A 72089-nucleotide genomic window follows, 5' to 3' on the forward strand; every position below is an offset into this window, starting at 1 on the left:
ACTACAACAAGGCAGACTTTTGGACCTCTCTAGAGATCCTAAAGGAAATAAAATTTCATATTAAGAGTGTGGTGGGAGGAGACTTCAACACGGTCTTGAATGCCTTAGAAAAAGGAGGTGTCTCTTCAATCAGGGACCACTTTCGAGATAGAATGGAGGATGTTCTATCTCGCTGGGATCTACTTGAAATCAAGCCCAAGCCTGGGAATTACACCTGGTCAAACAAAAGGGTCAGTTTCCATTTCATCGTCGCCCATTTAGGCAGATTCTTATTGCGCAGTAATTGGCTTCTCAGTGGTCTTGACTACTCCTTGTTTATCGAATCCCTTGGAGATTATGATCATCGCCCCATTATGATCACCATGGAAAAAGTTAAAAATATTGGGTTGCTACCATTCAAATTTAATGCAGATTGGTGCCAAGATGAAAAAGTTTGGGAAATGATAAAAAAAACCTGGACTTGGAAAATCCATGGATCTCCCAACTATGTTTGGGAATCCAAACTAAAAAACGTTAATAATGAACTAAGGAATTGACTAAAAGAATGCTATCAGCTACCTGGGAAAAATAGGAAGGAAAAATTTCAAGAGCTAGAAGAACAATACAAAACGATGGAGGAAAGTCATATCAAAGAGTCACACATACAAAAATAAAAATACCTCTCCTCTCAAATCGTCAGTCTAAGCAGGCAGGAAGAAAACCTGTGGAGGTTCAAATCCCGTAGTCTTTGGTTAAAAGATGGAGACTCAAATACTTCTTATTTCCACAAACAACCAAAGGCTCGAGAGAATATGAATCATATCAAGGAAATAAAGGTGGCGGGTGGGTTGAAAGTTAGCACTGCATATGAAATCAAATAGGAGGCATTCAACCATTTCAATGCTCTTCTCAATTTGGAACTCCCATCTTTGGTCGGGGCTCTTGAATTCCTTTGGGATCTCCCCCAGGTTGTCTCTCCCCTCTCTAACCTTTCTCTTTATGATGTAATTCTTGAAGATGAAGTTCTTAATGCTATTTCTCTCCTGGAACTTGAGAAGGACCCAGGACAAGACATATTCTCCATTATATTCTATCCTTTATTCTGGAATGTCATTAAAATAGTTCTTATTAGAAAGCTGAACTATACCAGGGTAAAAAAGAAGTTGGGGGGTAGCACCAATTCCACCTTCCTCGCTCTGATTCCAAAAGAATCCAATCCAACCTCCTTCTCCAGATTTCGTCCCATCTCTCTCTGCAACTCTTCCTATAAAATTCTGACGAAAATCATTGCCACCAGAATCAAACCCCTATTTCCCCCCATTATCTCTGAGGGTGGGTTTATGCAACATCGAAATATTTTGGACAGTGTCATTTTGGTACAGGAAGCTATGAATTCAAGCAACAAAGAGGGAGAAGCTAGTATGGCTATTAAATTGGACATGGAAAATGTGTTTGATCGGGTAAACCACTCCTTCCTCTTTCTTGTCATGGAGAAACTAGGATTCAATTCTGAATTTATATCTTGGATCAAAGCTTGCATTGGATCTCCTTGGATCACCCCTCTCATCAATGGGCAACCTGGGGCATTCTTTGTTGCCTCTAGTGGACTATGCCAAGGATGACCCCTATCTCCTCTTCTCTACATTCTTATGGCAAAATCTCTTAGTTGCAATCTTGAGGTTGGTCGAATTAATGGCTCCCTCCCAGGGCTCATTGTTTCTAGAAATGCCAGAACAATCAACCACTCCCAATTTTCTAATGATACCCTCTTTATTGGTGGATCTTCCTTAGTGATAGCTTCTTGATTCAAAAAAATCCTAGAGGGGTTCCTTCTCCACTCTGGGGGTATGATCAACAATTTAAAATGTCAATTAATTGGATGGAATTTCCAAAGGGACTTGTTGAATTCAATTGGAAGACTACTGGGAATTCTGGTGGATACTCCTTGTTCTTCCTTTAAATATCTCGAGATTCATATTTCCCTAAAACAATCACCAACAAAAGACTGGGGAATGTCATTCAAAAAATTAGGAACAGAGTGTAGTATTGGGGTGTCCAATGGCTCAACCTGGCATGAAGGGTCATTCTCATCAAATCGATGCTTTCTTCTCTCCTAGTCTATATTGGGGCTGGCCTCCTAGCTCCAAGTTACACCAATCAAAAAATAAGAAAAATTATCAGGAATTTTCTTTGGTAGAGAGGAAAGAGGAATGAGCATAAATTCCAGTTGGTAAATTGGAATTTGGTTAAACAACCTAAGAAATTCGGTGGGATGGCAATAAAAGACCCTGAACTAATGAACCTGACATTGGGAGAAAATTTGTTTGGAGGCTCCTTTCTGATTCTGATGAGTGGTGGAAAATGGATTTCATCAGAAAATAATTTCACAAAATCATCTCAATAGACTAGAGGATGAATCCTAGGAAAATAAATGTTCAAAAATATGGAGATTATGTAAAGCCTCATCCTCTCTCATTCTGAATCATCTTGGTTGTCTTCCAGGTAATGGGAAGCACATTCAAGTTGGAGCCAACTACGTGTTATGAATTGATCATGCTCTCTCTGGTTGGATGATCGATCAGGGGCTCTCTCATCTCGTAGATATCTCTTGTTGGGATGACACCAGCTTGTGGAGAGGGTGGATCTCTCTGGATATTCCTGATCATCTTCAAGCTCAGTGGGATACATTGATTGAAAGTCTTTATGGATTCACCCCTATAATAACAAGCAAGTTGGATAGATGAGTTTGGTTGGGAGGAACCTCAAAAAAATATTGTGTCAAGGAAGGCTATGCCATTTTATCCAATCCTATGCCCTCCCCTCTCCCCTCCCCTCTGTGGGGGAAAATATGGAATGGTGATGGTCTTCCTAAAGTAAACATTTTTGTTGGGAGTTGGTTCACGAGAAAATCTTGACAGCAAAGAATTTAAAAAAGAGAAATATTAGTGGTCCATCCTGGTGTGTGTTGTGTGGTCAAGCGGAGGAGTCAATCAAGCATTTGTTTTGTCTCTGCCCCTTCTCGCTGGAAGTTTGGAATCATGGCCTTGCTCCTTTCACCCATATTTCCCAACTTGCTGACGTTTGGAGTGAATGTTTATTCACTAGGGAAATAAAATCCTCACTCCTTTAACTACCTGCTTTGGTGCTATTTTTTGGACTTTCCAAAATATATGTGCTAGTCAATATGGCTGTGCCGCAATTAGTCCATCTTCCAGAATCTTCGTCAAAGTCTCGAATATGCTGTAATCAAAAGACTGACGTTGCTTTTCGAGGCTATTTATTCATGCAGATTTGACGCTTCGGACATGATCAATTTGACCAAATTTGAAAAAAATTGGATCAGGATTTATCCTCCCTCCCTAAAGCCCTCCTGTCCAAAGCCCTTTGATGTTCTGAACTTCTGCATAAGAGTGAAAGTGAAGAATTTGTTGAATGGCAAAGGAAAGTTGGGAATATCCAGTTGTATTTTGATGGTGTGTCAAAAGGTAACCCCGGGGAGGCTGGAGCGGGAGGGGTAATAATCAACCTTGAAGAAAAAACAAAAGTAAATTATGCATGGGGCCTTGGGGTCACATCTAACAACCAAGTGGAAGCTCTATCTCTTTGGAAAGGATTAAAAATTTGTCTGGACAATGGTGTCAACTCCTTGAATATAGTGGGCGATTCCAAGATTATCATCCAAAATTGTATCAGGCTCCTTGGGAATGGTCTCCTCCTCAAGGATGAGTCCTCCTCAATCATGATAAGAATAATACACTTGTTAAAAAGATTTGAGAAATTTGAATTATTCCACATGTTGAGAGCCAACAACAATATGGCAGACATCTAGGCAAACATGGGGGTTATATTAGGGAGGGGTTTTGTATGCATAAATAACCTTATTTCTTCATGTCCCATCCCTTAGCTGATGGCTGCAGAACGACATTGTACGCCAGTGGTACGGGTTGTCAGAACAAAAAGTTTGTAGTTAAGGAGGCCTGCTTTCCGAGGCGCCTCTGCATGGTGGTAGTTATGTTGGACGATTATCTGAGGTACCTTCGCTCTTTGATATCCGGGATGGTAGGTGGTATTTTATTGCACGACTGCGGTGCCGTTAGATGACAGTTCATGTGTGAGGACATGTGTGTTATGAGGTTTCATATCACTACCAACTTGTATAATATATCATCTTCTGAAGGGGACATTTGCTCCATTGTTGCGAGCCTTTGGTCTTGGAAGGGGGGAAGAATGGATGGAATTGTTGTTGATAAGACCCATATCTGTTCGAAATTTATGAGTGACTAGTTGGAGAGGAATGTTGGTAGTTTGGAGAGGAATGTTGGGATGGATCCAGTCGTCATATACCTAGGCTGGCTTCGGTTTGTTAACCATAAGATTCAATCCGTGCATAAGCGAATTGCTGCCAAAATGTCTTTAGCAGGGAATGCTGGTTGAGGTGATTTAGGCTCTGGGAGGTCAGGTTTAGGGAATGGCTTCAGGAACGTTGGTATGGAGAGTATAGTGGAGGGCTACTACAAACAAGTGATAAGGGAAATCGTCAAAGAAATAAACGAGAACACAACGATAATTTACGCGCAGTTGTCTAGACTGGGTAAAGATTGGGAGCTCGTGCAGAAAACTCTGGAAGGTTTGTGTATGGATGTTTTGGGCATTCAACAAAAGGTCGATAATATAGAGATCAAGGTGGAGACGACTATGGTGGGAGTCTTAAAGGAGGTGTTTGGGGTTGGAAATCTCTTGGCCTCTTGTGCGGAATGCGATGAGGATGCTGCTTTGAAGAATTCGGTTGGCGATGGTGATAAAGTTGGTGTTGATGCTGTGAAGATCCAGGGAGAAGAAGAGAATGAACTGAAGATCCTGAACATGTCTGTGAGCGAGGCTATGAGTGCGGGTGATGACACCGAGACAGAAAGTAGTTTATTTCACTCTCTTTTTATATATATATGCATTATCATTGTATAGTCTATAATGGCACTTTTTGGAGAATCCATAGTTATAACTCCTTCTATAGAACATATATAAATAATCGTGGTAGGAAGATGGTCCATACTCTATGTAACGAAAGGAAATATACAAATAATTCATATTTGATTTTTGTATGGGACCAGGCCCATTTCCAAAAATCTTAATGAAAATGCTACCCGTTTCTTTAAAAAAATAAAATAAATAAAAACATCAACATCTCACCTCAAATATTTGAAATTTCATCTCTCTGGCCCACATAGTAATATATGCATTAGCATGCCAAAAAATATGACCCTAGGCATAATTTTGGTAACTGAACTAGTGTGTCCTATAAAAAGGGGATTGATATATCATATAAAAAGACATATTTGGTGTATAATGTGTGTATAAGAACCGTGTGTTTAATTTTGTGTACGACTGATCTGTATGGGAAAGTTAGTGTTTGCTGTACTAAATTCCTCTTCAGAATATGTTAATGTTCTTGAAGGTTCATGGAGTAAATTGCAAGTTTAACCATGAGTTTTTGATGTGTTTTGATGTAAATTTTATGAACATGTTAACATAAACAAAACACTAAACAACAACATATAACATACATGAACATCACCAAAATAGTATCACAACTGCACAAGATGAAGGAGTTCACCTCACCTGGGCTACGTCTCCTTGGTTTAGCTTCCAATGGCTTAGCCCTCTTCAATCACTCTCAAAAGTGTGATTACACACATTTTTCAATGCTCAAACAGCACTGAAACCTACTCCAATGGCCCCAGAATGCCCAAAAATGCTTGTCTAGCCTTTTCTTGCTCCCAAATTGGTCAAAAACTAAAGAAGTTATGTTTTCCCCAAGTCTTCCTACTAATCGCACCTCAATTTCCCCAAAATCCGGCACCGGTCCTACAATTTCACCCTAAAATATGCTAAAGGAGCGTTGATTCTGCCAAACTCCAGGTGAAATTGTCAGAGCGATTAAATGCCCAATGAGGCCTTATTTCCGAAAATCGAGGCCACATGGGGGGCCATGTGCCCAAGGCTAAGGCTAACGGCCCGCCCCCGCCAGCTAGGCCCCCACTCAGCTCTGTTCATGGTTATTTTGGGATGCACGCGCCCAGAGGTTGACCCATTTTCCGAATGGTGCAATCTTGAAGTTTAAATACAATTTGCATGACATAATATAATAAGTAACATAGTGGTGCAATGGTAGATGGCAATGTTGGTTGGAAGAAGGTCTGGTGTTCGAACCCCGCTTGGTCCACTTGGCCCTTGACAAATTTTGGTGGCCCTTGGGCTGCCATGTGGCAGCCCCCGACCATGCCACGTGGTAGCCCCTAGCCTTGCCACATGGCAGCCTTTGATTAGCCACCCAAAACCAATGAAAATAACCCATGTCAGCTGCCACTTGTCACCACATGATTCGATAGAGGAGCCTAGTCAACTTTCCACGTAGGTATCCCAATCATCCTGCCACGTCAGCAGTACGTACTACTGACTGTGCAGTCCTGCATTTGTTTTTTGCCAAATTCACCTGTTTAGGAAAACGAACAGAACATGTTTCTCGGAGCATACAGAGTCCATTTCATGTGAAACGAGTTGCACCATATTTAGGAGGAATAGCAATATGTGGTCATTTAGGTTCCACACTGATATAATTTTTTTTAATTTTGAGCAAATTTTTGAGCACCTAATCACTCCTCCCCACTGGAAGCTTTTGGACCCCAAAAGATCACTTTCAGTTGTTCAACAAGTGAGGGTACAGTTCCCTCACCTTTCTAATCTCGATCCATTTAGCCTTAGAAGGATTTGTTCCTTTGAGCCCCACTCGAAGGTAGTCCACACTCCCTCGTTTTGAAGACCTTGTTCTTCGATCAAGAATGGTGTCTTGCTATAGTTCATCAAGGCATTCAGGAGAAAAATCCTCAATGGAAGGAATCTGGACATTCTCTCCTTGATCTTCAAACAAAGGAGGCTCATACAACCTTAAATTTTCCACATTAAAAACATCATAAATTTTCATATATGAAGGCAAATCCAACCTGAAGGCATTGTCACCCTTTTCTAGAATTCTAAATGGACCATATCAAGTTGGTTTTAGCATTTTACCTTCTCCTTGGAGCCTCTCTTTGCTAATGTGAAGAAAAAATTCATCACTGACTTGGAACTTGTGATCTACCCAATGCTTGTCATGACTTAACTTGTACTTGCCTTGGTTCTTTTCCAACTGTTCTTGAGCTCTTTGGTGTACTAATTGGTTTTGTTCAATGAAACTTCTTACTTTGTCTATGTCACTATGACCATCAATAGCAACATCCTTTCCAAAAATCAAATCCAAAGAAGACTTAGGAAAGTATCCCAAACATTCTTCAAATGGTGATGTTTGAGTTGAAGAGTGCTTGATTCGGTTGTAAGCATGTTGAATGTAGTGAAAATGTTCATCCTACAACTTAGGATGCTTGCTGCAATACCCACGAAGAAGATGTATCATTGTCCTATTCACCATCTCTATTTCATCATCTGTTTGTGGATGAAATGTTATACTCTTTTTCAATTTGGTGTCCATGAATCCTCACAAGCTTGACCAAAAGTTCCCAAAAAAGTGAGAATCTCAATCACTAACAATGGATGTGGGCAATCCAAAATGCACCCATATATTATGAAATAATAATTGAGCAGTTTATTCAGCTGTAATTTTCTTTTTACATGGCATCAAAATACAAATTTTTGCTGAACCTATCCACAACTACATACAAATAATCATGACCTCTTTTTGACAATGGAAGACCTCCTACAAAATCCATAGAAACACTCTCCCATGGTCATGAAGGTACCAGAAGTGGTGTGTACAATCCTAACTTCCTATTTCTAGGCTTACTAACTACACATAATGAACATCCTCTAATAAAATGTGACACAATTTCAATCATATGAGGCCAATATCAATACCTTTGTAGATGTGCCACCGTCTTATTTACACCAAAATGACCAACAATAGTAGAAGTATGTGCCTCTCTTATGATGTTGACTCTTTCTCCCTGTGGAATACAAAGCTTACCAAGATGGTACAACAAGTTATCATGCAAATGATAATCCAATTCCTCTACTTGGTTACCTTGACTCAAGTTTGCATAAACATCCTGAAAGTCATTGTCTAATGCATACTGCTCAATATAACTTTCATGCAAAACAAAATTATGCTTGATTAAAGTAGCTACATTAATAATAGGCCTAGAAAGCATATCAACAACTTTATTATAGATACCTTTCTTATACCTTATCACCAAGTGGAATTGTTGAAGAAAACCCATCCATCGGAAGTGCCTTGATTGTTGCAACTTAGATTGAGATTGCAAGTATTGCAATGGATGATGATCAATGTGAATGATTGTTTCCTTACCCATCAAGTAGTGTTTCCACTTTTTCACACTTTGCACCAATGCATATAATTCCTTGTCATATGTAGGATAATTAATCACTGCACCATTGAAAGTTTCCGAATGAAAACATATAGGCTTACCATGTTGCATGAGGACTGCACCCATGGCATAGTCACTAGCATCAGTCTGGATCTCAAATGACTGTCTCAAGTCTGGAAGTGCAAGTACTGGGGCTGAACTGATATTTTTCTTCAATGCATCAAAGGCTTTTTGCTGTTTGCCTCCCCACTGAAAAACCTTTTGCACACTAGTCAATGCATGCAAAGGAGCTGCTATAGAGGAAAAGCTAGTAATGAATTTCCTCCAATATTCGGTTGCTCCCAAAAAACTTCTTACCTCAGTAATTGTCTTGGGCCTTGGCCAATTCAAAATGACATTAACCTTGGAGGGATCTATTTTCAACTGACGGCCTCCAACAATATGACCCAAGTAAACTAAAGAAGTTTTTCCAAACTCACACTTTGACATATTTAAATACAACTGTTCTTTCTTTAAGACATCAAGTAATTTCCTCACATGTATGACATGTTCATCATGAGATTTACTGAAAATTAACATTTCATCTAAGTAGACTATAGCAAACTCATCAAGAAATGGCCTCAACACATCATTCATCACACACATGAAGGTAGCGGGAGAATTAGATAAACCAAAATGCATAACTAGCCATGCAAACAAAGCTTGTTTTGTCTTGAATGTTGTCTTCCAAATGTCTCCAAAAATTCTAATTTGATGGATGCCACTCCTTAAGTCCAACTTAGTAAAATACTTTACATCTTTCAATTTATCAAGTAAATCATCTATTCTAGGCTGTGGGTAATAGTTCTTTACTGTAATCTTGTTCAATGCACGGAAGTCCACACACATGCAGCATGTTTCGTCCTTATTTGGCAACAAAACATTAGGTGACCCACATGGCAAAGAAATTGGTCTGATGATCCCTTTGTCCAACAACTCTTGAATTTTATTTTTAATTTCTACACTTTTCATCACTGACATCTTGTACATGCAAATGTTAGGAAGAGAAAAATCTTGCTATAACTGTATTTCATGTTGGATTCCTCTCTTGGGAGGAAATTCTTTTGGTTCCTGAAACATCTCATCATATTGGTTAACAACATCAACCAATTCAGATTTCAATCTTGAGTCACAACCTTGAAAAGCTTCATTATCAACATAATTCTTGGGTTTGGACATTAGAAGCACAAAATTCTTGCTAGAATTCACGATTTTTTTTCATCTGCCCCGCATTTACAAGTGAAAGATTTAGTTTCTTGCTATGGGCTCTTACAATGTATTCTACTTCACCTTTGAACAAATGGTATTTGTTTTCATGCCTATGGAAGATAACTTTTCTGTCATAGAGATATGGGCTGCCCAAAACTATACGACATATGTCTAATGGCACAACATCAAGTTCCACTTCATCTATGAAATTTGCAGTCATGGTGAATTTCAATCTACACTTTCTAATTACTTGCAATTGTGCATTGTCACACACCCATCCTAATGGATTTGGCTTATGATGTGGAAAGATTTCCAAGTTTAAACTTTTGACAATGTTTTCAGAGATGAGATTGGCTTGAGAGCCACAATAAAAAAGAGTATCAATTTTGCTATGTTTTGAGATTACCCTTATGTGGAAAAGTTCTATCCTCTTCTTTGCATTTGGAGTTTCATTGTGTAAATTTGAATGATTAGTGCTAGCAATGGAGTCCTTACCTTTTATCCCCATGATTGTGATTTTAGTTTCATCACTTGAATCAGATCCCAAATCCCGTTGAATGGTTGCAGCTATCTTTTGCTTTCCCTTGTTGTTTAATTTCTTTAGTTTCATCTTAGGATAAAGCTTCCAACAATGAGCTTCACTGTGGCCCTCCTTGGAATAATGCTTGCATGTTAGTTTCTCTCCTTCCTTCTTAATGGATGCATTTTTCTTTCCTTTCCCTTTGAAACCCTTTTCTTTTTCTTTACCCTTAAATGGATTTTTTCTACCCTCTTCTGGAATATTTTTTCCTCTTTCTTCTAGATGGGTGGCTTGCACATAAACCTCATCTAGACTAGTGGGATTAAACATAAGGATAGTATTCCTTAGGTAGCTGTGCAAAGCCCCTATATACATCAGCAACGTGTCTTGTGATTGCAAATCTACACCTAACATTAGAGACCTTCTTCTAAATTCTTGGGTGTAATCTTGCACATTTTGAACTTTAAGTTGTCTAAAGTTTTGCCAATTCATGATGGCTTTCTACATATATGTTAGAGGGTAAAACTGTCTTTTAATTGCAGCAATGAAATTAGACCAAGAGATTGAGATCTTACCATGTTCTTTCATCTCTTGTTGTGTCTTGGCTTCACACCATACTAGTGTTGTACCCTCTAGTATCAAGGAAGCTAGCTAAATCTTTGTGTCATCATCTTGAAGGTTTTGAATTCTACAATAGACCTCCAAATGACGAACCCAATTGTCAAGCTTCTCTACATTCACTTCACCATTATACATAAGCAACTCAAATTTAATATCAAGTTTTAATAGGGGTGTTTTACCAATTCCTTTTGAGGTATGTTGATGAGTATGAGTAAGGGTTGTATTAGTGGATGAGGATGAATATGCCTATGAAGATGAAGATGAAGATGATGGTGGAGATGGTGGAGGTTTACCTCCATTTCCATTACCTCCTCCTCTTGAAGAACCTTCTCCTTTTGGAGGCTTGGAGCTTTCACCCTACAATCTTGTATTCCTCTCTTCATAGAGGACTTTCACCATCTCTGTCATGTCAAAGAAAGCCTTCCTAAAAACCTTATCATCCTTTGACATATTTGCAGGCTCTCCTTCATGTGACATGTTTTCTGAAGCTTCAATTGCAATAGGTAGAAATGGTGGTAGAGATTGTGGAAATATTTCTCTCCTTCTCCTTGTCCCAACTTCAGGACCTTCAACCACAAGGTTTCCTTCTCCTCTCTTGAGCTTCAACCTTGTAAGCATCACATTCACTTGCAAATAGTTAAATCCTCATTGCACAAAGAAAACCAAGAGCTCTAATACCAAACTTGATCTATATGGGAAAGTTAGTGTTTGTTGTGCTAAATTCCTTTTTAGAATATGTTAAAGTGATTGAAGGTTTATGGAGTAAATTTCAAGTTTAACCATGAGTTTTTGACGTGTTTTTATGTAAATTTTATGACCAAATTAACATAAACAAAAACTGAACAACAACATATAACATACATGAACATCACCAAAATAGTATCACAACAACACATGATGAAGGAGTTCACCCCACCTAGGCTATGTCTCCTTGGTCTAGCTTCCAATGGATTGGCCCTCTTCAATTATACTAAAAAATGTGATTACATACATTTACAATGCTCAAATAGCTCTGAAACCTACTCCAAGGGCTCTAGAATGCCCAAAAATCATGTCTAGCGTCTTATTGCTCCCAAATTATTCAAAATTTGAGGAAGTTATATTTTCCCCAAGTCTTCTTGCTAATCACACCTCATTTTCCCCAAAATTTGGCACTAGTCCTACAATTTCGCCCCAAAATCTGCTAATGCAGCGCCAATTCCGCCAAACTCCAAGCGAAATTGTTGCAGTGACTAAATGTCCAATGAGGCCTTATTTATGAAAATCTAGGCCACATGGGGGAAATGTGCCTAGGTCTAAGGTCAATGGACTACCCCCGTCAGCTAGACCCCCACTGCGCTCCACTCGCGGTTCCGTTGGAATGCACATGCTCAGGGGCTGGCCCATTTTCCGAATGGTGCAATCTTGAAGTTTAAATACAATTTGTATGACATAATATAATAAGTAACATAGTGGCACAATAATAGATGGAAATGTTTATTGGACAGAGGTCTGGTGTTTGACCTCTACCCAGTCCACTCAGACCTTCACAAAATTTGGTGGCCCTCAGGCTGCCACATGGCGTCCCCTGGCCATGCCATGTAGCAGCCTGTGATTGGCCACCCAAAACCAATGAAAATCACCCATGTCAACTGCCACTTGTCACCACATGATTCGACTGAGGAGCCCAATCATTTGTACAATCAAACTGCCATGTAGGCGTACCAATCTGGCCGCCACATCAGTAGTATTGACTGCTAACTGTGAAGTGCTGCATTTCTTTTGCCTAATTCGGTTGTTTAGGAAAACGAACAGAACATGTTTCTGGGAGCATACAGAGTCTGTTTCATGTGAAACGAGTTGTGCCGAATTTAGGACGACGAGCACTACGTGTCATTCAAGTTCCACACCGATCTGACAACTTTGAATTTTGAGCAAATTTTTGAGCACCTGATCAACGACCAAGTGATTTTTAATAAGGTTTACATTAATGCACAATACATGCATTAATATTAGTGTTTAGGAAATTTATGTATGCCTTGGATCCTTTAAGCATTTTATGCATTGGTGTATCCTACAGAAAGGGAATTGATGTGTCATATAAAAAGATATATCCAGTGCGTAATGTGTATATGGGAACTGATGCGTTTATGTAACATCCCTTTTTCCATAACACCCCATGTATGTAGATCCAACTGTGTAAATTTTAGATATATATAGATATATCTACGTGGAAATAAATTAATGACTGGCCTCAATGGAGGGACATACAAATCCAAATTTCTGATAGGGAAAGCCCATGGTGGGTTGAGTGCCTATTTCACATAGGTTTATTTCCCTATGGTGTGTCGTGAGTAGGCCCATACCAACATCCATTAATTGTCATAACTATCCACCTAATGATGAACTATCCTGCACTAACAAGCATTGAAGTTGGAGTGGGAAACCTGAGTGGAGGACAACGCCATACCATCCTCTCTCCTCATGAAACACGAAGAGGCGAGAGAATTTAACCTTTTGGAAGTTGTGGAGAAGGGTATGGTTAATGTATGTAGAGAAGATAAATAGAAATTGATGCATAAGTATAAGGTGCAGAGAGCACTTACAGTGGCAGGAACTGCAGAGAAAAAAATAAGAGTTACAGGTAAGAACATAGGAGAGGAGCTCAATGGAGAAAGAGGTCACTGTGGTGGTTTCCTTGAGGTTGTGAAACCACCTGATGCTAGTTTCCTGGCCACTAAACCACTGGGACATGAAAATCAAGGTCGTTATGGTCCTTGCCTTAGGGCCATGAAACCATTCAAACAATGGAATATGGACCCTTGTGGTGCTTGCCTTGGGGCTATGAAACCACTCAGACAATGGAATATGGACCCTTGCTGTGCTTGCCATGAGAGGTCACTGTTAAACCACAAAAAGTAGTGATTCCACCTCCTGGAACTGAGAAAGAAATAATTTGTCCTTAGGTGAAGCCCTGTGACTTAACCAAAGAGAAAGTGGGTCACTGTGGTGCTTTCCTTAGGGTTGTGTAACCACCTAGACAATGGACTCCTTCTCCTAATTTTATGATTAAGCCTTTGGTGTGAATGTCCCTAGATACATATCCCCTCAAAATTTGGATCTAGCTCGGGGGTGGTTGGTGGGCTCCAGTATTGCAGCAATAATGCTGCAACTCCTGGGACTCCCTTCTTTACCTTTATCAACCCGCTAGTTCGTAACAAACTTGGAAGCGACCGTGCTGTATGCACAAGTACTAGCTCTTGCCGTAGCTATCACTGGATCAGCTGGCACAAGTCCACTAGGAGCTTAAGCCAACTTCTATGAGCTCTGAGAAGAAGCTTTTATTGGTGATGGATGAAAGCTACCTCAAGGGAAGCTAGTCTACTTGCAGAAAGAAGCTGAAAGTGAAAAAGGAATGAAAACCCTAGCAAACCCTAGTTCTATAGACTAACCCTACCGGTGCAAGGAAAAAGATGAAAGAAAAGGAAATGGATGCCATTGACTTCTAGAAATGTAGAATGCATGTGACTAAGATACTCTTGCAGTGAAATCTGAAAATGAATGTCTTTTTGTATTTCTGAGTAATCTTGTAGAATTATTATGCATGTGCTTAACTATTTTGACTGTGCAGAGGTTGATTGATGGAAGGAAATGGTAAGGGCACTTGCAGGAGGTTGGGAAGGTGAGAAGAGGGCCTAAGGGGTCCCTAACACCCTTCCAGAGAGTTTCACAGTGATCGGATCTCGAAAAACCGCTCTCGTGATCTTCTACAGGAAGTCTGCAGGGGTTCTACAGGATGTTCCGAAAGGATATTTTGGAAGGTTGATGGTGGAAGAAAGGTGGAGAAGTGGAAATGGAGGTTGGATGGGGGTGTGAAGAGGTCTAAGACCTAGAAATTGGAGATGAGAAGTGATGAGGATGGCTGGATTTGTTCAAGGGTGAATAGAGCAATGTTGCACAAAAATATGGAAATTAGGTCAAAGTGAGAAAGTGGGGCAAACGAATAGCAAGAACCTGAGTTAGGGGATGGAACAGGTTGCGCTAATGGATGAAGGGTAGGTAGGGAGGTTTCTCAGGTGTTCTACACACTACTTCTTGAAACTGACTGAACAAAGATCATGCAAACCAAGTGTCTAGCTATTCTAACCTAATTTGACCTAGGAACTAGCAATCATGATGAACAGAAATCCCTTGGTAGAAAATCATGTGAAACACTTATGAAAACCAAGCAAGAATGAATCTGAGCATGTAATCACATATGGTATCAACTTTTTCCAAATGAGAAACTAACACTAGCAATTGCATGAAGAAGCAAGAACAATTTTTTTGTGGCAACAAGGACACTGTGGCCTCAACTCATGGTCCCGAGGAGGGAGAGGTGAGATCCAAGGTTGCTTGATGGCATTTTTCGAAGATATTTTCTGTTATCAACCTATCACATCACTCTGAAACCTGAAAGCTTTTTAAATCATCAAACTGTCCTAGATAACCAAGCAAGATTTTAATCCACTAACAGAAACTATTTTATAAAGACAGTAAAGAAAAACATATAACAGTACATGGAGGAAGCCTTGGCACTTGGGTTGGGCCCAACTCCAAGAGCTAGAGGCTCCTAAAAGAAGCTCGGAACTGGTGCAACATAAAACTAGTTTCCATTACTCAAAAACAAACCATGTCCAAAATGCATTACAGCAGAAGCTCCAAAATGGGCTCATAAATAAAGCAGCACTATAGTGCGAAATACAAATGTTCAACAAGTAACCTACGAAGGCTAGAAGCCTCTCCTACTTATACACTACGAGGACCTCCAGCAGTCCTCCTTAATTCAAGGGGCTTGGCTGCTCAAAACTGCAGTACTCAACCACTTCATAAAAGCTGCTCGGCTGCCTTTGGAAATCGACTTTGGTGGGCTGCTGAACTCCGATTTGATAGTGGAGAACTCAAGGAAGGGGTCATTTAGTGCAGGAGACACCCTTCCTTCGAATGCTCAGCCTTGTCCCCTCGTATTTGGCTGTCAAATGGTCCATAAATGCTTGACCTTGGTCCAAAAGTTGTCCAAAAATTTGCAACAAACCCGTATTAGCTTTCATGGTCAAGTGACTATTCTCATTCATTCAATTAACATAAACATACTTCAAAAGCATACATAAACTATGAAGAATGGTGGATAAATGGAGAACAATAGGCAAAATGAGCCCAATAAGCTACCCATTTTTGGGGCTCATCATCACCCCCTGCTAAATGGGTTGCTTATCCTCTGAGCAACTAGTCTAGCTCATCATCCTTGATAGCTTTGACTGCCTCCCTCATGTCCCAGGCCTCCGAGGTGATGTCTTCTTCTTGGTCATGAAATCTTGCTTTTCTTTCCACTTCCTCCCACTGCCTGTTTTCTTCTTCTTCCTTAACTCCTTCCAGCAATCCCAAAAGCAAGGGAGGACTGAACTTTAGGCTGATCCAATTGGCCTGCAGATTTTGCATTGACTATTTATAGAGGGGTACCCTTGCCAAGGCCTCCCTCATCCTAGTTGGAGAGTGGTATTCTCTTATTTTCAAACTGTGGGGCAGTGTGTTCCACCTCCTTGTGCAAGCATGAATGCAGTTATCCCCCAACAGTCTTTCCATGTCCTCAAAGTGGGCAATAGCTTGAGCTTGTCATTCAATGTAATCTGGTAAAACCTGAGGGTTGTTGGCCAGGTGCTGATGGGCATGTATTAAAGCTGATGTATCCTTTGGTTCTGCCCTGATCATGAGTGGTTCACTCAGCTCCCTGTTCATAATATCCCGAATCTCTGCTGCCCTCTTTTCCTCATGATTTAACCAGGAGGCCATGGCCATAAGTTGCACATCTCCCAATGTAGCATTGGGGTCCCAAAGAGTCATGTTTGGAAGGGCCAAGTTGTGTAAATAGAATTCGGATAACTTAGCCTTATCCTCTGCTGAGCTGCTATCACACAAGGTCATGAATTGATGGTAGCTTTGAAATGGAATGGTGCCCCTTTGGGCCAAGGTGTTAATCTGGAACTGCAACCATTGATCTTTAAGATATAGGGCATATGACTTGGCAGGTTGCCTACACTGCAAGGCCTCTATTGCCCAACTGGCCATGAAGGCTAGTTGGGCTTCCTTTTCTTGTACCTGTTGCTTTAAAGACTGTATTTCCTCAGCTGCCTGTGACTCCTTCTCCTATAGTTGTTTTGTGAGTGCCTCAACCTTGGCCTATAGCCCGTCCACTTTCTGTTGTTCATCAGAGGTTTCTTTGTCTATTTAAGGCTTTTCCTATTGCTGCTATTCTCCTAGAATGGAGGGCCTGTCGTCCTTATGAATTCCCTGTAGCCATAGCTGCTGTTTCAGCAGCTCGTTCTCTTCCTGTAGTTTGGCCCTCTAACTGCTTTCCACATGCTTCACCATGGCTAATTCTCTCCTTGACTCCCTGAGTTGTTCTTCTAGGGGGCCTATGTCCGCCACACCCTTGGACTTGGCAATCCTCATCCAAGTGTGAGTCCTAATTCTTTCTTCTTCCAGTGCAAAGAAGAGTGGCACTACAAATTTCTGGGGAATTATTTTCCCAGCTTCTAACAGGTTATAGTATGAGTCCAAGCTGGGCTGAGGGCTTGGTTCCAATATTTCCTCTGTCTTTTCTTCCTCCTGTGATTGTCTGGCCGGCTTTTCCTCCAATTTTTCGGTCGCTTTTAGCTTAGCACGAGTTTCCTGTAGAGATCTCTCAGCTTCTTGTAGAACTGTCTTTGAGTCCATTGTCATCAGTATCTCTCTCCAGATGGAAGTTTTTGGGCTTCCTCGTTCATAGGTGATGGATATCTTTGAAGGAGACCCTTCCTTTGGTTTAGGTGTTGTGTCCTCAATGATAATTGGTTCCTTTGACTACGGCTGGGGTCTGCCTACTTTGATCCGTGTGCTCCTCCTTGCTTTAAAGTACATGGAGGTTTGCCTCTTTCGTTTCCCTTTTTGTTTTGGAGGTGTTTTTAAGGCGGCAAGAATAGCTGTTGCCTCTCTTGCCAATATTTCAGGTGATTTCCCCCTTTGTTGTTCTTTTTCCATGCTTCCTGTAGAAGTCCATGTGTCAACTGTTTCTGCCTGTATTGCGGCCATTTCAGGATCTGTCTTTCCCTTTTGTTTTGGTGTGACTGCTTTGGCTATGACAGCCTTCACTTGGGATGTTTCTGCCTTCTCTGCTCTCCTCTGCAGTCTCTTTTCCCTTGGGGTTTGTGCTGTTGTTCCTTGCTCTATTTTAGGCTCAGCAATTTGGCCCTCTCCCCCTTTTTCTTTATGTCCTTGTTGTGCTTGAATGTCCTGTGTTCTTTCATCATTGGTTTTCTTACCTTCTTCAATGTGTTCTCCCTCCTCACTGCTGGATGAGGTGATGTCTTCGGCCAGGATTCCAATATCGTCATCTCGGGACATGTTTCAGAAGATTTCCAAGATATGGGGACAGTGTAGGTATGAAGGGAATCTTCCACTAATAGCTTAATGAGCCCATGATGGGCCAGCTGATATGGGGTCCCTTCATTCAATTTTCTACCACATTCAATGAGTGACTGAGGAAGAAAATATGGAATGCTCAGCTTCTGGGCTGGAGGTGAATCAATCCCATGCCTTAGTTCACACAGCAGCCTGAAATGGTATCCATAGACAATGTTAAACCTCCCCTCACATGTAATGTACTTCATAATTTGAAAATTGACCTCACTCCAAAGAGGAGGCAAGCTGGTTCTCCTAACCCCTTTTTTGTCTTCTACAGGACGTTCCTCTAGTAGGAAAAACGTTTTCTTGGAAACCTGGCCCAATGACCTCTCTTCTTTGCTCCAAGGGAGCCCTAATGGTAGACCAGTAACATGGTTGATGAGCTTAGTGGTAATTTCTAGGGTCAAACCCCTAAAACTTACTGTGGCATGTGTCTTTGATTGAGGTCTCAGGGACATCAAAAATTCCTTTGCTATCTCCTTGTCATGACCCCGAATTTTGTCAAAAAATGTCATCCAATTGGCCCGGGTGAAAAGATCCACCACCTCAGGATGCTCGTGTAGTTTGCTGGTGTCTGAGGGTTCTTTCCTTATGAATCCCCCTGGCATGGTGAGAGTGTTTTTCTTTTTGCTTTGATCAGAAAAAGGAATGCTGCTTATGGTTTTCCCCCTTAACTCAAGAAGGGATTTCTCGGGTATCAATATTAATTAACAGCTATTCCCTGGTTTTCAAAACTGTTGTTGCCCAGAACACGGTTGCCTGTTTATGAAAGGGAGAGTTTCGTTTCTATAGACAGAGTACAGAGCTCAATTTTCCTTCCCAGCACATATACAAATATTCAAATTCAAAATTTCATAAACAGGCTGACCTCCACAGTTGCATATCTTCCTACAGGAGAATTAAAAAAAAAAAAAGGAACGTGGAGGAGAATTTGGATGCAAAAACAACTGAGAAACCCAGTGGAACATACAGGCACATGTTTTCTTCCAATCCCCAGGCAAATTTTTCTCTGGTTCCCCACTCTGATATCATTCAATGCACCACCTTTTCAAATCACATCATGCATAAAGAGTTTTTCGAGCCTACCTCCCTTGGAGCTCCAAATTCGATGAAGAAAAATCCCAGGCTTTGCTGCTCCGAAAGGCTGTGCAGGGTTTCCTGTAGAACCCTTCCTGTAGAAGACTCCCCGGTTCCTGTAGAATATCTCTGTTCCTCTGTGCGGGCTCGATACACGAGAGATTTTCAAAAACAGGTAGAAAAACCAGTGGTGGACGACTGGTTAACAGTTTCTGGAGCGGAGGACGCGTACTTCAGTGGAGGACGTTGCAAGTGCAAATGAATAGAGGGTGGTGTGAGTTTCAGTCGAGCATATTTTAACTGCAGCGTAATTCGTGGCGAGGGGATGAGGTGGCCGGACCGAGCCGTTGATCCAACGTCACACCCATAATTTCTCTGCGTGTCTCTGGCCGCCATCACCTCCCTTCTACGGTTAGCCGCCGCCACCACTGCCAGTCCCAACGATTTCTCCTGGAGTGGACACTCCACACGTGTTCGATGTGCGTCTTGTCGGAAATTTGAGTGTAACTGAGCTCGTTCGGATCCCACGAGGCTATGTAACTGGCCGTGGGTGTCCAGTTGACTGGCCACCGATCCCATTCTATCCAACCATTTCCATAGGCATGCGGCTTTTTAAAATATAGTTTATGTAATTGAAAAATGAGTTTAGACACTTATTTGTGTGGTCACGACCATGTTATGCAGATTTCGAGGCTTTGAACCATTTCTTCGTTTGTTGCTGCTTCTTGCACGGGTTTTGGAACCCAATCCTTCAGTCGTTGACGCTGCATGCACGTGTTTCAGAATTCATTCCATTGGTTGCTGTCGCTGCATGCTCAGGTGTTGCTTGGTTTCGGCTGCTGATGATGTTTCCGCATTCAAGACAAGCTCTTTGCATGCCTCCTTTGTTGTTTTTCAGCTATCCTCATCTCCAGAGTATGTCTTCCAGAGGGATCAGCTGCTATAGGATTCCTGTAGGATGTCCTGTAGCTGCTTCTCCTCCTGGGATGCAAGCTAAACGAGTAGGGCTATACTGCTGACAAGGGATTCGGCTGATGAGGGGTCCAGATGGAGATTGATAGGTAGGGAGAGCGAAACACCACTGCTAGATATGTCATTCAAAGTTCTTGCTGGCAGTGTGAGGAAAACAAGGTTTTTTTATTATAATTCTTTGTGTGACTGTGAAGGCATAAATAACATAATGGGTGCAATAGAGGTGTGAGGAGATGAAACAGGGTGATGTATGGCAATGGAATTAAACAAGGGTGGTTGCAGGCTTAATAGGCAGACTCCAACCTTCGGATTCCCTCCCATGATCAATTTTTTCTTGTTTGGAGGTTCTACAGGATCTTCCTGTAGAAGATATAGAACTTCCTATAGAAGGTGAAATCTTATCCTGAATGTGATCAAATCCTAGAAAAGGGGAGTGGTCATGGAGGAGGTGTGTGTGAGGGATGTTTGTAGTCTGGTGTTGACCTCTGTCCTTGTTTTGCGCACCCCCTGAACCTGCAATGTCTTCCCTGCAACCTGCAATTATTCAATAGAAATCAGGCCTATTTCTTTTTTATCTTTTTTTCTTTTCCCTTTTTTTTTTTTTTGAGACAGCTAGGGCACCTTCAGGAGGTTTTCACCCTCACTGTCTGCCCCAGGCGCCTCTAAGAGGTTTTCACCCAAGGATCTTTTTATTCTTTTTTGTTTTTTTTGTTTTTTGATGATCAAGGTGTGGATGGGGTAGGGACAAGGCCCTGCTCCACTACCAGCACTGACTTATCCAGAGTTTCAATGAACTCCTGTTGGAAAGGGGCTTCCTCTAGATTTTCAGCCGGTGCCCGTAGACGAGCATGGGAATGGCTTCTTCATCAATGGTCCTGATAAGGACTGAACCATTGTCGTTGCATTTCTCCACTGCATATTGTCCCAGCCACCTTGTCCTCAACTTCCCTTTGAAATACTTGTATCTTGAGTCATATAACAGCGCCCAATCTCCTGGCTGAAATTGCTTTTTGTTAAGGTGCCGGTCATGCCATATCTTTCTCTGGAGTTGAACTACTTTTGAGTGGAGGAGGGCCTGCATTCTCTGTTCATGTAATCCGTTCAGCTGTAGTAACTTTTCCCGTTGCGCATGACTGAGATCCAGGTCCAGCTGAGCTGCCAACCTTAATGTGTTGTACTCGAACTCTATGGGACATCAGAGCCTTCTTCCCGTAGACCAGCTCATAAAGTGTGGAAGCTGTTATGGTTTTCCAAGTGGTGTTGTAGGTCCAGGTGGCCTCAACCAAGCGATCTGCCTAATCCTTTCTGCTGTTGCTCACCACCTTAGTCAAAATTTATTCTAGAGCCCTATTAGTGACTTCCACCTACTCATTGACTTGCGGATGATAAGGGGTGGAAGTTCTGTGCTTGATCTTGTGATGAGCGAGCAGGTCTTCAATCAGGTTAGAGGTGAACTGACTTCCTTGATCTGTGACTAATTCTCTTGGGTAGCCAAATTTGTAGAAGATATTTTCCCTTAAAAACTCAACCACTTTTTCTTCTGATGTTGCCTTGATTGCCTTTGTTTCCGCCCACTTTTTCAGGTAGTCTGTGCACACAATGATGTAATACTTTTGATTTGAAGGAGGGTTGATAGGACCCACAAAATCCATTCCCCACATCTCAAATGGCTCAAAAGTCACTTGAGGTTGGAGGGGAATTTCATCCCTCAGAGTCGGCTTCCCCATCCTTTGACATCGGTCACATTGGCTGATGTATCTTCTGACATCTTGATGAAGAGTGGGCCAATATTAGCCTGCCTATCGAATTTTGAAGGCAGTTCGTTTTGTTGCAAAGTGGCCTCCACAGGGTCCATCGTGACAGGTTAGGAGAATGTCAAAAACTTCCTCCTCCCTAACACAACGCCTCAGGATCTGATCTGGGCCAAGTTTGAACAAGTTGCCCCCAATCCAAGTGAAGGGGGCGCTTTTCCTCACAATTCTGCTCTTTTCTTTCGAGGATAGGTGTGGAGGGAACTGTGCTGAGACCAAGTAGTTCGCTATATCAACAAACCATGGAGAGAGTACTGAAATAGCAAACAGGTGTTCATCTGGCATCTGGTCATCCACCATCCCTTCTTCATCTGCAGGCAAATCTAATCTAGACAGAAAATCAGCAACGACATTTTCCTTCCCTGGCTTGTCAACAATGGTTAAGTCAAATTATTGCAATAAAAGTAACCATCTAATGATACGAGCATTCACATCAGGTTTATTCATCAAATACCTTATCGCAACATGATCAGTGTGTACAAATGTTTGATAACCAGTGATGTAGTGTCTAAACTTATTTAGGGAATGGACTACAGCTAGGAGCTCTTTCTCGGTGACAGTATAGTTTAATTTTGCCTTGGACAGGTTTTTGTTGACAAAGTATATGGCATATGGTAGCTTCTCTTCAATTTGTCCTAAGGCTGCCCCTATGGCTTTGTTCGAGGCATTGGTGTGGATGTGGAAAGGTAGGTCCTAGTTTGGAGCTCTCAAGATTGGGGCAGTTACCAGTTTATCTTTTAACTCATCCAGAGCCTCTTGGCAGTTGTCAGTCCATTTAAATTCAACATCTTTCCCCAAAAGACCAAACAATGGCGAGGCTAGCTTACTAAAGTCTTTGATGAATCTTCTATAGTATCCTGTTAAGCCTAGAAAGCTTCGAACATCTCTTACCTTTTGAGGAGGTGGAACCTTTTGGATGATAGCAACTTTGTTAGGATCCACCTGTAATCCTTGATGAGAGATTGTATGGCCTAGCATGGTCCCTTTAGTCATCAGGAATTCATATTTTTCAGGACTGAGGGACAGGTTCAACTCAATACACTTGGTTAATACTTTTCCCAGGTTAGTCAATGCTTCTTGGAAACTGGACCCATAAGGAGTAAAGTCATCCATGTAGATTTCTACCGAATCATGAACCAGCTCAGCAAATATGCTCAGTACTGCTCTCTGGAAAGTGGCAGGAGCATTGCATAGCCCAAAGGGAAGGACCCAGTAGGCAAAGGTTCCCCAAGGACAAGTGAAGGTGGTCTTATCTTAGTCTTCCGGGCTGATTTGTATCTGATTATACCTGCTGAACCCATATAGGAAAGAAAAGAACTTCTTCCCTGCCAGCCCATCTAGCACTTGATCTATGAAAGGCAAAGGGAAAAGGTCCTTCTTGGTGGCTTTATTAAGTTCTCGATAATCTACACAGATTCTCCACTTGCCATTTTTCTTGGGCACAAGCACCAGAGGAGAAACCCATTCGCTGTTTGAGATGGGGTAGATGAATCCTACATCCAACAACTTTTGCAATTCTTCTTTAACGATGTCCTTAAGGGCTGGATTCATTCTCCTCTAAGGCTGCCTGACTGTTTTACAATCCTCTTTAATGTAAATGTGATGGGTACAGACCGACGGATGGACTCCTTTCATTTCCTTATAGCTCCAAGCGAAAGCCTCCAAATGGCGGTTCAATAGGCTACATAGTTCCTTCTCCTGAGAGGGAGATAAGGATGAGATGATTTTCAAGCTTCTTTCAGGGCCAAATTCGACATTCTTAACTCTTGGAGAGGTTGGATCAGCCACACAGAGATCCACTAAAGCACGGGATTGGGTATTTTCCACCAACTTCTCTAATGGCAGCACACCGAGAGGTGGATTTTGAATCAAATTCTCAATTAGGTCGTCCTCGGTTTGAGGACCTCCTCGAGTGGCTTCCATTGTGCACACTGGTGCAGAGTAGACTTCATCCTCATCTTCCTCCTCCAACCAGAGAGGTAAGTCATGTTCGAGCAGAGGTTGGGCAGGAGGGTATAGGACTAGCTATTTGGACATAGGCCCATTCTTGATGGTCATGCTCCCATCTCGACAACTAATGTAAGCATTCGCAGTAGCTAACCAAGGCCTTCCCAAAATGAGGGGGTATCCAATGAGTTTTGCCTTTGGCTGAAGGACCAAAAATTCCGCAAGGTACTCCTAAGAATCAAAAGAGACCAGGACATCCTCCACAATCCCTTCGGGAGTCACGGTGGAGAAGTCTGCTAACTGCAGTACTGTCGAGGTATTTCTTAAGGAACTCTGGAGGTTGAGTTTGAGCATAGTGTCCCTAGTCATCACATTAATGGCAGCCCCTAGATCGATTAGGGTGTGGGGGATTATGGTGCCATTGATGTGGACATCTACTACAGGACTCCCAGGATCCAAATATTTTGGACAGATTATCTGCCCCAACATCAGATCGGACAGTTGTCCTATGACATTCATAGTCGAGGAATCTCTCTTGTGCCTGCCTGGGTGCCTGAAACACTTCTCCTTGATCAATTTGTTGTAGATTGGTACATCTTTTATGGCCTCGAGAAGTGGGATTTTCACACACAACTGTTTAAGTTCTCCTAGAAGTTCAGTCTCTTCTGGGTTTGGTTGCGTGGCTACTGTTAGTCTCTCAAGAAAGGGTGGAATGGCTTTGGGTTCACTTTCCTATTTCCCTTCCTCATCCTCCAAGGGAGGAGGGTGGCGATCTGGAAGGACCTTTCCAGATCGTAGGTTGATCTTCTGCATCTCCACAGCATAGGTAGGGCATGTTGTCTCTCCAGTGTATACTTTCTGGGACTGTCTATTGTTGGGGTTCGGGTTTAGTTGAGCATGCATCTGGGGTTGTCTTGGAGGAGCAGGAGGTAATGGTTGTGGTTGAGTAGGAGGTGGAGGAAAAATAGCGGGAGGAGAGTTTTATTGGGGCCTCCACCCCGGTTGAGGTGCATTCAACTGAGGTTGTGGCTGAACATGAGAGTGAAACGAATGAGCAGCAGGTTGAGTATGGTATTGAGATGGATAAGACCAAGGAGGAGGTGCGGACCAAGAAGGATGAGCAAGGGGGGCCCCAAGAAGGCATATGAGTGGATTGGTTGGGGTTGTAATAGGTTTGGGATGTTCCTTGCATCCCCTGCTGGTAAGGTCTCGATCCATGCGACCTCCTTTGGTTAAGGAAGTAGAGTGGCTCAGTGGCCCCTTCAGCCCCTTGGTACATGGCTTTAAGTCTAGGTAGGGTTGGGCACTGATTTGTGGGGTGGTCTTCCTCACAAATGAAACATACCTCCATTGAGTGCAATGGACACTCGTTCTTAGGATGCTTCCTTAAACACCTGAGACAAAAGATGGTCAAAGCCTTCTCAGCTTCCTCTTTCTTCTGTTGGATTTGGAAGGTATCCAGTTGCATGGAAATGGTCTGTCTCATCTCACTTTTGAGGTATTCCATCTGATTTGCAAACTCATGCTTGGAGAAGGTGGCACTAGCTGAAAGTGGATTCCCCCTACCTCTTTTCCGGGCTGCCCTAGAGTGGTTTCTAAACATAGTATTTATGTCCTCATAAGGTAGTTGGTAGATGTCTCCTCCAGCTAGCAGATGGAGGGTATCTAGAAGGTCTTTAGGGACTCCTCGGAGCAGGAACAGCTTTAGAGATTCAGGTTCTAGTGTGCACCTGGCCCTTTTATAGCTAAGTTGGAACATTTCTTCATAGTCTTCTAAAGACTCATCACTTCCCATGGTCATCCGAAAGATCTCTCCCTTCGTTTCCTTTGACCTACAATACTCCCGGTATTTTTTGTTAAAGGCTTGCTCATCTGAGCCCAAGTTGTGATAATGTTTCCAGGTAACCCCATGAACCAGTGTAGTGCTGCGTCCTTGAGGGTAGAGGGAAAGAGTTTCAACTTTTGCTCGTCTTCTGCATAGTCATGAGTTCGACAAAGGACAACAAACTCAAATAAGAAGGTATTAGGGTCTTCAGTGGTCAATCCATGGAAATGAGGTAAGGCGGAGGGACTTATGTTTTTCATTTTCATGTCCCCATTGGTCTCTCGGATGGGAAAGACACCTTCAATTCTCTCCTCATCTTCTCTACCGTTTCTGTTTTCAGCCATGGTCTCAAGAGGAATGTTTTCTTGCTCTTCTTCTATTATAGGATCTTCGTATATATCTAGAGGGTCACCTATAGGTTATTTTGGATCACTGCCATCGAAGAAGAGAGAAGGGTGACTTAGTGATGTGGTGGGGGTGTTGGGTAAGAATTTCCCTGTATTGTCTCTGTTCCTACGAGGCATGAAATGGAATATTTTTGGTGGAGTTTTGGCGTTTTTTCTACTTGTACCTGCAAAACTGAAAGTGATTGAACTGCAACTAACTAAAATCTATCTTGCTGAAATGAAAATGCAGAATTGAAATGAAAGCAGGAAAGGACTAATCTATTTTGCTAAAATGAAATTGCAGGAATGAAATGCTAGGCTACGCTTGCAGAATTGAAATTGCGGAGTCGAAATGCTAATCTACGTTTGCAAAATTGAAATTGCATAATTGAAATGCTAATCTATGAAAGTGGGAAATAACTAATCTATGCTTGCTGAAATGAAATGAAAGCAGGAAATGTCTAATCTACTTTTGCAGTAATGAAATTACAGAATGGAAATGAAATAAACTACTTAGCAGAAGATTGAAGTAGAAAGTAGAAGAAAAGCAGCAATCACAAATACTCTAACACTTCCCCGGCAACGGTGCCAAAATGATGGTGGGCTCCAGTATTGCAGCAATAATGCTGCAACTCCTGGGACTCCCTTCTTTACTTTTATCAACTCGCTAGGTCGTAACAAACTTGGAAGCGACGGTGCTGTATGCACAAGTACTAGCTCTTGCCACAACTATCACTGGATCAGTTGGCACAAGTCCACTAGGAGCTTAAGCAAACTTCTATGAGCTCTGAGAAGAAGCTTTTAATGGTGATTGATGAAAGCTACCTCAAGGGAAGCTAGTCTACTTGCAGAAAGAAGCTGAAAGTGAAAAAGGAATGTAAACCCTAGCAAATCCTAGCTCTACAGACTAACCCTACCGGTGCAAGGAAAAAAATGAAAGCAACGGAAAGGGATGCCATTGAATTCTAGAAATGTAGAATGCATGTGACTAAGATACTCTTGCAGTGAAATCTGAAAAGGAATGTCTTTTTGTATTTTTGAGTAATCTTGTAGAATTATTATGCATGTGCTTAACTGTTTTGACTGTGCAGAGGTTGATTGATGGAAGGAAATGGTGAGGGTGCTTGCAGGAGGTTGGGAAGGTGAGAAGAGGGCCTAAGGGGTCCCTAACACCCTTCCAGAGAGTTTCACAGTGATCGTATCTCGAAAAACCGCTCTCGTGATCTTCTACAGGAAGTCTGCAGGGGTTCTACAAGATGTTCCGAAGGGAGATTTTGGAAGGTTGATGGTGGAAGAAAGGTGGAGAAGTGGAAATGGAGGTTGGATGAGGGTGTGAAGAGGTCTAAGACCTAGAAATTGGAGTTGAGAAGTGATGAGGATGGCTGGATTTGTTCAAGGGTGAATAGAGCAATGTTGCACAAAAATATGGAAATTAGGTCAAAGTGAGAAAGTGGGGCAAACGAAAATCAAGAATCTGAGTTAGGGGATGGAACAGGTTGCACTGATGGAGGAAGGGTAGGCAGAGAGGTTTCTCAGGTGTTCTACACACTACTTCTTGAAACTGACCGAACAAAGATCATGCAAACCAAGTGTCTAGCTATTCTAACCTAATTTGACCTAGGAACTAGCAATCATGATGAACAGAAATCCATTGGTAGAAAATCATGTGAAACACTTATGAAAACCAAGCAGGAATGAATCTGAGCATGTAATCACATATGGTATCAACTTTTTACAAATGAGAAACTAACACTAGCAATTGCATGAAGAAGCAAGAATAGTGTTTTTGTGGCAGCAAGGACACTGTGGCCTCAGCTCATGGTCCCGAGGAGGGAGAGGTGAGATCCAAGGTTGCTTGATGGCCTTTTTCAAAGATATTTTCTGCTATCAACCTATCACATCACTCTGAAACCTGAAAGCTTTTTAAATCATCAAATTGTCCTACATAACCAAGCAAGATTTTAATCCACTAACAAAAACTATTTTTTGAAGACAGTAAAGAAAAACATATAACAGTGCATGGATGAGGCTTGGCACTTGGGTTGGGCCCAACCCCAAGAGCTACAGGCTCCTAAAAGAAGCTCAGAACTGGTGCAACATAAAATTGGTTTCCATTACTCAAAAAACAACCATGTCCAAAATGTGTTACAACAGAAGCTCCAAAATGGGCTCAGAAATAAAGCAGCACTATAGTGCGAAATACAAATGTTCAATGAGTAACCTACAAAGGCTGGAAGCCTCCCTACTTATACACTACGAGGACCTCCAGCAGTCCTCCTTAATTCAAGGGGCTTGGCTACTCAAAACTGCAGTACTCAACCACTTCATAAAAGCTGCTCGGCTGCCTTTGGAAATCGACTTTGGTGGGCTGTTGAACTTCGAGCTGATGGTGGAGAACTCGAGGAAGGGGTCATTTAGTGCAGGAGACACCCTTCCTTCGAATCCGCAGCCTTGTCCCCTCATATTTGGCTGTCAAATGGTCCATAAATGCTTAACCTTGGTCCAAACATTGTCCAAAAATCTGTAACAAACCCATATTAGCCTTCATGGTCAAGTGACTATTCTCATTAATTCTATTAACATAAACATACTTCAAAAGCATACATAAACTATGAAGAATGGTGGATAAATGGAGAACAATAGGCAAAATGAGCCCAATAAGTTACCCATTTTTGGGGCTCATCAGTGGTCAACTGTAAGAAATAAGTGTAATGTGATTGGTCTATGGTTGGGTGGAGAGTTGAAGTCCCTCCTTTAGTTTCTAGTCACCTTTGATCACATAGATAAGTGTACATTTCTCATGTGAATGTCTTATGGACTATGATAAATTTTGTTACATTATTAATAATTGCAATATTTTTTGTACTATGTATATGATTTTTTTCTTGAGATATGAAGCTCGTCGATATGACTATGATGAAATGTTGACATGTAAATTCATGGTTCATTGTATGCTTGAACTATGTCGATTCTCACCATATGTGAAGATGCAATATTTTATGTGTTTATAAATATAAATGAATGCTTGAGCAATGAGGCTCACTATTGTGTTTACGATTAGAATAATAATATTCTAAGTATTCAATATTTTGAAGTCTATCTAGACTGTGTTGTCCATGGTTACATTCATGTTGAAGCGATACTATGTGTTTATGAATATGCAGTCATACTCTGAAAGTTTGTGGGACATTATATATATGTAAAACAACATGTTCGCTTACCCGCGACTCTGTCTAAACTAAGAATTTGTAGCCTTAGGCATTGTGGCCACAACTCCCAAAAGTTAGCGATCTAGATCACCCCATTGTCAAATATATTCACAAGGAGTGATTTAATTGTTTAGGCATTAGGCCCATGAATGTTATAAGCTTTAGGACATCAAATTTCCAGTGAAAGCAAGGCATCGTCTTAATATTCATAGACATTACCTCATATATGTCTCTCGTGTAGAAATTCTACAAATTCTCTACAAATCTGTTGGAAATAATACTGAGAGGGGGGTGAATCAGTATTATCAGATCAATAATTTAAATTTCAAAACTGATTTGTATACGCTACTTCATCTTAGTGAACTAGCGTGTATACGCAACTGTACTTAATGCAACCATCGTATATGCAGAGATCTGTTGATTTACCCAAACTATCATGCATTGAACTTTAACTAGTATATCATGAATTCATTAGACAATGCAGTGAAAACATAATAAAGTATCACACATAAGCAACACACATGAACACCAAGATATAAGGTGGAAACCCAATGTGGGTGAAAACCACCTGCTGTAGTCGTCTCTATCTTCTTTTAATAATAATAAAATTATGTTTACAATTTTTGTACTGGTGCAGTCTTATACCAGTACGCAGGCTTCTACCTGCAGAAGGCTACAACCTTCTCTCATTCTCCAGCTTCTACTAGAAGGGAGCTACAACCCCCTAACTCTTGTACTAGCTGATATGTTTACTAGTACGTAGGTGTCGGCCTACAAAAGGCTACAACCTTCTCTTTTCTTCCAAGGACCATGTTTCATAAATTTTCAGATTGGATCCATCAACAACATCATTCAATCATCAAATATATCTACATCAACCAATCTCCTTTTGAACCATACATAACCGAATCGATCAGCCACTTTGATAACCCATTAATCTGACTATTCAGAATGCTATCACTAGAATACAGTCACCTGAACCCAAGCTAGAACCCAGAACACTGCAACAACAAACAGAAGCAACTAAAACATATTTTATAAGCTATACGCTACTTCCATGTGTCGAACGTGCATGCCTACGCGCTTTCCTCGAAGCGAACCAACGTACAGATATGCAAATCAAATTTATAATGTATACGCTGCTTGGATATGCAGAACCAGCGTGTATATGCTTCTTTTATAAAGTGAACCTGCGTATAGATCTATAAATGATGATTTAAACATTACAACTATTCCAGACTTCAGTCATACCTAGATCATCATATTTATAGACTACAACATGCGTCAGTTATTGAGATACATGATCAAACCACATAAAGATAATTCAATTCAAGCCTTAAGATCTTGATACATCATTAGATCTTATCCTTCATCAAATGCTAAGGTTCATCCTTGGTTCAGATCAAGCACAACACCATAAGCCAATAACCTACATATTAGATCTCACACTTCATCAGATATTCGATACTTGCACACCTTGGCCTAATGATCTCCTCCTCCTTTTATAGTTTTAGACCTTTCTCAATACCATGGACCAAAACCACTTAGGAACAATATCTTGGACCGAATACCTAGGGTCAATACCTCGGACCAGATACCTTGGACCAAATACCATGGACCAAAAATTTAGTTTTCCAAGGTATACGTGCTTTTCCTTATGTGAAAGTGCGTGTGTACGTATACACGACTTGTATACAGTGAACTTGCGTGTATACGCAGCTTGGTCAATGGTGAACCTGCGTATACCTCTCTTTCTTCATTCTGTGAAGACTGATCTGTAATTCTTTGTTGTTTCTCATCTGAGTGAGTTTCCTTCTGAACTGATTCCTGGAAGCTGCCCTACATTTCAACACATCTGTAAATACTACTGTCATGCATTCTACACATTTGATATCTCTTCTGTAGATTCATCTAGTTACTGTATACAAGTGAGTTGTTCTACTACAAGTGGGTTTCCATCAAGTACAACACATACATCACACATCATTTCAACACATCTGTAAATACTACTGTCATGCATTCTACACATTTGATATCTCTTCTGTAGATTCATCTAGTTACCATATACAAGTGAGTTGTTCTGCTACAAGTGGGTTTCCATCAAGTACAACACATACATCATACATCATAATGCCAACAATCTCCCCCTTTGGACTTGATGGCAACAACCACACCAAGTCGCTCTCCCCCTTTAACATCAAGGGAAAAGGGTCATGCTCCCCCTGAGTGCATGCTGAATTCTCTGATATGCTGGAGTGTGCTGACTGAGCTCCCATGATTGAGTCCATGCTCCCCCTAAGCATAAGCAAAGTCTGCAAAAAGATGTTGTAAAAGAAGAACATGACTCTATACATATATCACAAATGACCTTCCTATCACCAATGACTCATACATACATCGATCTCCCAAACAAGTGGGGATATACCAAATTTGACTCATCTACCCAACCAAGTGGGGATATATCAATTGTTTATACATGTCAAAAACAAGAAACATTACATCATCCATCCCATGCATAGTGGGGTTACAAATTAGGTCTTTGTATGACCGTTACATTATATATAACAGAGACCAAATATCTTAAACAAGACCATGATAGTCATCAACAACTATCATATGATTTGGATCATCAACAACATCTGTCAATAGCATCCAGACCAACAACCTGTATATGTCCATCATTAGTTCCCAAAATGTCATCAACCATGTTCTCCCCCTGAACCTGTTCCACCTGTTCACTGTCAGGTATCAAAGCATCATCATCAATCAGATATACATCAAGCTATCAACAAATTTATGAGGAGAAATATATTTCCTCATGTTATCAACAAATTGAAACCATCATCAAACAAAGCAGATAATTGACAGAACAATAGTAGACCCCTTTTTTCTGAGTCTGGCCCACTGCTTTTCTTTAAACCAACATATACGCGATTGTGCCCACAAAAACCTGCGTATGTACGCGACTACGCTTTATGAAACTCACGTATAACCACCTTTCTCTGAAGAAAATAGGTTTTAACAGCAGGATGATGCACCAACTACTCCCAGCTTTTCCTGAGATATTCAAATGTCTCTCTGGGCAGTGGTTTAGTGAATATATCAGCAACTTGTTCTTTGGAGGCAACATACTCCAATTTGACCTTTTGTTCAAGCACTTTTTCACGTAGAAATTGATATTTGATGGGTATGTGCCTGGTCTTGGAGTGCATGACTGGATTCTTTGAAATACTGATGGCACTTGTATTATCACATAGAATGGAGATGGGTGGAGTACATGTGATCTGAAAGTCTTGCAAGGTTTGCATCATCCAAATTAGTTGTGTGCAGCAAGATGCATCAGCCACGTATTTTGCTTCAGCTGTAGATAATGCAATTAAACTTTGTTTCTTGCTAAACCAAGACACTAACCTGAAACCCATATAGAATGCACCACCACTAGTGATTTTTCTGTCATAAACACTTCCTGCCCAATCTGCATCTGTATATACATGAAGTGTAAGATCTGTATCTCTAGGATACCATAAACCAAATTTCTGTGTTCCTTGAAGATATTTGAAAATCCTTTTGACTGCCTGAAGGTGTGATTCCTTTGGATTTTCTTGGAATCTTCCAACTATTTCCACTGCATGCATGATGTTCGGTCGAGTACCTGTTAGATAAAGTAGACTGCCAATCATGGATCTGTAAGTTGGTTGATGTACTGCTGTTGATTCATCATTTGAGCTAAGACTGCATCCTGTTACCATTGGGGTACATACAGGTTTAGAATCTTCCATGCTGTACTTTTTCATGATTTTTTTGAGATATTTGGTTTGTGAGAGAAAAATCCCATCTTTATTTTGTTGAACTTGTAGACCAAGAAAATAGGTAATCTCACCAAGCAAGGACATTTCAAATTCTTGCTGCATTACTGAAGCAAAATTCTGACTCATGGATTCTTCATTGCTACCAAAAATGATATCATCAACATACAACAATTATTAGCAATTTATCAGTGTCCATCTTTGTGTATATATTGCTATTTGCTGACCCCTTTGAAAAATCTTGTTGGTGAAGATATTTGTCAAGATGGTAATACCATGCCCTTGGAGCCTGTTTTAGACCATAGAGAGCTTTTCTGAGTTTGCATACAAGTTTTGCATCATTTCCAAGAATGAATCCTTTTGGTTGTTCAATATAGACTTCTTCTTCTAAGTCTCCATTAAGAAAGGCAAATTTTACATCCATTTGGTATACTTTGAATTTATGAAAACTAGAAGAGCAAGAAACATTCTTATAGCTTCAAGTCTAACAATAGGTGCAAAAGTTTCTTCAAAATCTATACCTTCTTGTTGATCATATCCTTTACAAACAAGTCTGGCCTTGTTTCTAATAACTTCTCCATTTTCGTTCAGCTTGTTTTTGAATATCCATTTAGTTCCTATGATATTCTTATCATGAGGTCTAGGAGCTAATTCCCAAGTATTATTATTTTCAATTTGCTCAAGTTCTTCATTCATGGCCTTGACCCAACATTCATCTCTGCATGCTTCATTTACATTTTGCAGTTCAATGGAAGATAGTAATGCTAAATAGCTTAAGGCTTCGGCAATGGTTCTTCTTGTTTGCACACCTACCCCCTTTTCCCCCAAAATCTGAGTTTCTGGATGATTTTTCTGAACATACCTAGACGGAGTCTTTTCTTCTATCGTTATCTCTTATTCTGGTGCTTCATTGGTTTCTTCTTCAGAATCAATGTGATTTGATGTGGGAAAATGATCCTCATCTTCTTCATTGTCATAATCTTCGGTTTTTATTTGTTTTGGATTTTTGCATGCTTCATCAACCACAACATCAATACTTTCAATAATTTTCCCAAGTCTTTTATTATAACATTTATATCCTTTACTTCGGGAAGAGTAGCCACGAAGAAAACCTTCATCTGCTCTGGGTTCAAACTTACCAAGTTTTTCATCAGTCCTTTTGTTGTAACATTTGCTTCCAAAAACTTTGAAGTATTTTACAATAGGAGTCTTACCATACCAAAGTTCATGTGGAGTTTGAGTGTTGTTTACTCAAACATTTGCTTGGTTGAGAATAGTGACGACGGTGAATGCAGCTTCACCCCAGAAGGTTGCAGGAGTTCCAGATTCCTCTAGCATAACACAAGCCATTTGTTGAACAATTTTGTTCATCCTTTCTACCACTCCATTTTGCTGAGGGTTCATTGTGGTGGAGAAATACCTTTTTATTCCATGTTGTTCACAAAAGTCAAAGAATTCATCCGAGGTAAATTCCCCTCCTCGATCAGATTTGAGGCATTTGATTTTGCGATCTGATTCATTTTCAACCAAAGCTTTGAAGGCTTTGAACTTTTCAAATGCTTCATTTTTATGCTTTAGAAGACCTATCCAACACATTCTGGAAAAATCATCAATGAACAATATAAAGTATTCTTCTCCATGAGGTGACTTTTTCCTTGATGGTCCACATAAATCAGTATGAACAAGATCAAGAGGCTTACTAGATGATCCTTCCTTTTCGATGAAGTGAGATCTGGTTTTCTTACCGAATTGACATGATTTGCATATAGTATTTTCACGAATGTTGATATCTGGAAGATCACAAACAACCTGGAATCTGCATGCTTTTCTTATTTGAGAAAAGCTTAGATGTTCCAATCTTTTGTGCCATAGCCAGTTTTCATCATTTTTGCTTAGATAGCACTATTGTTGACCTCCCTTGAGTATGTATAGGTTGTCTGAAGATCTTGTACCTTTGATCACGGTTTCCCTTGTATCAAGCTCATGAAAAACACATCCATTTGATCGAAACACTACATTTCCTTGATCACACATTTGACTAACACTAAACAGGTTATGCTTTAAGCCATCAACATACATAACATTCCTAGCTTTAAATTTTTATTTCAAGAAAATAGAGCCTTTACCTGTTGTTTGTTCAATTTAGTGTGTTCTAAATTGCTATTTAAAATGTCAATCCGGGATTCGTAAGCTGACGAAGTGAAGTGTACTATATGTACTAGATAACCATTTCCTTAATCTTTTGTCGTTTTTGAGTTTTTAGTTTATTTTTGGATTTATCTTTCCCTAATGTGTGATGGTGAAAATGAAAGTGAAGTATGGATGATAATGGTGATGGTGATTTCTACAGTGATTTTTTCTCAAACTTAAAAGTGCTAAAAAAGAATGCTTTAAAACAACTGTAATGAAATCAATTCTTAAGAAAAACAGTGAACTAATGACAATGGCCCAGTATCCTTGCTGCTGAATGAAAAGAAAGTAAAAATTGAACTTAAAGCAACTCAAAGCAAAGCAACTAATTCACACTACTTTAACTCTTCTGATCCTTTACCCTTCAGCTCAATCTACCTTGTGGGAAGCAATCATGAACAAGTCAAGCAATATGATATCTAAATGGCAAGAAATTAAATTGCATAAAAGAAACTAGTCACACTACTTCAACTCTTCTGATCCTTTACCCTTCAGCTCAATCTACCTTGTGGGAAGCAATCATGAATAAGTTTAAGCAATATGATAACTAGATGGCAAGAAATTAAATTGCATAAAAGAAACTAGTCACACTACTTCAACTCTACTGATCCTTTACCCTTCAGCTCAATCTACCTTGTGGGAAGCAATCATGAATAAGTTTAAGCAATATGATAACTAAATCACACTACAATAAGTAATATTTTGATTTCTTACTAATAGAGTCACTTGACTATAGAAAGAAACCATAAATTGATGAGCAGTATGATATCTAAATAACAGAAAAAACAAATAAGCAAATCACAACTTGAAAAAGACAGTGCTGGAATTAAACTTCAGAAAATGAAAGTTAGCAGGAAGGACAAGATGATCTCATATGTCAATAGTTATCAAAAAGATGAAAATTTGCCCGGGCTGCCTAAGAAAACCTGCAGAAAAACATTGATCAACTGACAGCTACAAGAAAGTAGAAGTGAAAGTATAAATAGCAGTGAATTAAGAAGCATCAAAACAACGTGTTATGTACAAGCTAAAGATTATGAATACAGAACATAATAAAACCAAATGAAAACCTTACAAGGCTTCAACGCGCAGGGGCCCTCTGCCACTTCAGCCAGTCAACGAGTAGTCACACGAATGAACTCAGAAAATTCTTCTCATGTATTAAAGCAGCAACATATATAAAACAGTGGGGTGATAACAACAACAGTTCGGAAAATTACATATCCAAAAGCTTTTTCACAGCGTTCATCAACGCGTTATTTATAATGAAAAAGTGTTGAACTAACTAACTGAATCCTGCGCTATTAACTATGTTGCCAAAGACACGTAGATCCCTTCAGCCGAGATCTAGCGTAACTGTCATCATGTCTATTAAATCTTCGGAGTGGTAGCTGTTGGATTCAGGTTATGGTGATGATCTCCAGGTGTGTCAGTGTCTTCGTGGGCTGAGGACTGTGCCACGTAAACGTTCACGTGCCCAAAACAGAGACGTGCCACCGCTGAACTCCTTGGTTAGCTTTGCCTTTGACCCTCGTTGACCGTGACCTTCCATGGATGATTTGGCTGATTTGAAGGGACACGTTCCATGTATCCGTCACCTATAGCTTGCCCATGTAGCTCGTTTCTTCATAGGACAGCTGTAGCACAGCTTTTAACAAAATAGCTGCGGAATCCTGTGCTGGCTGCGGAAACCTGTGCTGGCTACAGAAACTGAGAAGTTTCCGCAGCTGCATGAACAAAAACTAAACCAAACAACAGTCATAAGCATAGTCAGAAAACCATGTAAAAAGCTCTTTTTAAACTACAATGCAATGATTTAACAACTGGGTGGATGAAATAAGTGGAAAAAGAAGGATGAGAGGGTGTATAGGAAGGTGCATGTTTGAGGCTCAACATACCCCCACTGTGAAGGTGTTGCATGTCCTCATGCAAGAAAAATTGAGTTATTTCCCTCTAATCCACATGTTCTGAGGCTTCTGCAAGGACATCTAGCCCTCTTTTCTTCTTCTTTGATGCTAACATCATCATCCTTGGTTTCCTGACTAGACATTTGAACTTGAGGTTAATCAATGCTCTGCTTAACTTTTTGCACTTCTTCTTCAGTTTTCTGTTTTTCTTTTGCCACAGTCCTAAATGAAGCATAGTGTTATCATGGACAATCTTGTCTACCTTACTCTGCTCTTTGAGTGCTTCATTTTCCTGTTTGATATGCCTATTTAGGACTTCTAACTCAAATACTTCCTGTTTCAAAGACTGAACTTGTGCATCAAGTGGCAAAGAGGTACTTGGTCCTGTAGCTGATTGTTCTAAGGATTCCAGGTAATTGTATGCCTCTTGCTGATTAGGATCTACCACATGTGTCTTTCTCGGACTAGGCTCAAAATCTGGTGGAGGAGGAAGACTGCTCTCTCTTTCTGGCCGAAAAGGGCTTTCCTCATGTGGAGGATTTGATTCAGTGCTTGGCTGAGCTGGAGATTTCTAAAGTGTCTCTTCACCTAAATCAATAAAGTGAGACTGTTTTTCTTTGGTTTTATTCCCCTTCCCTTTTAGCCTAGTGCTCCTTCTTAAGTATGAACTAGTACTCTTCTCTTGTGCACTCTGTTTTCCTTTTTGCTTTTTCTTGGCTATGGCAGCAGCTTGAAGATCTATTAATCTTTTTGACAGAGGTTGATAATCCTCTTCTATGGATTGCTCAGGGGATGGATAAGCTTCTTGGATGGTTCTTTTGCCTTTTTCTTTTCTCTGTTTCTTACTTTTAGCTCTATCTTCTTCTTCTTTTTGGATTGTTTCTTGAATTTCTATTGTAGGGGAGTCTTGGACTGTAATGTTCTTTTGTTTCCTCCTACTTTTCTTTGGAATATTTGGTGGACTGCTTCCAGATGCCTCAGACGGCTCTTGGAAGTAGTTTCTTGTCAAAAATTGCTCCCAAGTATCCTTATTTTTCTTTAACTGGTCCTCAATAAGAATTTTTATGAGCCCATGATGGTAGAGATGAAGTTCAATATTGCCTACATGTTTTTGAACTGTAAAACTCATCTTTTTCAAACTTAATAGGAGAAAATGAGGCAAATTAAGAGTGTGACCGGTTATGAAATTTATCATCAATCTAACATGATACATATACATAGAGCCAAAACGACCTTCACACGTGATAAATTTCTGGATGACTAACAGTAGACTAGACAATTCCTCTTTTAGTACATGAACAGGGATGCCTCTTGTAAATACAGTGGTATCCATACCTTGGTTTTGTAGCATGGTTCTCCATATTTGATCGTCCACACTTCTATTTTTAAACCACCTTTCACCTTCTTGAGGTAGGCCCGTGGCAGCTGCTACTGTGGCCTCGGTCACTGTAAATTTCAAGTCTCCAACCTCCACTGTTTGTCCATTAAAAGACCTCGCAAAAGCTTTGGTCACCTCCTTGTTATGGCCTTTGAACTTCTGGATGAATCATATCCATCTGACTTTCTTTAGCAATTCCTTAGTTTGAGGATAACCCTCCAAGTATTTCAGTCCTTCCGGCTCAGCTCTCAGTAATTTTCCCATCCTCTGTTTTAGATTCCAACTGAGAGTTCTTCTGCGTGTGAGGGTTAAGGGAAAAAAAAATAGCTCTGTTATAGGGTTTAGGATAGATTGTAGTGATTGCAGTCAGGGTTTAGGATGACTGTAGTGACTGCAATCGGGGTTTAGAGCAAACTGTAGTGACTGCAGTCGGAAATGGAGAACAGTGAATGGAAATACCCGAATTACTGGAGGAACAGTGGGTGAGCAACAGTAAATGAGTTCATGAAATGAAATGCGGATGCATGCGAGGAGTATGGTATAAGTGGAGTGTAAGTGGAGTAATAAGCGAGTGGAGTAACGGCGGGACTCTTTCGAATCAGATGACTGCGTATGAAATTTTACACGTCTCAACAGGCGGCTGCGGAAATTACGGCTAAGAAGAGCAGTAACACAATAGGTCACGTCTCAAGAGTACGGGTAATAAATGGAAGTGCAGTCAGTCTTGAGTTTAAACTCGGGATAATCATGAGACCGTTAGGGCAATGAATGCGAGGTGTGTGGAGTGATATCGTGGAATAGGAGTGGTAGTGGAGCTATTGTATCAAATCATCGCTCATAGTAGAACTTGTTATGGTTTAATGACTATGCGTAATTATGACTTGAATTGTTATTTGATAAAGATTTTTGATCATACCTTTGTAACTTTGTCATTTCTTGCTCAAGGCTTCTAACCAATTGCTCTTCTTTGTTATCTTGGAGATGCCCCATGTATTTAGCTCAATTACACCTGCATTTCATGATTATGGCACTAACAGTTGACTGTAAATTTTGAAAACAGAGTGATGCTGGCTGCGGAAACGGTCTCCAGCTGCGGAAACTGAGACAGCACCCCCTTAACTGCACAAAGATAGTTAGAGGAAAACCAACTGAATGAAAATAGTCTTGAAGGGGACTTTTATTGATGGAGTGAAATGGAATGAGTGGAGTGAAATGAAAGTGAGGTGGAGTGAAGTGAAATGGAAATGGGAATGAGATGGAGGTGAAGTGAAATGGTAAGTGAAATGAAGTGAAGATGGAAAGAGAAGGGGAGGAGATTTTTTTTTTTGGAAAATATAGAGTGTCAGGTGTCCCTGATTTTCACTCTACATTTTCTGTATAAGACCGCCAATCTATGATTGGTTTTCAGGCTTATACACAATTTTTTTATTTTTTTTTATTTTTTATTATTTTTTTTATTTTCAAAAACTGAAAGAAACAAAGATTAGGCTGGTGGGGAAGGAGAAGGATTCTTCTCCACCAGCCTGATTACAGAATTCTCTTGGAACATTTTGACAAACTCGTCTTTTGAAAGTGGCTTATGATAAATTTTCAATCGGTGGCCATTCACAATAAGAGGAGTATGAAATTCATCAATGGTCTTGATTCTTACCGCTCCATTGTTAAAGACTTTATCAATCTCATATGGCCCAAGCCAATGAGTCTGAAACTTCCCTTTGAAGTCTTTAAACTTGGAATCAAACAGTAAAGCCCAATCTCCCTCTTGAAACTTTCTCTCTTTGATGTATCTGTCATGCCACTTAGCTCTTTGATGTTGAACTAGATCAGTCCTTAAAATTTCATCTTGTCTGATCTCATCTAGCTCATTCAGCTGCTCCATTTTGTGCTTTTGGGCTTCTGATAGATTCATCCCCAATTGAACTGCCATCTTGAAAGTCTTGACTTGAAACTCAATGGGGAGCAGGACTTCTTTCCCATAAACAAGTTCATAGGGAGAATGTCCTGTTGTGTTCCTCCATGTAGTTCTGTAGGCCCATAAGGCTTCAGGAAGCCTTTCTGCCCAATCTCTTCTATGTAGATGAACAATTTTGGTGATGATACTCTCAAGAAATTTATTTGTAGATTCCACTTGGCCATTTGCTTGCAGATGGTAAGGAGTAGATTTTATGTGCTTGATTTTGTATTCTTCCATCAGCTTCTCCATCAAACTAGATGTAAATTGACTTCCCTGATCTGGCACAATTTCTCTTGGGACAGAAAAACGAGTAAAAATATCCTCAAAAAGAAATTGAACAACTGAATTTTCAGTGGCAGAAGCCAATGCCTTGGCTTCTACCCATTTAGTGACATAATCAGTGCAAACCAATATATACTTCTTTTGTTTAGATGGTGGATTAATTGGTCCAATGAAATCTAAAGCCCATTTTTCAAAGGGTTCGATGAGTACCTGTGGCTGTAGTGGAATTTCATTTGAAAGAGTCGGTCTCCCAACTCTCTGGCAGCTGTCACACCTTCTGACATATTGTTTTGCATCTTTGAAGAGAGAAGGCCAATAATATCCTAAAGAAAGGATTTTATAGGCCGTCCTCTTGTCAGCAAAGTGTCCACCGCATGGTTCATCATGACATGCCTTGAGGATGTCAGGCATTTCATCTTCCCGAACACATCTTCTGATCACACAATCTAGCACTGTTTTAAACAATTCATTAGAAATCCATAAATAACTTGAACTCTCCGGAATGATTCTTCTTTTCTCATTAGGAAATAAATGTGGAGGTAGTTTCCCTGTAACCAAATAGTTAGCAATATCTGCATACTAAGGAGTCTTAGTAGTTACGGCAAACAAATATTCATCTGGAAACTTATCCTCTACAGGAGAATCTTCGTTAGTATTTTGGATTCTAGACAAGAAATCAGCTACTGTATTTTGTTTCCCTGGTCTATCCAACACAGTAATATTGAATTCTTGTAAAAGTAAAAGCCATCTTGTAACTTTGCCATTAGTAACAGATTTGTTCATGAGATATCTAATTGCAAAATGATCAGTATGGACAAAAGTTTCATAGCCGGTTATATAATGTCTAAACTTGTTGATTACATGAACAACAGCTAAGAACTCTTTCTCAGTCACAGTATAGTTTAACTTAGTGGGAGTCAAATTTTTACTGGTGTAGTAAATGGCATAAGGAACTAAATCCTTTTGACCCAACACAGCTCCTAGAGCTGTATCTGAAGCATCTGTAGAAATATGGAAAGGAAGTTTCCAATTTGGCCCTCTCAAAATGGGTGCTTCAGATATTCTTGTTTTCAAAGTTTCAAATGCAGATTGACAATCAGGATCCCATTTGAATTCACAGTCTTTTGTAAGTATTTTGAAGAGTGGAGATGCTATTTTGGTGAAGTTTTCAATAAATCTTCTATAATATCCAGTAAATCCAAGAAAACTTCTAACATCTTTTTGACAATTTGGAATAGGCAACTTGGAGATGACCTCAACTTTTGATCTATCAACTTTAATCCCATCTCCTGAAATATGATGTCCTAAAACAATCCCTTCAGTAAACATCATAAAACATTTTTCATGACTTAATGATAGGTTTGTTTCTTTACATCTTATAAGGACTTTTTCCAAATTTTCTAATGCCTCTTCAAAGGTATTACCATAAACTGTAAAATCATCCATATAAACCTCTACACAATCATGGATTAGATCAGAAAAGATTCCTAGTACTGCCCTTTGAAATGTTGCGGGTGCATTACATAATCCAAAAAGAAGTACTCAGTAAGCAAAAGTTCCCCATGTACAGGTAAATGTGGTCTTGTCCTGATCTTCAGGTGCTACCTGAATCTGATTGTAACCACTAAAACCATCCAAAAATGAGAAATACTTTTTGCCTGCTAAAGTATCTAATACCTGATCAATAAAGGGTAAAGGAAAGTGATCCTTCAAGGTTGCTTTGTTCAATTCCCTGTAATCAATGCAAACCCTCCATTTACCATTCTTTTTAGGTACTATAACCAAAGGAGAAACCCATCGGCTATCTGAAATTGGATAAATGAAGTTCACATTAAGTAACTTTTGGAGCTCTTCTTTCACTATCTCCCTAAGGTTTGGATTCATCATTCTCTGAGGTTGTCTGATTGGTCTACTATTTTCCTCAATGTAGATGTGGTGAATGCAAGTTTTAGGGTCAATACCTTTCATATCGGTATACTCCCATGCAAATGCAGTAGAATGTTTTTGCAAGATTTTGGTTAGCTCTTCTTGTTGTGATCTTTCCAAGTTTTTGTTGATATTCAATGTTTTACCTGGAAAGATCTCAATGGCGGAACTACCAAACTCTTCCATAGAGAAAAGAGACATTTGTCTAGATGATAGATACTCAATGTCAGAATCTAACTGAAATTGTGTGTGGTCATATTCTGAAGATGTTTCAAAGTTTTATAATGTGTTCAGAATTTGACTATCTTCACTAACTTCAGAAATGGTAAAGAAAGGTTGTATATCTCCTATTTCTATAATTTCTTTTGCTGGAGGATATAGATTGAATTTCTTTGTCGAATTACCATCAGAAATATACATATCCCCAGACCTACAACTGATAAAAGCATCAACTGTGGCTAGCCAAGGTCTTCCTAAGATGAGAGGATGTCCTCCTAAATTACTCTTGGGAGTTAAAATCATGAAATCTACTGGATATTCCCAAGAGTCTAAGGAGACTGAAATGTCTTCTAATACACCATCTGGTTTAATAATTGATCGATCTGCAAGTTGCAGTAAAGTAGGTGTAAAGAGAAGGTTAGGAAGTTTCAGCTGTTCCATAGTCTGTCTACTCATAATGTTGATAGCAGCCCCCAAATCAATCAAAGTATTTGGAATTTCTACCCCATTGATATGTGTTTTGACAATTGGACTACCGGGATCTACATACTTCTGCATAGTAATTTTTCCCATCATGATATCTGTAATTTTTCCTACCAGGTGGATTTTTCTTGTATCTCTTGGTTTCCTTCCTGGTCTTTTAAGACTCAACTCCTTTACTGTTTTTGCTAGAATAGGAATCTCCTTAATGGCTTGTAACAAGGGAATCTTGATACAGACATTCTTCAATTCATCTAGAAAATCATAGTCAGGCAACAAGATTTGTTTTTCCACCCCTTTGTTAATTTGTAATCTTTCAGGAAAAGGAGGTGTGGATGAAGATGCAGGTTGCTCAACTATAGGAGTTGTGGGGGTTAGTTATTTTTCTTTTTCTTTCTGAGTGTTTGGGTTTTGAAGAGATGCTTCAGAACCCTTATTGGCTTCAAGAGATTCTTCCTCAGAAATACTTTGATTTTGAGCATCTATAGAAGGCTTATCTAAGACTCTACCTGATCTGAGTTGTACATAATTGAGAGGAACAATCATATAGGTAGGAAATTGTTGACCTTCCATCATGTAAGCATTTTGAGGGTTTTTATTATTGGGGTTTGGCAATGGCTGAGAAGGAAGTTGGTTTGACTTCTGTTGGAACGGGAGCAAGAGTTGAGAATTTGGATTCTGTTGAGAAGGTTGTTGTTGTTGTGGAAATGGCAATGATAGTTGTGGGTTTTGATTTGGAAGTTGTGGAGCTTGTTGATTTTGAAAAGATGGAGGATATTGATAAAATTGAGCAAATCTCCCATAAGGATTTTGCATACCTTGTACCCATGATTGAAAAGGATTTTGAGGTTGGGACCAAGGTTGTTTCCAAGGATTCCAATTTGGTGGGGGTTGAAAATTCATAGAGTTGTTAAACCCTTGATTTTGTTGCCCCTGCCAAGGTCTCCTTGCAACAAAACAGAGAGACTCAATTGTATTTGGATCTTCTTGAAAGACAGCTTTGAGCCCAGGAATTGAAGGAAAATCCTTGGTCTCATGATTCTCTGAACAAATTACACATGTTTCTACAACTTTTGCATCCAAGGGACATTCCCTTAGAGCATGTTTGTTTCTACATTTTGGGCAAAAGATGGCCAAAGCTTCAGCTTCTGCTTTCTGCTTGTTGTGTATCTTAAGAGTGTCTAGTTGCTCACTAAGACTCCCTAAGATATCAGTTTTGAACTCATCAAGCATGTTGCCAATCTCAACCCTACTTACTGATCCAGTTGCAGATTTGTTTGCTCTAATGAGAGAAGGATCTCTAGGCCCTTTTTGAGTTTTAGATTTCCCCCTTGAGAGATGGACACATAGCTCCACTATATCATGAAGTGGAAGTTGAGATATGTCTCCTTTCCCCATCATGTTAAAAATATCTATCCATTCATCTCTAATGGCTTTTAATAGAAGGGCTTTCAAGGTCTCGTCATCTAAGTTACTCATTTTTGCTCTCTTCAGATTATATTGGAATCTTTCAAGTAAATCTTCCAAGTTTTCATCTTCCTTTTGTACCATTTTGAATACCTCATCCTTGTGATTGGTGGGCATACAATAGTCCAGGTACCTATCCAAAAACGTTTGTTTCATATCATTCCAAGTCCTAATGGATTGAGTGAGTAATCCCATGAACCATTTCAAAGCTGCTCCTTTCAATGTTGAAGGAAACAATTTGAGTTTTTGAGAGTCTTCCAGATATTCATAAGTTCGACACACGACCTCAAACTCAAGTAGAAATGTTTCAGGATCCTCATTTCTTAACCCATGAAAGTTTGGGAGGATAGATGGTGAGATGTTCTTCATTGTGGCTCGAGAGTCCTCATCGACTATAGGAAATCCGAATGAGTTATCTCCATCCCTATTTCCCCCAATTTTACCTCTACCTCCTCCATTATTTCCTCCTCTACCTCTACCTCTACCAAATCCATTTGCTCCTTCTTCTGTCATGGTAGTTTCCCTGGGGAATTCAGAGTCCTCTGGTTCCTCTACTAAGGGTGAACGAGGAGGAATTTCTCCCTCTTCTTCCTCAGATGATTCTACTTCTTCAATTACAATTTGTCTCCCTGTAGAAGGAAGGAAAGGATCTCTTCCTAATTAAGATTCGATGGATGGTGTGGGAGAGTCAATTACTGCCTCTTGAATTCCAGGAATCCTAGGGCTAGGAGTGTAGGTTGGAGATGATGGAGGTGTCTCTTGTCTATTCCTTGAAGTAGATGGAGTTGTAAAAATCGAACTCTTGGCTCTAGCTAAAAACCTTCCCCTAGAATCTCTTGCTCTATGCATGTCATTTTTTTTTTTTTCTTCAAGTCGGGCTAATAATTCTCTTTCTGATCTTCCAGGTCACTCTAGGTGCAAGAAGAGAGCATACTCAAGAAACTATTAAACCAATAACTTTCTCTTTTCTGATCCTCCAGATCACACTAAGTGCAAGAGGAGAGCATACTTTGAGAGGTTATCAATTTTCCTTCCTTGATTTTTTTTTTTTTTTTTTTAAGAAATTGGCTACCTAGTTTCACTTCCCCGGCAACGGCGCCAAAATGTTTGGTCAATTTAGTGTGTTCTAAATTTCTATTTAAAATGTCAATCCGGGATTCGTAAGCTGACGAAGTGAAGTGTACTATATGTACTAGATAACCATTTCCTTAATCTTTTGTCGTTTTTGAGTTTTTAGTTTATTTTTGGATTTATCTTTCCCTAATGTGTGATGGTGAAAATGAAAGTGAAGTATGGATGATAATGGTGATGGTGATTTCTACAGTGATTTTTCTCAAACTTAAAAGTGCTCAAAAAGAAAGCTTTAAAACAACTGTAATGAAATCAATTCTTAAGAAAAACAGTGAACTAATGACAATGGCCCAATATCCTTGCTGCTGAATGAAAAGAAAGTAAAAATTGAACTTAAAGCAACTCAAAGCAAAGCAACTAATTCACACTACTTTAACTCTTCTGATCCTTTGCCCTTCAGCTCAATCTACCTTGTGGGAAGCAATCATGAACAAGTCAAGCAATATGATATCTAAATGGCAAGAAATTAAATTGCATAAAAGAAACTAGTCACACTACTTCAACTCTTCTGATCCTTTACCCTTCAGCTCAATCTACCTTGTGGGAAGCAATCATGAATAAGTTTAAGCAATATGATAACTAAATGGCAAGAAATTAAATTGCATAAAAGAAACTAGTCACACTACTTCAACTCTACTGATCCTTTACCCTTCAGCTCAATCTACCTTGTGGGAAGCAATCATGAATAAGTTTAAGCAATATGATAACTAAATCACACTACAATAAGTAATATTTTCATTTCTTACTAATAGAGTCACTTGACTATAGAAAGAAACCATAAATTGATGAGCAGTATGATATCTAAATAACAGAAAAAACAAATAAGCAAATCACAACTTGAAAAAGACAGTGCTGGAATTAAACTTCAGAAAATGAAAGTTAGCAGGAAGGACAAGATGATCCCATATGTCAATAGTTATCAAAAAGATGAAAATTTTCCCGAGCTGCCTAAGAAAACCTGCAGAAAAACATTGATCAGCTGACAGTTACATGAAAGCAGAAGTGAAAGTATAAATAGCAGTGAATTAAGAAGCATCAAAACAACGTGTTATGTACAAGCTAAAGATTATGAAAGCAGAAAATAATAAAACCAAATGAAAAATTTACAAGGCTTCAGCGCGCAGGGGCCCTCTGCCACTTCAGCTAGTCAACGAGTAGTCACACGAATGAACTCAGAAAAGTCTTCTCATGTATTAAAGCAGCAACATATATAAAACAGTGGGGTGATAACAACAACAGTTCGGAAAATTACATATCCAAAAGCTTTTTCACAGCGTTCATCAACGCGTTATTTATAATGAAAAAGTGCTGAACTAACTAACTGAATCCTACGCTATTAACTGTGTTGCCAAAGACACATAGATCCCTTCAGCCGAGATCTAGCGTAATTGTCATCATGTCTATTAAATCTTCGGAGTGGTAGCTGTTGGATTCAGGTTATGGTGATGATCTCCAGGTGTGCCGGTGTCTTCGTGGGCTGAGGACTGTGCCACGTAAACATTCACGTGCCCAAAACAGAGACGTGCCACCACTGAACTCCTTGGTTGGCTTTGCCTTTGACCCTCGTTGACCGTGACCTTCTATGGATGATTTGGCTGATTTGAATGGACACGTTCCATGTATCCGTCACCTGTAGCTTTCCCATGTAGCTCATTTCTTCATAAGACACCTGTAGCACAGCTTTTAACAAAATAGCTGCAGAATCCTGTGCTAGCTGCGGAAACCTGTGCTGGTTGCAGAAACTGAGAAGTTTCTGCAGCTGCATGAACAAAAACTAAACCAAACAACAGTCATAAGCATAGTCAGAAAACCATGTAAAAGCTCTTTTTAAACTACAATGCAATGATTTAACAGCTGGGTGGATGAAATAAGTGGAAAAAGAATGTTGAGAGGGTGTATAGGAAGGTGCAAGTTTGAGGCTCAACATACCCCCACTGTGAAGGTGTTGCATGTCCTCATGCAACCAAAATTGAGTTATTTCCCTCTAATACACATGTTCTGAGGCTTCTGCAAGGACATCTAGCCCTCTTTTCTTCTTCTTTGATGCTAACATCATCATCCTTGGTTTCCTGACTAGACATTTGAACTTGAGGTTAATCAATGCTCTGCTTAACTTTTTGCACTTCTTCTTCAGTTTTCTGTTTTTCTTTTGCCACGGTCCTAAATGAAGCATAGTGTTATCATGGAAAATCTTGTCTACCTTACTCTGCTCTTTGAGTGCTTCATTTTCCTGTTTGATATGCCTATTTAGGACTTCTAACTCAAATACTTCCTGTTTCAAAGACTGAACTTGTGCATCAAGTGGCAGAGAGGTACTTGGTCCTGTAGCTGACTGTTCTAAGGATTCCAGGTAATTGTATGCCTCTTGCTAATTAGGATCTACCTCAGGTGTCTTTCTCGGACTAGGCTCAAAATCTGGTGGAGGAGGAAGACTGCTCTCTCTTTCCGGCCGAAAAGGGCTTTCCTCATGTGGAAGATTTGATTCAGTGCTTGGCTGAGCTGGAGATTTCTAAAGTGTCTCTTCACCTAAATCAATAAAGTGAGACTGTTTTTCTTTGGTTTTATTCCCCTTCCCTTTTAGCCTAGTACTCCTCCTTAAGTATGAACTAGTACTCTTCTCTTGTGCACTCTGTTTTCCTTTTTGCTTTTTCTTGGCTATGGTAGCAGCTTGAAGATCTATTAATCTTTCTGACAGAGGTTGATAATCCTCTTCTATGGATTGCTCAGGGGATGGATAAACTTCTTGGATGGTCCTTTTGCCTTTTTCTTTTCTCTGTTTCTTACTTTTAGCTCTATCTTCTTCTTCTTTTTGGACTGTTTCTTGAATTTCTATTGTAGGGCAGTCTTGGACTGTAATGTTCTTTTGTTTCCTCCTACTTTTCTTTGGAATATTTGGTGGACTGCTTCCAGAGGCCTCAGACGGCTCTTGGAAGTAGTTTCTTGTCAAAAATTGCTCCCAAGTATCCTTATTTTTCTTTAACTGGTCCTCAATAAGATTTTTTATGAGCCCATGATGGTAGAGATGAGGTTCAATATTGCCTACATGTTTTTGAACTGTAAAACTCATCTTTTTCAAACTTAATAGGAGAAAATGAGGCAAATTAAGAGTGTGACCGTTTATGAAATTCATCATCAATCTAACATGATACATATACATAGAGCCAAAACGACCTTCACACATGATAAATTTCTGGATGACTAATAGTAGACTAGACCATTCCTCTTTTAGTACATGAACAGGGATGCCTCTTGTAAATACGGTGGTATCCATACCTTGGTTTTGTAGCATGGTTCTCCATATTTGATCGTCCACACTTCTATTTTTAAACCACCTTTCACCTTCTTGAGGTAGGCCCGTGGCAGCTGCTACTGTGGCCTCGGTCACTGTAAATTTCAAGTCTCCAACCTCCACTGTTTGTCCATTAAAAGACCTCACAAAAGCTTTGGTCACCTCCTTGTTATGGCCTTTAAACTTCTGGATGAATCATATCCATCTGACTTTCTTCAGCAATTCCTTAGTTTGAGGATAACCATCCAAGTATTTCAGTCCTTCCGGCTCAGCTCTCAGTAATTTTCCCATCCTCTGTTTTAGATTCCAACTGAGAATTCTTCTGCGTGTGAGGGTTAAGGGAAAAAAAAATAGCTCTGTTATAGGGTTTAGGATAGACTGTAGTGATTGCAGTCAGGGTTTAGGATGACTGTAGTGACTGCAATTGGGGTTTAGAGCAAACTGTAGTGACTGCAGTCGGAAATGGAGAACAGTGAATGGAAATACCCGAATTACCGGAGGAATAGTGGGTGAGCAGCAGTAAACGAGTTCATGAAATGAAATGCGGATGCATGCGAGGAGTATGGTATAAGTGGAGTGTAAGTGGAGTAATAAGCGAGTGGAGTAACGGTGGGACTCTTTCGAATTAGATGACTGCGTATGAAATTTTACACGTCTCAACAGACGGCTGTGGAAATTACGGCTAAGAAGAGCCGTAACACAATAGGTCACGTCTCAAGAGTACGGGTAATAAATGGAAGTGCAGTCAGTCTTGAGTTTAAACTCGGGATAATCATGAGACCGTTAGGGCAATGAATGCGAGGTGTGTGGAGTGATATCGTGGAATAGGAGTGGTAGTGGAGCTATTGTATCAAATCATCGCTCATAGTAGAACTTGTTATGGTTTAATGACTATGCGTAATTATGAGTTGAATTGTTATTTGATAAAGATTTTTGATCATACCTTTGTAACTTTGTCATTTCTTGCTCAAGGCTTCCAACCAATTGCTCTTCTTTGTTATCTTGGAGATGCCCCATGTCTTTAGCTCAATTACACCTGCATTTCATGATTATGGCACTAACAGTTGACTGTAAATTTTGAAAACAGAGTGATGCTGGCTGCGGAAACTGTTTCTGGCTGCGGAAACGGTCTCCAGCTGCGGAAACTGAGACAACACCCCCTTAACTACACAAAGATAGTTAGAGGAAAACCAACTGAATGAAAATAGTCCTGAAGGGGACTTTTATTGATGGAGTGAAATGAAAGTGAGGTGGAGTGAAGTGAAATGGAAATGGGAATGAGATGGAGGTGAAGTGAAATGGTAAGTGAGATGAAGTGAAGATGGAAAGAGAAGGGGAGGAGATTTTTTTTTTGGAAAATATAGAGTGTCAGGTGTCCCTGATTTTCACTCTACATTTTCTATATAAGACCGCCAATCTATGATTGGTTTTCAGGCTTATACACAATTGTTTATTTTTTTTATTTTTATTTTTTATTTATTTTTATTTTCAAAAACTGAAAGAAACAAAGATTAGGCTGGTGGGGAAGGAGAAGGATTCTTCTCCACCAGCTTGATTGCAGAATTCTCTTGGAACATTTTGACAAACTCCTCTTTTAAAAGTGGCTTATGATAAATTTTCAATCGGTGGCCATTCACAATAAGAGGAGTCTAAAATTCATTAATGGTCTTGATTCTTACCGCTCCATTGTTAAAGACTTTATCAATCTCATATGGCCCAAGCCAATGAGTCTGAAACTTCCCTTTGAAGTCTTTAAACTTGGAATCAAACAGTAAAGCCCAATCTCCCTCTTGAAACTTTCTCTCTTTGATGTATCTGTCATGCCACTTAGCTCTTTGATGTTGAACTAGATCAGTCCTTAAAATTGCATCTTGTCTGATCTCATCTAGCTCATTCAGCTGCTCCATTTTCTGCTTTTGGGCTTCTGATAGATTCATCCCCAATTGAACTGCCATCTTGAAAGTCTTGACTTGAAACTCAATGGGGAGCAGGACTTCTTTCCCATAAACAAGTTCATAGGGAGAATGTCCTGTTGTGTTCCTCCATGTAGTTCTGTAGGCCCATAAGGCTTCAGGAAGCCTTTCTGCCCAATCTCTTCTGTGTAGATGAACAATTTTGGTGATGATACTCTCAAGAACTTTATTTGTAGATTCCACTTGGCCATTTGCTTGCGGATGGTAAGGAGTAGATTTTATGTGCTTGATTTTGTATTCTTCCATCAGCTTCTCCATCAAATTAGATGTAAATTGACTTCCCTTATCTGTCACAATTTCTTTTGGGACACCAAAACGAGTAAAAATATCCTCAAAAAGAAATTGAACAACTGAATTTTCAGTGGCAGAAGCCAATGCCTTGGCTTCTACCCATTTAGTGACATAATCAGTGCAAACCAATATATACTTCTTTTGTTTAGATGGTGGATTAATTGGTCCAATGAAATCTAAAGCCCATTTTTCAAAGGGTTCGATGAGTACCTGTGGCTGTAATGGCATTTCATTTGAAAGAGTCGGTCTCCCAACTCTCTGGCAGCTGTCACACCTTCTGACATATTGTTTTGCATCTTTGAAGAGACAAGGCCAATAATATCCTAAAGAAAGGATTTTATAGGCCGTCCTCTTGTCAGAAAAGTGTCCACCGCATGGTTCATCATGACATGCCTTGAGGATGTCAGGCATTTCATCTTCCCGAACACATCTTCTGATCACACAATCTAGCCCTGTTTTAAACAATTCATTAGAAATCCATAAGTAACTTGAACTCTCCGGAATGATTCTTCTTTTCTCATTAGGAAATAAATGTGGAGTTAGTTTCCCTGTAACCAAATAGTTAGCAATATCTGCATACCAAGGAGTCTTAGTAGTTACGGCAAACAAATATTCATCTGGAAACTTATCCTCTACAGGAGAATCTTCGTTAGTATTTTGGATTCTAGACAAGAAATCAGCTACTGTATTTTGTTTCCCTGGTCTATCCAACACAGTAATATTGAATTCTTGTAAAAGTAAAAGCCATCTTGTAACTCTGCCATTAGTAATAGGTTTGTTCATGAGATATCTAATTGCAGAATGATCAGTATGGACAAAAGTTTCATAGCCAGTTATATAATGTCTAAACTTGTTGATTGCATGAACAATAGCTAAGAACTCTTTCTCAGTCACAGTATAGTTTAACTCAGTGGGAGTCAAATTTTTACTGGTGTAGTAAATGGCATAAGGAACTAAATCCTTTTGACCCAACACAGCTCCTAGAGCTGTATCTGAAGCATCTGTAGAAATATGGAAAGGAAGTTTCCAATTTGGCCCTCTCAAAATGGGTGCTTCAGATATTCTTGTTTTCATAGTTTCAAATGCAGATTGACAATCAGGATCCCATTTGAATTCACAGTCTTTTATAAGTAATTTGAAGAGTGGAGATGCTATTTTGGTGAAGTTTTCAATAAATCTTCTATAATATCCAGTAAATCCAAGAAAACTTCTAACATCTTTTTGACAATTTGAAATAGGCAACTTGGAGATGACCTCAACTTTTGATCTATCAACTTTAATCCCATCTCCTGAAATATGATGTCCTAAAACAATCCCTTCAGTAAACATCATAAAACATTTTTCATGACTTAATGATAGGTTTGTTTCTTTACATCTTATAAGGACTTTTTCCAAATTTTCTAATGCCTCTTCAAATGTATTACCATAAACTGTAAAATCATCCATATAAACCTCTACACAATCATGGATTAGATCAGAAAAGATTCCTAGTACTACCCTTTGAAATGTTGCGGGTGCATTACATAATCCAAAAAGAAGTACTCGGTAAGCAAAAGTTCCCCATGGACAGGTAAATGTGGTCTTGTCCTGATCTTCAGGCGCTACCTGAATTTGATTGTAACCACTAAAACCATCCAAAAATGAGAAATACTTTTTGCCTGCTAAAGTATCTAATACCTGATCAATAAAGGGTAAAGGAAAGTGATCCTTCAAGGTTGCTTTGTTCAATTCCCTGTAATAAATGCAAACCCTCCATTTACCATTCTTTTTAGGTACTATAACCAAAGGAGAAACCCATCGGCTATCTGAAATTGGATAAATGAAGTTCATATTAAGTAACTTTTGGAGCTCTTCTTTCACTATCTCCCTAAGGTTTGGATTCATCCTTCTCTGAGGTTGTCTGATTGGTCTACTGTTTTCCTCAATGTAGATGTGGTGAATGCAAGTTTTAGGGTCAATACCTTTCATATCGGTATACTCCCATGCAAATGCAGTAGAATGTTTTTGCAAGATTTTGGTTAGCTCTTCCTGTTGTGATCTTTCCAAGTTTTTGTTGATATTCAATGTTTTACCTGGAAAGATCTCAATGGCGGAACTACCAAACTCTTCCATAGAGAAAAGAGACATTTGTCTAGATGATAGATACTCAATGTCAGAATCTAACTGAAATTGTGTGTGGTTATATTCTGAAGATGTTTCAAAGTTTTATAATGTGTTCAGAATTTGACTATCTTCACTAACTTCGGAAATGGTAAAGACAGGTTGTATAGTATCTTCATCATCAATCCACTCATTATCTCCTATTTCTGTAATTGCTTTTGTTGGAGGATACAGATTGAATTTCTTTTTCGAATTACCATCAGAAATATACATATCCCGAGACCTACAACTGATAAAAGCATCAACTGTGGCTAGCCAAGGTCTTCCTAAGATGAGAGGATGTCCTCCTAAATTACTCTTGGGAGTTAAAATCATGAAATCTACTGGATATTCCCAAGAGTCTAAGGAGACTGAAATGTCTTCTAATACACCATCTGGTTTAATAATTGATCGATCTACAAGTTGTAGTAAAGTAGGTGTAAAGAGAAGGTTAGAAAGTTTCAGCTATTCCATAGTCTGTCTACTCATAATGTTGATAGCAACCCCCAAATCAATCAAAGTATTTGGAATTTCTACCCCATTGATATGTGTTTTGACAATTGGACTACCGGGATCTACATACTTCTGCATAGTAATTTTTCCCATCATGATATCTGTAATTTTTCCTACCAGGTGGATTTTTCTTGTATCTCTTGGTTTCCTTCCTGGTCTTTTAAGACTAAACTCCTTTATTGTTTTTGCTAGAATAGGAATCTCCTTAATGGCTTGTAACAAGGGAATCTTGATACAGACATTCTTCAATTCATCTAGAAAATCATAGTCAGGCAACAAGATTTGTTTTTCCACCCCTTTGTCAATTTGTAATCTTTGAGGAAAAGGAGGTGTGGATGAAGATGCAGGTTGCTCAACTATAGTAGTTGTGGGGGTTAGTTCTTTATCTTTTTCTTTCTGAGTGTTTGGGTTTTGAAGAGATGCTTCAGAACCCTTATTGGCTTCAAGAGATTCTTCCTCAGAAATGCTTTGATTTTGAGCATCTATAGAAGGCTTATCTAAGACTCTACCTGATCTGAGTTGTACATCATTGAGAAGAACAATCATATAGGTAGGAAATTGTTGACCTTCCATCATGTAAGCATTTTGAGGGTTTTTATTATTGGGGTTTGGCAATGGCTGAGAAGGAAGTTGGTTTGACTTCTGTTGGAACGGGAGCAAGAGTTGAGAATTTGGATTCTGTTGAGAAGGTTGTTGTTGTTGTGGAAATGGCAATGATAGTTTTGGGTTTTGATTTGGAAGTTGTGGAGCTTGTTGATTTTGAAAAGATGGAGGATATTGATAAAATTGAGCAAATCTCCCATAAGGATTTTGCATACCTTGTACCCATGATTGAAAAGGATTTTGAGGTTGGGATCAAGGTTGTTTCCAAGGATTCCAATTTGGTGGGGGTTGAAAATTCATAGAGTTGTTAAACCCTTGATTTTGTTGCCCCTACCAAGGTCTCCTTGCAACAAAACATAGAGACTCAATTATATTTGGATCTTCTTGAAAGACAACTTTGAGCCCAGGAATTGAAGGACAATCCTTGGTCTCATGATTCTCTGAACAAATTACACATGTTTCTACAACTTTTGCATCCAAGGGACATTCCCTTAGAGCATGTTTCTTTCTACATTTTGGGCAAAAGATGGCCAAAGCTTCAGCTTCAGCTTTCTGCTTGTTATGTATCTTAAGAGTGTCTAGTTGCTCACTAAGACTCCCTAAGATATCAGTTTTGAACTCATCAAGCATGTTGCCAATCTCAACCCTACTTACTGATCCAGTTGCAGATTTGTTTGCTCTAATGAGAGAAGGATCTCTAGGCCCTTTTTGAGTTTTAGATTTCCCCCTTGAGAGATGGACACATAGCTCCACTATATCATGAATTGGAAGTTGAGATATGTCTCCTTTCCCCATCATGTTCAAAATATCTATCCATTCATCTCTAATGGCTTTTAATAGAAGGGCTTTCAAGGTCTCCTCATCTAAGTTACTCATTTTTTCTCTCTTCAGATTATATTGGAATCTTTCAAGTAAATCTTCCAAGTTTTCATCTTCTTTTTGTACCATTTTGAATACCTCATCCTTGTGATTGGTGGGCATACAGTAGTCTAGGTACCTATCCAAAAATGTTTGTTTCATATCATTCCAAGTCCTAATGGATTGAGTGAGTAATCCCATGAACCATTTCAAAGCTGCTCCTTTCAATGTTGAAGGAAACAATTTGAGTTTTTGAGAGTCTTCTAGATAATCATAAGTTCGACACATGACCTCAAACTCAAATAGAAATGTTTCAGGATCCTCATTTCTTAACCCATGAAAGTTTGGGAGGACAGATGGTGAGATGTTCTTCATTGTGGCTCGAGAGTCCTCATCGACTATAGGAATTCCGAATGAGTTATCTCCATCCCTATTTCCCCCAATGTTAACTATACCTCCTCCATTATTTCCTCCTCTACCTCTACCTCTACCAAATCCATTTGCTCCTTCTTCTGTCATGGTAGTTTCCCTGGAGAATTCAGAGTCCTTTGGTTCCTCTACTAAGGGTGAACGAGGAGGAATTTCTCCCTCTTCTTCCTCAGATGATTCTACTTCTTCAATTACAATTTGTCTCCCTGTAGAAGGAAGGAAAGGATCTCTTCCTAATTCAGATTCGATGGATGGTGTGGGAGAGTCAACTACTGTCTCTTGAATTCCAGGAATCCTAGGGCTAGGAGTGTAGGTTGGAGATGATGGAGGTGTCTCTTGTCTATTCCTTGAAGTAGATGGAGTTGTAAAAATCGAACTCTTGGCTCTAGCTAAAAACCTTCCCCTAGAATCTCTTGCTCTATGCATGTCATTTTTTTTTTTAATTTTTCTTCAAGTCGGGCTAATAATTCTCTTTCTGATCTTCCAGGTCACTCTAGGTGCAAGAAGAGAGCATACTCAAGAAACTATTAAACCAATAACTTTTTCTTTTGTGATCCTTCAGATCACACTAAGTGCAAGAGGAGAGCATACTTTGAGAGGTTATCAATTTTCCTTCCTTGAATTTTTTTTTTTTTTTTTTTTTAAGAAATTGGCTACCTAGTTTCACTTCCCCGGAAACGGCGCCAAAATGTTTGGTCAATTTAGTGTGTTCTAAATTTCTATTTAAAATGTCAATCCGGGATTCGTAAGCTGACGAAGTGAAGTGTACTATATGTACTAGATAACCATTTCCTTAATCTTTTGTCGTTTTTGAGTTTTTAGTTTATTTTTGGATTTATCTTTCCCTAATGTGTGATGGTGAAAATGAAAGTGAAGTATGGATGATAATGGTGATGGTGATTTCTACAGTGATTTTTTCTCAAACTTAAAAGTGCTCAAAAAGAAAGCTTTAAAACAACTGTAATGAAATCAATTCTTAAGAAAAACAGTGAACTAATGACAATGGCCCAGTATCCTTGCTGCTGAATGAAAAGAAATTAAAAATTGAACTTAAAGCAACTCAAAGCAAAGCAACTAATTCACACTACTTTAACTCTTCTGATCCTTTACCCTTCAGCTCAATCTACCTTATGGGAAGCAATCATGAACAAGTCAAGCAATATGATATCTAAATGGCAAGAAATTAAATTGCATAAAAGAAACTAGTCACACTACTTCAACTCTTCTGATCCTTTACCCTTCAGCTCAATCTACCTTGTGGGAAGCAATCATGAATAAGTTTAAGCAATATGATAACTAAATGGCAAGAAATTAAATTGCATAAAAGAAACTAGTCACACTACTTCAACTCTACTGATCCTTTACCCTTCAGCTCAATCTACCTTGTGGGAAGAAATCATGAATAAGTTTAAGCAATATGATAACTAAATCACACTACAATAAGTAATATTTTGATTTCTTACTAATAGAGTCACTTGACTATAGAAAGAAACCATAAATTGATGAGCAGTATGATATCTAAATAACAGAAAAAACAAATAAGCAAATCACAACTTGAAAAAGACAGTGCTGGAATTAAACTTCAGAAAATGAAAGTTAGCAGGAAGGACAAGATGATCTCATATGTCAATAGTTATCAAAAAGATGAAAATTTGCCCGGGCTGCCTAAGAAAACCTACAGAAAAACATTGATCAGCTGACAGCTACAAGAAAGCAGAAGTGAAAGTATAAATAGCAGTGAATTAAGAAGCATCAAAACAGCGTGTTATGTACAAGCTAAAGATTATGAAAGCAGAACATAATAAAACCAAATGAAAACTTTACAAGGCTTCAGCGCAGGGGCCCTCTGCCACTTCAGCCAGTCAACGAGTAGTCACACGAATGAACTCAGAAAAGTCTTCTCATGTATTAAAGCAGCAACATATATAAAACAGTGGGGTGATAACAACAACAGTTCGGAAAATTACATATCCAAAAGTTTTTTCACAGCATTCATCAACGCGTTATTTATAATGAAAAAGTGTTGAACTAACTAACTGAATCCTACGCTATTAACTATGTTGCCAAAGACACGTAGATCCCTTTAGCCGAGATCTAGCGTAACTGTCATCATGTCTATTAAATCTTCGGAGTGGTAGCTGTTGGATTCAGGTTACGGTGATGATCTCCAGGTGTGCCAGTGTCTTCGTGGGCTGAGGACTGTGCCACGTAAACGTTCACGTGCCCAAAACAGAGACGTGCCACCGCTGAACTCCTTGGTTGGCTTTGCCTTTGATCCTCGTTGACCGTGACCTTCCATGGATGATTTGGCTGATTTGAAGGGACACGTTCCATGTATCCGTCACCTGTAGCTTGTCCATGTAGCTCGTTTCTTCATAGGACACATGCAGCACAACTTTTAACAAAATAGCTGCGGAATCCTGTGCTGGCTGCGGAAACCTGTGTTGGCTGCGGAAACTGAGAAGTTTCCATAGCTGCATGAACAAAAACTAAACCAAACAACAGTCATAAGCATAGTCAGAAAACCATGTAAAAAGCTCTTTTTAAACTACAATGCAATGCTTTAACAGCTGGGTGAATGAAATAAGTGGAAAAAGAACGCTGAGAGGGTGTATAGGAAGGTGCAGGTTTGAGGCTCAACACCTGTTATGATAGCAAGAGTGTCGTTTCCAAATGAGACACTCTTTTCCTTTTCTAAGGCATTATATGAGTGTAGTTTTTCTTTGTCACCTGTCATGTGTTTTGAGCATCCACTGTCGATGTACCACTGGTTTTCTTGTCCTTCTCCATACGAGGCTATACCACATCTTTCTGTTTGCGGTTCTTTCTTTCTCCATATTTTGGGATTTAATGGAGTTTTCTCCTTTTGAGATATTTGTCAAAATTTACTCCTACATTCAAATTCTTCATGGCCAAAGTTGTTACAGATTGAGCATTCTATTTCATTTTCAAGAAGAGAAATTTATTATAAGAAATTTTCTTGATCCCTGCCACATTCCTTTGATTTTGTGCTTCTCTAGTCATGATGGTTTTGTAAGCAACACATTGAGCAGCTTTGTGTCCAAAATTATGACATGAGAAACATTGACCATTGAAGAAGTTCCTACGATTACAGAAACTACTGACCTGGTGATTGTAGTTTCTATTGATATTCATCTTTGAAGCAAATTGAGTATGATTTACCTGAGGTTGGTTGTGGCTTCTGTTCATCCTTGAAGTAAATTGAGCCTGATTTACCTGGTGATCTGCTTTATGCCTTTGCTGACGATTGTCAAACTGTCCACTGCTCTTTGCTGCATCAAGATAGCTTTTAGTGGAGGTTGATGGCTTCTGTGATTGAGATGCTTCTTCAGTATATCTAAGTCCTGTCTTTATCAGAGGAGAATGCTGCACTTTGATAATTTCATTTAAGGTTTCTGATCCTTTAGAAAATCTAATATTGAGAGCTTTTATTTTTTCAAGATCCTTTCTTAGACCCACAATTTCACATTCTAGTTTTTCATTGTGTTTTTCTCTTTCAGCAAGTTGGTATGTCAAGGTATCTATAATCATATTCTTTTATTCTAAATAGATTTTGAGTTTAGAGATTTCTTCATAAAGATCATCTTCATCTAAAGCATCCAAGAAATCATCATCTTCATAAGCCATCAGAAGTCTATAGTCATTACTATTTTCATCTTCATCACTATTTGATAAACCATTGCTATCTTCATGAGTATAGTAGCTCTTTTTACTTACACTTTGTTTTCTATTCCATTTTTCAGATTCCTTCCCTTTATCATTTTTATCTTTGTGAGGACATTTGGCATCATAATGACCAACTCTACCATAGGAAAAACATTTGAAAGGTAGTTTACCTCTGAATCTTCCGAAACCCCGTTGAAGCTTCTTGACAAAGTTTACTTCCTCTTCTTCTTCTGAAATATGTCCTGATTCATTGAGTTCTTCTTTTCCTTTTGTTGAAGCTTTGAATGCGACTTCTCTCATATCTGATGGACCTCCTTTTCTCATCTCAAAGGCAGTTAAGATTCCGTGAAGCTGTGTCATAGTAATAGTCTGTAGATCCTGCTTTTCTTCTATGGCAGATACTTTTGATTCAAATTTAGCAGACAAGGATCTTAAAACTTTTTCAAATAAGGTAACTTCCTTTATCTCTTCACCCAGATTCTTCATGCAATTAACAACCTCATATATACATAAGAAGTAACTAGCTATACTTTCATCATTGTGCATCTTAAGAGTTTCATATTGAATTATGAGAGTTTGTAGTTTAGCACGTTTTACCTGAGAGTCTCCTTCGTAGATTAGAACGATTTTGTCCCATATTTCTTTGGATGATTGGAGCTACGTAACTTTGACAAACTCTGATTGTGACAGACTTCCCAATAATGTATTGACAGCCTTAGAATTGGTTTCATATTGCTTTTTACCTGCCGTATCTGTAGGAATTGCTGATGGAAATATATATCCTCCTTCCACGATTTCCTAGACATCTGTTCCAAGTGATTGAAGATAGGTTGTGGTTCTTACCTTCCAATAAACAAAGTTTCTCCCATCAAATATTGGCAGTCTGATGGATCCCCCACTTTCTTGATTACTCATGATGCTGGATCTTCCTTCAAGTGATCAAGCTTCTTTTGAAGGACCTGCTCTGATACCAATTGTTGGAAATAATACTGAGAGGGGGGGTGAATCAGTATTATCAAATCAATAATTTAAATTTCAAAACTGATTTGTATACGCTACTTCAGCTTAGTGAACTAGCATGTATACGCAACTGCACTTAATGCAACCACCATATATGCAGAGATCTATTGATTTACCCAAATTATCATGCATTAACGTTAACCAATATATCAGGAATTTATTAGACAATGCAGTAAAAACATAATAAAGCATCACACATAAGAAACACACATGAACATGAAGATATAAGGTAGAAACCCAATGTGGGTGAAAACCACCTGCTGTAGTCATCTCTATCTTCTTTTAATAATAAGAAAATTCTGTTTACAATTTTTGTACTGGTGCAGTCTTATACCAGTACGCAGGCTTCTACCTGCAGAAGGCTACAACCTTCTCTCATTCTCCAGCTTCTACTGGAAGGGAGCTACAACCCCCTAACTCTTGTACTAGCTGATATGTTTACTAGTACGTAGGTGCCGGCCTACAGAAGGCTACAACCTTCTCTTTTCTTCCAGGGACCACGTTTCATAAATTTTCAGATTGGATCCATCAACAACATCATTCAATCATCAAATATATATGCATCAACCAATCTCCTTTTGAACCAACCACAACCGAATCAATCAACCACTTTGACAACCCATTAATCTGATTATTCAAAATGCTGTCACCAGAATACAGTCACCTGAACCCAAGCCAGAACCCAGAACAGTGCATCAAAAAACAGAAGCAACTAAAACATATTTTATAAGGTATATGCCACTTCCTTGTGTCGAACCTGCATGCATACGCGCTTTCCTCGAAGCGAACCAACGTATAGATCTACAAATCAAATTATGATGTATACGCTGCTTGGTTATGCAGAACCAACGTGTATACGCTTCTTTTCTAAAGTTAACCTCCGTACATATCTGTAAATGATGATTTAAACATTACAACTATTCCAGACATCAGTCATACCCAGATCATCATATTTATAGACTACAACATGCGTTAGTTATTCAGATACATGATCTAACCACATAAAGATAATTCACTTCAAGCCTTAAGATCTTGATACATCATTAGATCTTATCCTTCACCAAATTCTAAGGTTCATCCTTGGTTCAGATCAAGCACAACACCATAAGCCAATAACCTACATATTAGATCTCACACTTCATCAGATATTCGATACTTGGCCTAATGATCTTCTCCTCCTTTTATAGTTTTAGGCCTTTCTCAATACCATGGACCAAAACCACTTAGGACCAATACTTTGGACCGAATACCTAGGGTCAATACCTCGGACCAGATACCTTGGACCAAATACCATGGATCAAAATACCATGGACCAAAAATTTAGTTTTCCAAGGTATACACGCTTTTCCTTCTGTGAAAGTGCGTGTGTACGTATACATGACTTGTATACAGTGAACCTGCGTGTATACGCAACTTGGTAAATGGTGAACCTGTGTATACCTCTCTTTCTTCATTCTATGAAGACTGATCTGTAATTCTTTGCTGTTTATCATCTGAGTGAGTTGCCTTCTGAACTGATTCCTTGAAGCTGCCCTGCATTTCAACACATCTGTAAACACTACTGTCATGCATTCTGCACATCTTATATCTCTTATGTAGATTCATCTAGTTGCCATATACAAGTGAGTTGTTCTGCTACAAGTGGGTTGCCATCAAGTACAACACATGCATCATACATCATAATGCCAACAAAATCTCGCTCTGAGACGTATGTAGAAAATATGCCTGTAGATTAACTTGATAATGCAATAGAACCAAAGAAAAATACTATAACCTACTTCTACTATCAAATTTTGCTTTGCAGAAGCTTAAATATTGAGCAAGATCGAGTTGAACACATACAACCAAAAGAAGAAGAATCAATGCACAATACACATGAAAATACTTTGGGGAAAGCCTCAGCTAGAAACCCCACTATCTGTATTATCATACAAGGTGGAAATACATAGGAATTATACAAAGTGTTAGCTCTTACAGCTAGCTAGCTCTCAGTACAATCCTCATAGATTCTCACAAGCAATCCTGGCTTCTCACAAGCCTTCTCCTCTGCCCTCCAAGCTCCTATTTCCTTACGATGTTCCTCTAGAATGATCTTCTCCAACCAAGTGGAAAATTGATCTCACACACTGATCTCACACCCTGTATGAACTGCACAATCCTCAAGGAACCTTGCCTTGACTGCATGCATGAGTTTCCTTTATAGGAAAACACATGCAACTGATAATACACTATCCTTGACTTTAATCTCAACTGGGTCTTTCTCGAAATAGACATGCATGAGTTTCTGATGAGGGAATCTTCAGTTAACTGGAGTACACTAGTTGAGTGCATGCACGCATCAATTGATTGTTAACTCTCTATTAGTTCCTCAAATAGTTTGGAATTAATTTAACTGGACTTAACTCAGTAAACTGAGTTAACTAATTACAACTCAACTATAACTCAATCTTATCTCCTTAATTTAAGGGATAATTGTTGCATGACTACAGAAAGACTTCTAAATTGAATTTCTCAAACTAATTAATCCATAATGAATTAATTAATTATTTCCAAGCTGCTGGTGAGACTAAATTCGATTTTAATTCACAATTTAATTCAAGGACAAATTAAATTGGAATTTCTGGATTCTATTTTTATCATTTCTTGTTGCTATTTTCAACAATCCCTCTCAACAAGAAAGGAATTCAACTCGATCTTGATCATGAACCTTTGGGATGTTATGCATGCAACACTTCTCTCTAGTGTCGTTGCTCCAGCAACTCCAAAAAAAACATCCAACTTGAATCAGTATGATGCATCTGTCATCACAGTCTCTGACTGTTATTTCCTCTGTCAAATAAAAACCTTACGCTTTCGCTGACTCTACCTTTCTGCACTGTTGTCAATCCTTCTTTGCGCTCTTCAGTATCTGACTACTCTAGCCTCTGTTATTTTTATCTCTGACTGCATCAATCCCACTAATTCCTCCCGCTACTATGTACTTTGGGCTACCGTAGCAAGGTACAATCCATGAGATAAAACCTCTCAATGGACCCTGCCCAATTTCAGCCTTCTTGGGACTATCACTTCACATCACCCTACCTCACACCTGGAGGTATGGCTGCATGTGATCCCTCTACCCACTTGGACCAAAATTCACCCCTAATGGAGGTATCTGCATGAATGGATCTCTTCACCCGGTCTCCTCTCTGCTTCTCCAATTGCGGCTCCTCCACAATTGTCTGAGATTTATTTTGGGGCTGCATGTTGAGAGGTAATTTAACCTCCCTCTCAACCACCAAGTCTCTAACATTTTCCTTGCTCCTCAAGGCTTTGCATGCATCTTGATCCTCAAGAGTATACAGGTTCTTAACTCATGAACCGATTTGTTTCACCTCTCTCGTGGTTATGTGTCTAAGGAAAACCTTTCCCTTACTAAAAAACACATCATAGCCACGATCTTCCAAAACCACGATTGATACCAAGTTCTTCTTTAGTCAAGGCACATACTTCACATCTGTTAAGGTGATAGAAGCTCCATTCTCCCTCTGAAAAGCAACCGTGCCCACTCCTGAAACACTGTACCTTCCGTCGTGACCCATCTCTATGTGCATTTTGAGGTCTTTCTCCTCCAAGGTACTAAATAAACTTTTATCGCCGGTCATGTGGAATGAGGCTTCACTGTCAAGATACCAAACACAACCCATCATCGATAACACCATGCATGCGATGAGGGTAAAGTCCATTTCAAATTGAGAGGCTAATGCATCACCTTCCGATCCATCTGAGGATGTTCATGGACTTCTTCGATGGGCAATTAGTCGCATAATGTCCCATCTCAATTGAAGTATGATATGATTTTGATTTGCACCTGCAACCATGAACTTCAAACTTCGAATTATCTTCTTAGTATACTATTCACAACTCTGATAAACTTGGATCTGATACCATGTAGAAATTATGCAAATTCTCTACAAACCTCGCTCTGAGACCTATGTAGAAAATCTGCCTGTAGATTAACCCGATAATGTAATATAACCAAAGAAAAATACTATAACCTACTTCTACTATCAAAGTTTGCTTTGCGAAAGCTTAAATATTGAGTAATATTGAGTTGAACACATATAACCAGAAGAAGAAGAATTAATGAACAAGACACATGAAAATACTTTGGGGAAAGCCTCAGTTAAAAACCCCACTATCTGTATTATCATACAAGGTGGAAATACATAGGAATTATACAAAGCCTTAGCTCTCACAGTTAGCCATCTCTCAGTACAATCCTCACAGATTCTCACAGGCAATCCTGGCTTCTCATAAGCCTTCTCCTATGCCCTCCAAGCTCCTATTTCCTTGCACTGTTCCTCTGGGATGATCTTCTCCAACCAAGTGGAAAACTGATCTCACACACTGATCTCACACCTTGTATGAATTGCGCAATCCTCAAGGAACCTTGCCTTGACTGCATGCATGAGTTTCCTTTATAGGAATACACATGCAACTGATAGTACACTATCCTTGACTTTAATCTCAACTGGGTCTTTCTTAGAATAGACATGCATGATTTTTTGATGAGGGAATCTTCAGTTAACTGGAGTACACTAGTTGAGTGCATGCATGCGTCAACTGATTGTTAACTCTTTATTAGTTCCTCAAACAATTTGGAACTAATTTAACTAGACTTAACTCAGTAAACTGAGCTAACTAATTACAACTCAAATATAACTCAATCTTATCTACTTAATTGAAGGGATAGCTGTTTCATGACTTCAGAAAGACTTCTAACTTGAATTTCTCCAACTAATTAATCCACAATGAATTAATTAATTATTTCCAAGCAGTTGGTGAGACTAAATTCGATTTTAATTCACAATTTAATTCAAGGACAAATTAAATTGGAATTTCTGGATTCTATTTTTATCATTTCTTGTTGCTATTTTCAACATCCCGTTTTACATGTGTATGTCATTAGATATAATAGGTGACAACCATTAGACCCATTTTAAGTGGGCAAGAGATTGGTGGTGGGGTCTGGAGGTAACCTGAGGGTGGATCCCGCCTTACCGCCCACAGTTGACTGCCTGCTATCGAAGTTATGGTACAATGCATCCTATGTGAGCACATTGTTGGGGTTAATCAACCCTATTAGATTTCCAAGGTGGAACTATGTTATCTCACTACTTACCGCGCACTACTACTGGTGGGCCCCTGTATTGTAGAAATAATGCTACAACTCCCGGAACTCCCTTCTTTAATTTTATCAACCCGGTAGTTCGTAACAAACTTGGAAGCGACGGTGCTGTATGCACAAGTACTAGCTCTTGCCACAGCTGTCACTTGGTCAGCTGGCACAAGTCCACTATGAGCTTAAGCCAACTTCTATGAGCTCTTAGAAGAAGCTTTTTAATTGATGGATGAAAGCTAACTCAAAGGAAGCTAATCTACCTGCGGAAAGAAACTGAAAGCCAAACAGAAACGCAAACCCTAGCAAACCCTAATTCTACCAGCTAGTGCTACTGATGCAAAGATGAGAATGAAAACTACTGAAAGAGATGCCATTACTTCTATGAAGGTAAGATACATGTGTCTAGACTACCTCTACCTGAAGAAAACATCTTTTTGTATTTTTCAATAAGTTATTAGAATTATCATGCATGTGCTTTTAACTGGCTTTTTACTGTGCAGAGGTGGATCAAGGAGGAGAAATGCTTGGAAGAGGTCGGGAAGGTTCAGAGAGGGTCTAAGGAGTCCCCAACACCCTTCCAGAGAGTTTCACAGAGTTTGGCTATCAAGAAACCTCATTCGTGAGCTTCTACAGGAAGTCTGCAGGGGTTCTACAGGATGTTTAGGATTTCTACAGGATGTTCTGTAATTTTTCTACAGGATGTTCAGAAATGGGGTTTTGAAGCATGGATGGAGGAAAAAAGGTGGAGGAATGAGTATGGAGGTGAAATAGGGGTGTAGGGGAGTTCAAGACTTGGAGGATGGAGTTGAGGAGTGGCGTAGATGGTGAGATCTGTTCAAGGAGGGATGAAACGATGTTGCACAAGAATATGAGAATCATGGCAAAGTAAGTGGATGAGGCAAATGTAAGGTAAGGGTTCTAAGTGAAGGGTGAAGCAGGTAGGTTGGATGGAGTATGGGCAGGTAAGGAAGGATAACAGGTACTCTGCAAGTGGTTTTTCAAACTAAACAAACAAACACTTATAAAACCTATGACCTAGTTACTTCACTCTAATCTGACCTAACAGCAAACGGAAATGAACAGAAGTTTATTTACAAGGAAACCATGTGAAACAACTATGAAACTAAGCAATCATAAACCTAAACATGCATCCAAAACTGATATCAAGTTCTGCAAATGAGATTCAAACACTAATAATTGCATGGTGAAGCAAAGAATGTGTTTTTGTGGGCAGCCAGGTTACATTGGTCCCAGCTCATGATTCCACTGAAGGGGAGGTGAGATCCAAAGTACTTGGTAGCCTTTTTTGAATATATTCCATGTGATTAACCTATCAAGTAAATCTAAACATGAAGAACCTTTTTAATCATCGAAAGCAACCTAAATAACAACACAATATTTAAATCTAAATAACAGATTTTACTCTAAGAATGCAACAAAGGCACATGAAAGTAAACAAAGGAGGTAGTGGGCGCTTGAGATGGGCCCAACCCCAAGAGCTACAGCCTCCTAAGAGTGATTTAGAGCTGGATTCATCTTTATTGAGCAAGAAAAGAAGAGTTACATCAAAACTGTCCACAAGGAGACTTTGAAAATGAGTTGAAAGAAAAGCTAATCTATTACCTCAAAATCGAAATACAAACTAGCTAACTTCTGCCTACAAAATGACTAACCATTGGCTACAAAATGACTAACCACTAGCTAACCAAAATGAGGCCCTAAGCCTTCTTATTTATACAAATTGAGGACCCCAACAGTCCTCCTAAACTTTAGGGACTCAGCTGCCCAAAACTTGTAGTTAACAGCAGTCCTACTTGACTTGCTTGGCTGCCCTTGTGCTAATTGATTTGGTGGCCCTTGAACTCCGAGCTGATGGTGGAGAATTCGAGGTAAGGGCCCATAAATGAAGGGGACACCTTCCTACAAATCCTCTCCCTTGTTCTCCCACGAATTTGGCTGCCAAGTGCTCATTAAAACCTTCAATTTTGTCTCCAAATTGACCAAAAAGGCTACACAAAGCACCCATTAGACTTGTTGGCATAATGACTAACCCAATTCACTCTATTAGCATAAATATAATTAAAAACATGCAATAAACTAATGAGAATGGTGGATTAAGTCGAATTAGGAGGTTGAATGAGCCCAAATAATTATCCATTTTTGGGGCTCATCAACTACCATCTTACTTGATGCCAACTATCGTTGGGGGTAATATTTGTGGTGGTGTGACATGGGCTTCACTGTTGAACCCACCAAATTAACTGGTTAGAACTACATGAAGGCCACATTGGCACCATGTGGTCAACATGCTGAGCAACGTCGACATTTGTATTGTGATTTGAGGACTTCATAATTAGGGAGCGTTACATAGTGATATCAAAGCATTGGTCCAAATGGTGGGACTGGAGGGCCATAAATACACCATATGAAGTAGATCAGATGGGTCTTGAAAGAGACAAAGGTCAAAGATCTGATAAGAATTATAGACTAGTGTTATAATGGAACAAGAGGTTCAATAACTAGACTTGAAGAGGTTCACACACATAGAGGACAAATATTTATATATGATGATTTAATTACTATATGCACATGTGTAATGATTTAGTACTACTAATGGCATGATTGTTGGCTTTGATAAATTGTTGGTGTGCTAACATGTTATTTGTTTTCTAACCTGCATACTATCATCAGATTTAAATTTGTAACTAGATTTGGATCAACAAACTTAAGGAATATATGCCAAGGTGATGAGAAAATATATTCAATTATGTTTGAATTATCTCATAGTTACATGTGTGCAACAAAACACACACACACACACATACAGAGCGAGAGAGAGAGAGATAGAGAGAGAGGAATATGAAACAAAATGTTGAAGTACATCATGCCCAAATCGTATCATATTCAGGAAGAGAATTCAATGTGAAAAGGTTGGAGAGGAATTCCAATGATTTAATAGAAAGCCTTAGGAGTTTGAAAGCTGAGTTGTGAAGTTTCAAAGTAGAAAATGAGAGGATTGTCAGAGCCCAAGAAAGGCAAGTTGAGGTGAATGTAGTGATCTTTCATATTTTGTCGGACCTACAAAGACAGAAGCAACATGAGCTTGGTTCCAACTATCTAGGCTAACAAAAATCCAAGCAAAGACTTTCTAAAATCTAGAAGTAAGTGTTGGAAGCCAATAAAGTAGAAAGAAAATAGTCAAGGAAAAGGCACAAGCAAGCTAGTGAAGAAATAATGAGAGGAAAAACTCCAATTAGTACCCCAGAAAGAGAATCAACCATCACTAGTGGAATAGTGCTACAACCAAGAAATACCATTGATAAAGGATCTAGAAGAACTTGACGTAAAAATAATTTAAGAAAGCCAAGCCCGCACCTTTGATGGAGAAGTTAATAAGGCCAAAGAGGTAGAATCTTGGCTATTGGGAATGAATAAATACTTTAGAGTGCATGACTACTCTAAAAACATGAAGGCTAGAGTGGCCATTTTCAGCTTGAAGGGAAAGGTTGATATATGGTGGGAATATTTGAGAAATTTCAAGGGCATTAGAGAGAAATAGTTATCCTAGATAATATTTGAGAGATATTTCTGAGAAAAGTACCTATCTGAGAGGTACTATGACAACAAAGTGAATTAATAATTTCATGAACATAAACTGGGGCAACTTATTGTTGACGAGTACACCAACAAATTTTTAGAATCGTTGTGATATGTCTCGTATGTAAAAGATGAGAAATTGAATATTCAAAGATATCTTAGTGGGATACTAGAAAATTATAAAGATGAAATTGAGTTCGATAATCCGAGAACCATAGAGGAAATTATCTAGTCCAAACATTTCTATGAGAAATCCAAGCACACGACTGAGTTTGAGTGAATTGGAAAGAAAGAGATAAGATAAAATTCAAAGGAAAAGGGTAGAAATATTTGGGAGATAAGCCAGGGGGATGAGATGCGAATTTCACCCTTCCTTCCAAGGGTGAGCTTCAGAAAAAATTTACTACTACATACAGGGACTGAACTGCCAACCCAATAAGAGGAGAGGTAGTACAAAGTAGAAAGCCTTACATTGTTGGACATCTAAGGAAAACAACCTGTAGACAGGCTGCCCTCAACAATGGCAGGGAGGTACCAAATTTTACAATGTAAAAGAGGTATCAATAGTGAATGATGTGGCACAAAGCATGCGACAAATTTATGCGACCTTGGTAAAATGGTAAGAATATCATCAAACCTTGGTGATAGAAATGGAAGTGTTGTAGTGGCTACAACACCCTCCAAAATTTGGGCTTTCACTTGAATTTTGGAGTCTTCCTTAGTCTTTCCCTTTATGGTTGCAAACACTTGAGCTCATTTCATGAGATTTCTTAGAGTATTTTCACCCCTTTCGCTTGTTTGATCAATTGTCATCTTTTGGCATGTTTTATTTTTTACCATGTTTTTAGTCTTTTTTTGGTGATTTTGAAGGTTGCTCTTTGGGTATTCGAGTTGTCCCAGCTATGTAAATGTTCGTTGCATTCATAAACAAAGTTTTAAGCACTATCGCTCAAGTGTCACCACGGTCGCCCTAAGTCCATCTTAAGTGTCGCACTTGTCGCTTTTCATTCTAGGACAATCTCATAGAGGGTAATGCTTTATCTCGTTGTTCTGGTGGTCTATGTTGTTGTGTCATCAAAGTATGCTAAGTGTGTGATCACAAGTTCAAATTCCTCACAAGTTGACTTTCCTCCCACACTTTCCCATTTCTCCGAAAATCCTTTCGACCGGGCAACTCACTTTCACCAGACCCTGACTGATCTACGCACTACGCAGTCTCAACCCTTAGTGATGCAATGTTGCTGCCTGGAACTATATAGTGTGTAGTCATTGTCCCCTAGGGAAGTTAGACTATGTAATTCCAGAGCTGAGCAACCTGGCTTCATCCCTAAAATTGCACAGTAACTTTTCCCAGCCTAAACTAAACTGTGCATTTCGCAAGACCAGTCATCAAGCCTCTTCCTTGCCGCTTGGAACCTCGCAAAGCGTAGAGGAACAAGCTTGCCTTGCCTCCCAGAACTGCGTAGAAGTGTCCTCCCTCAAGCGGGACTCATTGATCTCAAGAATTGCACAGACCTGTCCTCCCAGGCTCCTCTGCTGGCTAGTCCGACCTTCCCTTTGAAAACTGCATAGATCTACCTCCCAGGATCTGATCTTGCATCAAGCACTGACTGTCTCAACTGCGAAATCCTGCCTTCGAGTGGATTCTATGCAATTTTTCTTGACAGTGAGGACTATGCCCAGGGTTCCTCAACTAAGCATGAGTTGCGCTCTACGCAGTCTAAATGACAAACCTCCCTCCTTGTCACTTGGAACTGAGTAATGAGAAGTTAGTGGGCCCCCTTTCCTAGCTTGTCACCTATCCCAGGTCCAGTCCATGGATAACAATGCTTCATCTTAGACTAGGGAGTTTCTGGATTTGATGTCGTCCCGCCATGAGTGAATTATAGTTGCAGGTACACTATTAGATCATGGTGAGAAGATGAAGAAGGAGAAGAAGGATCAAACATGCTAGAAGACTCACTTATAGCTGGATGGAAAAAGAAGCTTATCAAGAACAAGTAAAGGGAACACATGGATGCAACCACCTCTCAAGACTAAAGATAATTGAAGACCCCACATCATCAAGCTATGTGGAGGAGAAGAGAAAGCACATCCAAGAACACATCTATCACTTAGCAGCAACAACAGCTTGACATTGCCACCTCAGCAAGCTAGTCCACGTCAACAGTGTCATGTCAAGTCATGTCATGAGTTTTCAAAGGCCACATCACTATTATGAGCCATGTGTATTGTAATGTAAAGTGGAATTCCAATGGACACACATGAATATGAAGAGTCATGTCAGTTGAAAAGTCATAGGAAGTTGAACAGTCATGAGGGTAGTCAAAGAGTCACAAGGGTCAAGCATCACCCCTT

This window comes from Pinus tabuliformis, chromosome Q (genome assembly GCF_031772625.1).
Source record: "Pinus tabuliformis cultivar Carrire ecotype Pingquan chromosome Q, CPIR1, whole genome shotgun sequence".
NCBI lineage: Eukaryota > Viridiplantae > Streptophyta > Pinopsida > Pinales > Pinaceae > Pinus > Pinus tabuliformis.